At 40.3% G+C, this 72089-nt stretch overlaps 1 protein-coding gene across 1 annotated transcript; it reads right to left on the bottom strand.

Annotated features, from left to right (window-relative positions):
- Window positions 1-13143: 13143 nt before the first annotated feature.
- Window positions 13144-69913, bottom strand: CPE (carboxypeptidase E). The gene is made up of 9 exons (XM_058193175.1): window positions 69328-69913; window positions 35701-35897; window positions 32758-32925; window positions 27408-27525; window positions 26280-26462; window positions 25774-25913; window positions 20526-20625; window positions 19236-19354; window positions 13144-15965 (listed from the first exon to the last, which is right to left on the bottom strand). Exons 1-9 carry the CDS (start codon window positions 69647-69649, stop codon window positions 15867-15869), a joined length of 1446 nt encoding a protein of 481 aa, XP_058049158.1. The 5' UTR covers window positions 69650-69913; the 3' UTR covers window positions 13144-15866.
- Window positions 69914-72089: the final 2176 nt, after the last annotated feature.

The raw sequence follows: 72089 nt of genomic DNA, 5'->3' as shown, positions 1-72089 counted from the left end.
GTATCTATTACTCCATTCCAATCTCCCAATATAATGCACGATTTATAATCCCATAGATTCAACTTATCATATAACATTCTATAAAATTTTCTTATTTTTAACATGTTGGAAGAAGCTTTTTTTGTTATTTTTTACTTTTGTCGCTAGCCTTTGTTCATTGTGAGCCTAGCTCAGTTGAATGTCCTTTGGAGTTTTAATATTTGTACATACAACGTTCATTGAAAGATGGACATCTATTCACAATAGAATACCTTATGCCACCAGGCTTGAAATTTTGGGCTTGGACAATCTTGAACTATGCTGCTTATGGTCTGACCTAAGTACACAAAATTGTCTGCTACAACGTCCTACCTGTCAATGACTACTTCAGCTTCAACTGCAATAATATACGGGCAAATAGATACAAACTCAAGGTAAACCGAACCAAACCCGATTGCAGAAAATATGACTTCAGCAATAGTGTGGTCAATGCCTAGAATGCTCTACCTGACTCCGTTGTTACTTCCTCAAACCCCCATAGCTTCAACCTTAAACTGTCTACTGTGGACGTCACCCCATTCCTAAGAGGCCTGTAAGGGAGCGTGCATAAGCACACCAGCGTGCCTACTGTCCCTGTCCTACTGTCCCCATTTATTTGTATTCATTTCATCTGCTCATGTCCATGTTTATACTTATACCTGTTATCTCATACATATTTGACAAACTAAGTAAAATATAATAAAAACTGTAACTGTGCTTCCTAAAACATGTGAAAGACCAACCACATACTAAAATAATTAAATGAACTTCAGTTTTCAAGACTGTATGTTTGATCTAAGCAAAGAAAAATTCAGAAATTAGCAATGGTTTCTAAAAGTTTTGTAACTGAATGGGCTAACTTAACTTGGTCAATAAACTTTAGTGAGGTAATATTAAAGATAACTTCATAATAGCTGGCAAGAGAGTCCTTTTGTTTCTATTGTAAGTTCAATAGCAATATATCTTCCGTGAATATCTGCCTCTATTAACTTGGCTGGTATATCTTTTCTCAAATAAACCACTATGCCATGTTTTTCTCCAAAGCTGAAGCAACAAAATGTTTACCTAACTTTGAGTTTATTAGGTACTTTTGATCTGATAATTTAATATGCTTTTGTAAGCAAATAACATCATTTTTAATTGTTTCAAATAATGAAATATTTTTCTTCTCTTCTGAGCTGAGTTCAAACCATTGACATTCCAAGTCAAGATTTTATTTGCCATTACTGGGCTGCTGAAGTTTTTGATCATGTGGATTATGTATTAATAATTGTTGTTTCTTATAAATTTCCTCTTCTAAATACCTATGCTGTCTTTGTTGCTTATTTCTCTGTCTATTATTAAGATATATTAATACACCTCTCATAAAAGCTTTACTGCAGTCCCAAACCATTTCTATCGATGTTTCATTATTCAAATTATAATCAAAAATTCTTTCATCTGCTTTTTACATTGATTTACATTATCCTGATATCTAAACAAATTTTCATTTAATCTCCAAGTTCTTCTACCCTCTTTTCCATATTGCAATTCCATCCAAACAGGACTATGATCAGACAAACATCTTGGAAATATCTTAGTTTTCTTCACCCTAAAAAGCAAATCGTTAGAAATTAAAATAAAATCAATACGTGAGAAGGATTGATGCCTATCAGAAAAAAAAAGTATAGTCTCTTTCCTCCAAATTCCGCAGTCTCCATACATCTCTTAACTCAAAATCTTCTATCATATCAAAAAAGGATTTAGGCAGCTTTGCATGTGCAGGTATCTTCTTGGAAGAAATTCTCTTGTCCTTTTGTGTATCTATTACTCCATTCCAATCTCCCAATATAATGCACGATTTATAATCCCATAGATTCAACTTATCATATAACATTCTATAAAATTTTTCTTGTTGCTGATTGGGTGCATATATACCAAGCAAGAGAGTCCTTTTTGTTTCTATTGTAAGTTCAATAGCAATATATCTTCCGTGAATATCTGCCTCTATTAACTTGGCTGGTATATCTTTTCTCAAATAAACCACTATGCCATGTTTTTTCTCCAAAGCTGAAGCAACAAAATGTTTACCTAACTTTGAGTTTATTAGGTACTTTTGATCTGATAATTTAATATGCTTTTGTAAGCAAATAACATCATTTTTAAATTGTTTCAAATAATGAAATATTTTTCTTCTCTTCTGAGCTGAGTTCAAACCATTGACATTCCAAGTCAAGATTTTATTTGCCATTACTGGGCTGCTGAAGCCTTTGAGCAATCAACTGAAGATCGTCCTCCCGTATCTTCGGCCGTGCTCCTCCCACCGCTTCTGTAGCAGAATCCTGAACTTTACTTTGAGTTTGTTGCTCCTTTTCTTTACGCTTAAGGGCTCCCCTCGTCAGTCTTTGTTCTTGTGGTTGTTCCTCTGATGGTAACATCACTGGAATCACCTCAGCTTCCACACCCATTTGAGTCTCTTGAATTCTTTTTTCTATTATTTCTATTTCAAATTTCAGCACTGTAGAAAGAAAATCTTTGGCCTTAAGCACTGTGTCAATACGATATCTCCTTCCTTGATAATACACTGTCAAGCCAACTGGAACCTCCCATCTAAATTGAATCTGGTATTTCTTAAGTTCTTGTGAAAAATGTAAAGTCCTTTCTATCCCTTAACATCTTGGGAGGAATCTCTTTCAAAACCTTCAACTCCTGTTCCCCTATTTTCAAGTTTTTCTGAAAAGCAACTTGCAAAATTTGATTCCTCACTGTTCTTTTCAAAAAATAAACCACAATGTCTCTAGGAAGTTTCTTTTGCCTAGCAATCCAAGAATTAACTCTATAAATTTTGTCAATTTGATAAGCAACCTCTTGTGGATCAAGTTCAATAAATTCAGCCAGAGCTTCTGATAAAAATTTTTTTAAATCTTCCCTTTCCTCATTCAAACCTCTAATTCTCAGAGCTCCTTCCATCATTCTATACTGCATCACCACCACTTGATCTTCATTTTTATCCAATTTGATTTGCATTCCCCCATTCTATTTTTCTATTTGTTGATTTGACTGAACAATTTCTTGCACCTCCTCCTCCACCACCTCCAGTCTTTTGCCAAACCTTGAAAAGCCATCAAGATATCTTCTTATTTTTTATTATTCTCTTTATTTCTTCTCTTATTTTCTCATTATTATCCATAATCTCCTTAAACCTTTCTTCAGACACTTTCCCTTGCTCTTTAATCAGATCTTCTAAAGCTGGTTCAGAACCCCTTCTGCCCCCAGTCTTAGGTGGTTTAGTAGCCATTTCAGTTTTAAAATTCACAAAATATAAGTCTAGAAACTTCTCTTCCCTTTAAGTATAGGAGAGCTCAGTTCACTTCATTAAAATCCACACATAACATTTCTTATCTTCTTAGTTGCACAGACTGTTTAAAATTCCATTCGTCACTTTCACTCCTGTTCAGGCGCCATCTTTAAGAGTCAATTAAAACAAAGGAAAAAAAATTTTCTCTTCTTTAGAAGGTAGAAGTCAGGAAATCAAAAATACTTGCAATCCAATAATTGTCCGCTGGCACTCATTCCGCCTGCTTAAAGAGATCCATAAAGATAAGACAATTAGCAGAGATGGACACTTTCTTCTTTTCCTGCTTTTGCAGGAGCGCACTGAAGTCGGAGCTGGCAGGAATATTTATGGGACCCGTCGACCCTTCGAAGCTCTGCTTAATTAAAACAAAGCCTCTGGGGAGGTCTACCAACATTTCCTGTTGCTCTTATCTTCCCCTTTCATCCAGGGAAAAAGATTAAAGCCGGCTTTTCCTGGCTTTACGATGTTCAGTGCGGAGCCCCTTTAATTAGGGCTCAGCGAAGAGGTGGAGCCACCCGGAAGTCCTCCTTAGGGTTTTTTTGTATTGGTACAATTATATAAATAATGTGACTATAACATGATTCTAGCTTTGTTTACAAAATAGATATGCCAATATTTCTTACATGGGGAAGAAAACTTGTTTTTCTTTTTCAAAATTTGTTCAAGGAGTTGACCTCATTATCAATGCCATGTTTGCCTTCATCTCAATTAGAACTTTCAAGAATTGCTAGCATGACTACCATATCCAAATTTAATGGATAATCTCCAGATAATCTCCAGATGACCTCATGCTATTAATTATATCCTAGGGCTTGCAAAGCCTTTGAAAGAGAGATTTCACAATTCCAGGAGGAACACATATGAAATATATTGTTTTGAATAGTTAAAGCAACTGCATCATTCACAAAATTTATAAGACTATAATGGAATCTGCTCCTGATTGGGCCTAATTTGTCAAATCATCTGTATCAATATTCCTGATCATGTGCTAGCCCAAACAAGAATGGTTTCCCTTCGATTTCTCCCCCCCCCTTTCCTTCACTTTTCTCTAGACTGGGTTTTTAGTACAGCATCTCACTACCAGCAATTTGTTTTCTTGGTCTATTATGATAGGTTAGAGCACGGGCATCCAATCTTTTATCTTGCTTGGGTCACACTCTCAGCCCTGTCAACTCCAGGTCCGTGCGGTTCCAAATCACCACTAGCAGACGAAGCTGGTCATAAAGTTTTATAGAGGCAGAACAAGGAGAGTCAAAGCCAACGCTGAGAGGAACTGCCTCTCTGCACTATTTATTCATTTGTCCTGATTAACCAGCATCCAGTGTCTGAATCCACCCCCGCATCAGCTGTCTGTTAGAGTTTTTGTGCTTCCTGCCTTTATGCGGCTCTCTGGAGTCATCACAAGCTGACACTCCATGCCGAGTGCCAGAAGCCTCGTCACCCTCACCTTCACTTGAGGCCACACCATGCGAATTTTCCCCCCATCCTGTCATGTCCCACTCCTCCTCTGACGGCCGGGTCTGGGAAGTCTGTATCAAGCATGGCCACGAAGCCTCTGCAGCTTTGCCAAATTCCTGTCAGAGTTCTCAGGGCAGGCAGGAATCCAAGGTGTGACTTCAGCAACCAGATGAGACTTTGCTTGACTCAAGGAATGCCAAAAAGCAGATCCTTTATATAGGCCATTGGGTGTGGCTCCATGACTCAGCACTTATCCAGGCCTGCCCCTCCCTTCCTTTTGCTGACGTCGCCTCTCCATTCTCCGGAAGCGGGGATCTGTCCACTGTGTCTTTTCATCCTCCTGCTCTGCTGCCAGCAATTCTAGCTCGTGGCTGGCTTCGTGCTCACACAATGTAGGAGGGAGGTTTGTTTGCTCATTCTGTCCGGGCGTGGTGCCAGGGCTGCGGGCTGGAGGCATGCCAGGCCATTCTTCTTCACTATCAGTCTCTGGCTCAGATAGCAGGAGATGGGAGGGGCCCGGCTGAGGAGAGGAGGGCGGGCAAGGCACAACACACCCCATTGGGGATTCTGATTCTGATCTTGGTTCTAGTTCTGGGATTGCTGGAAATTCCATCCTCGTCGCCCTCACTGTCAGGACCCCAAGGTCTCGCTGACAGCTTCTCAATGCCGGCCTTTTCATCTGCTGCCCGAATTGGCTTCCCACCACCATCCTGACGCCGTTACAGGTAGTTCCCGCCATTGCATCTCCCACACTCCCCCCACCACATGTGTCAAGTCCCGGCCAGGGCTCGACATACACTGAATGAAGAGGAATTTTCTTGGGCTGCATATAAAATATATAAGAAGCCACAGTGGCACAATGGTTAGAATGCAGCATTGCAGGCAAACTGCCCACAACCTGGAGTTCGATCATGACAAGGGTCAACCCAGCCTTCCATCTTTCCAAGGTTGGTAAAATGAGGACCCAGATTGTTGGGGGCACTATGCTGACATTTTAAAACATCCGGAGAGTGTTGTAAAAGCACTATGGGGCGATATGTATGTCGCAGGGCTATTGCTATTACTAAAATATGTAAATCACATAACGTTAAAAGTTTACAACCTTGTGGGACCGCATTGCTGGCTACCCAGGGCTGCATACAGTCTGTGGTCCATAGGTTGGACACACCTGGGAAAGAGCAACTTCACATTTCAAGTCAAAGAGAAATTAATGTAAACTAATGAATTAATGTAATTCGTCTTCTCTATCTTTCATCTTTCCTTGTTATCTATTGGCTTACAGAGAATCCACAATAGCAATAACACTTAAACTTATATACCGCTCCATAGTGTTTTACAGCACTCTCTGAGCGGTTTACAGAGTCAGCAAATTGCTGACAATCTGAGTCCTCACTTTACTGACTTCAGAAGGATGGAAAGCTGGGTCAACTTTGAGCCCAACAGGATTGAAATCCACGTTGTGGGCAGAATTTGCTTGCAATTCTAACTGTATTCTAACCATTGAACCAAAGGGCTGATTTTCAATCTTGATGGTTCAAATAAGACAGGATTCTACCAGTGGTGGGTTTTAAATTTTTTTACTACCGGTTCTGTGGGTGTGGCTTGGTGGGCATGGTTTAGTGGGCGTGACAGGGGAAGGATACTGTAAACTCTCCATTCCCACCCCACTCCAGGGGAAGGATACTGTAAAATCCCCATTTCCTCCCAATCAGCTGGGACTCGGGAGGCAGAGAATAGATAGGGGTGGGGCCACTCAGAAGTGGTATTTACCGGTTCTCCAAACTATTCAAAATTTCTGCTACCAATTCTCCAGAATTGGTCAGAACCTGCTGAAACCCACCTCTGGATTCTACAGACCAGAGTTAAAGTTTCTTTCCCTTTTATACACAGATCTGTTCTTGTCCCCTTCTCCTAAAACTAAACTAAAATGGAATAAACAGAGCTAATAGTTTAAAACTGAGCAAACTGTTTTCAAAGGCTACAGTCCCAAAGCTTAGTAAAGTTAGGATCATTCAAATTTTTTATAATCATGTGCCCTAGATCCAGGTTATCATCTCAGTTCTCCAGCATAACTCTAAAATCTCAGGTCTGTCAAACTGGCGGCCCGCAGGCTGGATGCATCACATGCAGGCCCCGCCCATCCTGGCTCCACAATAAGGCCCCCCTAATACATGATCTTATTCAGGGGGGCGCCGCAGATCTTATAGGCGTTACGGAGACCTGGTTGGGCACTGAAGGGGGCGTGCCCCTGGTCGAAATGTGCCCGCCGGGCTTCCGTGCATTTCATCAGCCGAGGGCCCAGGGTAGGGGTGGTGGGGTGGCGGTTGTTATTAAAGAGAATCTAGAGCCGAGGGAGACCACTGTACCTCAGATTGCCGGGTGTGAATCCCTCTTTGTGAGATGGGGTCATAGGTGTCAGATGGGCTTGCTGGTCGCGTACCTGGCTCCTTGCTGCGTGACAGCTGCCCTGCCCGAGCTCCTGGAGGTGCTTGCTGGGGTGGCAGTGGAGACCCCCAGACTCTTAGTCATGGGGGACTTCAACTTGCCATCTGCCGGCTCGTCATCAACAGTGGCTCGGGAGTTCATGGCCTCCATGACGGCCTTGGACCTGACTCAAGTAGTGGATGGCCCCACTCACATCGGAGGAGGCACACTGGACTTGATTTTTATCTCTGGTCAGTGGTTGAAGGATCTGGACTTGAGAGATATAGTCACAGAACCTTTGTCATGGTCAGATCACTCTCTCCTTCGCCTAGACTTTCTGACCGCTACCCAACACCGCAGGGAGACGGAACCATTACGTTGGTACCGTCCCAGGCGCCTGATGGACCCGGAGAGGTTCCGGACGGAGCTTGGGCCATTTCCTGAGGGTCTGGCTCATGGCACGGTGGAGGAACTAGCCGCAGCCTGGGAACGGGCTGCGGCTGGGGCTTTAGACCGTGTCGTGCCTCTGCGGCCTCTGACCCGGCGCAGATCCCAACCGGCTCCTTGGTTCTCCGAGGAGCTGAGGGGGATGAAACGCCGGAGAAGACGCCTAGAGAGTTCCTGGAGGTCCAGCCGTTCGGAGGCTGATCGGACACTAGTTAGATCCTATACTAGGACCTACCTAGTGGCACTGAGGGAAGCGAGGCGTTGCTCCGCCTCCTCCCTCATTGCGTCGGCAGATAACCGCCCAGCCGCCCTGTTTCGGGTGACCCGCTCCCTCCTTCACCAGGGGGAGCGGGATGACCCGTTGCAGGGACGTGCTGAGGAGTTTAACGGTTATCTATACGATAAAATCGTTCAGCTTCGGGACGGTCTGGACCAAAATTGCGGTGATTCAGACGGGGCATCTGAGGGCGGTCTTGGTGATATTGTCTGGGATGAGTTTGACCCTGTGGCTCCCGAGGACATGGACAGGTTGCTGGGTAGATTGAATGCCACCACGTGTTTACTGGACCCGTGCCCCTCCTGGCTGGTGCTGGCCACTCAGGAGGTGACACGAGGCTGGCTCCAGGCGATTACGAGCGCTTCCTTGTTGGAGGGAGTCTTTCCAGCCGCCTTGAAAGAGGCGGTGGTGAGGCCCTCCTCAAGAAGCCTTCCTGACCCGCTGTTTTAGGTAATTATCGTCCGGTCTCCAACCTTCGCTTCGCGGCGAAGGTTGTAGAGAGTATGGTGGCATATCAGTTTCCCCTGCACCTGGATGAAACTGTCTATCTAGACCCGTTCCAGTCCGGTTTCCGGCCCGGTTACAGCACTGAGACGGCTTTGGTCGCGTTGGTGGATGATCTCTGGAGGGCCAGGGATAGGGGTTGTTCCTCTGCCCTGGTCCTATTAGACCTCTCAGCGGCTTTTGATACCATCGACCATGGTATCCTGCTGCGCCGGTTGGAGGGATTGGGAGTGAGAGGCACCGTTTATCGGTGGTTCTCCTCCTATCTCTCCGACCAGTCGCAGACGGTGTTGACGGGGGGGCAGAGGTCGCCCCCGAGGCGCCTCACTTGTGGGGTGCCGCAGGGGTCGATTCTCTCGCCCCTTCTGTTCAACATCTATATGAAGCCGCTGGGTGAGATCATCAGTGGCTTCGGTGTGAGGTACCAGCTGTACGCTGATGACACCCAGCTGTACTTTTCCACACCGGGCCACCCCAATGAAGCCATCGAAGTGCTGTCCCGGTGTTTGGAAGCCGTACGGGTCTGGATGGGGAGAAACAGGCTCAAGCTCAATCCTCCCAAGACAGAGTGGCTGTGGATGCCGGCATCCCGGTACAGTCAGCTGAGTCCTCGGCTGACTGTTGGGGGCGAGTCACTGGCCCCGATGGAGAGGGTGCGCAATCTGGGCGTTCTCCTGGATGAACGGCTGTCTTTTGAAGACCACCTGACGGCCGTCTCCAGGAGAGCTTTCCACCAGGTTCGCCTGGTGCGCCAGTTGCGCCCCTTTCTAGACCGGGATGCCTTGTGCACAGTCACTCACGCCTCGTGACGCCTCGCCTGGATTACTGCAATGCTCTCTACATGGGGCTCCCTTGAGGGGCATCCGGAGGCTTCAGTTAGTCCAGAATGCGGCTGCTGGTGATAGAGGAGCCCTCGTGGCTCCCGTGTGACACCTATCCTGCGCAGACTGCACTGGCTACCTGTGGCTTTCCGGGTGCGCTCCAAGGTTCTGGTGAACGCCTTCAAAGCGCTCCATGGCATAGGGCCGGGCTATTTACGGGACCGCCTACTGCTACCGAATACCTCTCACCGACCCGTGCGCTCTCACAGAGAGGGACTCCTCAGGGTGCCGTCAGCGAGACAGTGTCGTCTGGCGACACCCAGAGGAAGGGCCTTCTCTGTGGGGGCTCCCGCCCTCTGGAACGAACTCCCCCCAGGACTTCGTCAACTCCCGGACCTCCGAACCTTCCGTCGCGAGCTTAAAACACACTTATTCATCTGCGCAGGACTGGATTAGTTTTTAAATTTGTGGGTTTTTTAATGGGTTTTTTATCATTTATTCTAAATTTTAATTTCGGCCAATTGAATAAGTTTTTTAATTGTATTTTAATAGTATTTATATTGTAATATTATTGTCTATTTTATCTGGCTGTGAACCGCCCTGAGTCCTTCGGGAGAAGGGCGGTATACAAATTTAAATAATAAATAAATAAATAAAGGCAAAAAATGTCGTGATACGTCACGATACATCACGTGATGCGATCGAGTTTGACACCCGTGCGCTAGATCAAGCTGACTAGGAAATGTAACCATTTGAAGGTACTTTTCCATCTTTCAGGAAGTTTTCTATCCTCGAATTGGAATTCCCCAGACTCTCCTAAGAATACATATGTATTCTTGTAGGCTTCTGTCTTGACTCTGGGTTTTTTGTTTGTTTGTTTGTTTCCTGCCAAATATACTGCCTATATCAGAATATATATAAACCTATTCTTCAGGGATGGGCTTCAAAAACTTTAGCCAGGAGTTCTCTGTCGGTTGCTGGGTGGATGTGGTCATGGTGGGCGTGGCCTAGCTGGCCTCCTGCACCACATGGGGGGGCATTTTTGCCCTCCCTGGGCTCTGGAGGCTTTCCTTGAGCCTCCAGGAGGGTGAAAACAGCCTCCTCAGGCTCCGGAGGCCCTTTTCACCCACCCCAAGCTTTCAGTAGGCCCATTTTTCACCCACCCCAAGCCTCCACATGCACTTACATGCATCCAAAACTGGCCGTGTGGGGACTCCTGGGAGGGGCGGGATGGGGCGGAGTGGGCAGGGCCAGCCAGCAGTGGGATTTGGGGGTTCTCCGAACTGCACAGAATCTTAGCTAGAAGTTCTCCCAAACCCCTAAGAACCCCCAGCAGCCCACCCCTGCTCTTCTGTCCACACCCTTTCCCCTGCTTTAGCATAATTCTCAAACCTTCGCCTCCTCCTCCTTTGCCTAAAGATCCCTTTCCTCAAGCCAGCCCTGCTCCCATTCTTGATGATTACAGCCAAATACTGAAAAGCCTGAGACAAACCCATTTAAAACTGCCAAGTCTTTAACTTCAACCAAGCCTGTGGGGTTTTTTTTTTCTGTACACTTGAGAGATGGAACTACCAGAGGCAGCTGCAGATTCTCTGAGTGCCAGAGTGGAGCAGAATGCAGTTGAGAGAACAAAACAAAAAAAGATCACATCAGGCAAATAAATTCTTCCACTTGGTATCATCATTGCCACAAAGATATTGCACCAGGCAGTCTAAGAGAGAGACTTTTTAAAAGTATTGCACCAGGTAGTCTTAAGAGAGAAATTCAAAGGCATAAGAGAGAAGACAAAACCATTGCATTTCGAAATTTCATTTGTGGATAGATCTGAAGATTGCAGACAATGGATTTTAAAAACTATTGAGAGAGATTGGCGCCTGGAAATGCACTGCTATAACTTGTCAATCATCTGACCTTTATGGGGGCCTACTTTTCCCACAATGGCAATTATGAGGAATTAGGAGGCTTCATATGTGGAACTACTCGTTCATGGATGTTATGTTTTCTTGGGATGAATTATATCTGAGGATTTTTAAGGTGGTGCCATGTTCAATTATCCATTTCTATGATGTTCATAAGGGATGGGGTGGCTCGGTGGCTAGGACGCTGAACTTGTCGATTGAATAGTCTGCTGAATAGTCAGCAGTTCAGCGGTTCGAATCCCTAGTGCTGCATAACAGGGTGAGCTCCCATTACTTGTCCCAGCTTCTGAAAACCTAGCAGTTCGAAAGCACATAAAATTTTTTATTTATTTATTTATTTATTTTGTCGAATACATATTAAATAATCTATATAAGTATAAGCATGAATTGAATACATAAAATGAATACAATTAAAGGGAACATTAGAACAGGGACAGTAGACATGCTGGTGCCCTTATGCACGCCCCTTACAGACCTCTTAGGAATGGGGTGAGGTCAACAATAGACAGTTTTAGGTTAAAGTTTTGGGGATTTTGGGATGAGACCACAGAGTCTGGTACTGCATTCCAGGCATTAACAACTCTTACTGAAGTCATATTTTCTGCAATGGAGATTGGAGCGGTTCACTTTAAGTTTGAATCTATTGTGTGCTTGTGTATTGTTGTGGTTGAAGCTGAAGTAGTCATTGACAGGAAGGACATTGTAGCAGATGATTTTATGAGCTATGCTTAGGTCATACTGAAAGCGGTATAGTTCTAAATTTTCTAAACCCAGAATTTCAAGTCTGGTGACATAAGGTATTTTGTTGTGAGCAGAGGAGAGGAGGACTCTTCTTGTGAATTATTTCTGGATGCGTTCAATTGTATTAATGTCCGATATGCAGTGTGGGTTCCAGACAGATGAGCTGTATTCGAGAATTGGTCTAGCAAATGTTTTGTATGCTCTGGTTAGTAGTGTAATCTTACCGGAGAAGAAGCTATGCAAAATTAGGTTTACAACTCTTAATGTCTTTTTGGCGATGTTGTTACAGTGGGCTTTGGAACTTAAGATCATTTGATAGGAGTACTCCAAGATCCTTGACAACGTGAGGGTCATCTACAAGGTCATGTCCACCTAGCTTGTATTTTGTGTTCTGATTCTTTTTGCCAATGTGTAAGACAGAGCATTTTTTTGGTTGAGATTTGGAGTTGCCAATTTTTTTACTATTCCGACACAAAGTCAAGGTCTTTTTGAAGAGTAGCAGCATTGTTGATAGTGTTAAATAGTTTAACATCATCAGCGAAGAGAATGCAGTTACTTATAATATGATCACAAAGGTCATTTATGTATAATATGAAGAGTGTTGGTCTTAGAACGCTGCCTTGGGGGACACCGCTATTAACAGGAGCAGGATTTGATAGGGCACTGCCTATTTTGACCACTTGTTGCGTGTTTGACAGGAACGCAGTTATTCAATTATGGAGGGGTCCGGAGATGCCGTAGGATTTTAGTTTTAGAAGTAGTTTGTCATGTACTACTGAATCAAAGGCTTTACAGAAGTCTATGTAAATTGCATCTATTGCTTTGCCCTGATCAAGATTTGTAGTCCATATGTTTTTGCAGTGTAGAAGTGTAAAATGCTAGTAGAAATGTAAGGACCACCTTTGGTGGGAAGGTAACAGTGTTCCGTGTGCTTTTAGTGTTTAGTCATGCCGGCCACATGACCACAGAGACGATGTCGGACAGTGCTGGCTCTTTGGCTTTGAAACGGAGATGAGCACTGCTCCCTAGAGCCGGGAACAACTAGCACATATGTGCAAGGGGAATCTTTAACTTCACCTATGATGTTCATAGAAAAGTAGAGTATGTGTTATTTGTGTTGGAATGATCACAACAGCTTTATTAGGAAAATGTCAGAGCAAATTAAATACTGTAGATTGCAGATTAAAATCTTGGTAATTACTATTAAATATTTTTTTTAATTGCTTTGTTAAAGCTATAACTTTATCCCAGCAATTGTCAAATTCCTATTAAAATGAATGTGGTTACTCCCATTCTACATTTGGCAAACTGAAGCAGAAAGATAACTTGTTGAAATCATCCACTCAGTTGTATTAATTGGAAGAGTACAGATAATATGTACTGCTATTGTGATTAATTCCAGAACTCTGATTTGCAAAACATTTTGGAGCCACAATCATACAATGGAAAGGCAAGGATCACGATCTTTTTCTTGGCCGTAGCTTGCTGAATTGATATTCAACATGAAGTATACAGGTAAAAAGAATTATAATATTCCTTTCTTGAGGACTGGTAACCTGAAATGACTTCCCTGTTTTGGCAAGAAAAGGTCTTTTGTAAGGTATGATTTGTGATAAGCCTCAATTTCTGGTATTTAATTGCTTTATTCTTTGATAAATTATTTATAACCAGTGATGTTTGTAGAAGTGGTTTGCTTTGGTTATATATTTCATCCAAATTACTCAATTTTCAGTTATTGTTTAGAGTTTAGCTTATCCAGTCCCAGAGGCCTAAATGTGCTACACAGATATGGTGAATGTATGCATTCCTGTAACTTCAAGATATTTAATACGTCAGTGTTTAAGAATGCCAAATGATGCATAGCCCTCAGAGAGAAAATAATTCCTTCTGAGCATTTGACAAACCCCTATATTTTCATTTGTGTAACATGGAAGCCATGTGACGATGGCAAGAAAATATTGAATACTGACCTTAAGCACTGTCCCGAGAGAAGAAGAAAAAAGGGACACAAGACTTTTCGATAAAATCTCTCAAGCCATCTGATAAATTGAAAGCAATGGGTCTCAGGCATTCTTTCAATCTTTTGTTTTTCAGATTAAATAGATTTTTTTAATCTTAATTTGTGCCTTTTAAGACCAATTCCTTACATCCTTAACACTGAATTCCTTACATCATAAAACTGTTTTACAGCCTTGCATGTTTTAGCAGTTCAGTAAACCTTTTACAAATCATCCAGACAGTCCAGCTGATGTCATACTTTGGTCATTTGCACTCTCCAGGGAATCTTTTACTACTAGGCTACCTAAAATCCTAGAGACACCAGAAACTGAGCTAAGAATCCACAGTATGCAAAGAAATAACTTTTCACTCTCCTCACCTTTCTTCTAGGGATATTCCAGGTAGGAAGCATATACGGTAAAAGTGTATCTTCAAATTCAGCTGCTGCTCACTGGTAGTATGTACGTAATTTAAAACAAGGACAGGAGTCATCTACCAATAGTATAAGTGTGGGAGGAGCCAGCGACAAGCAACGCTGAAAAGCTACTAAAATATGTGATATTGGAACTAGGGCTGGGATTGGTTCAGAGCAGAAGAGAACACAAACCCACACTCTTTCTGGAGCATCTTAAAGCAGCTATGGCACAAAATCCCCAGATAAGACATAGCTACTTAAAATGATGCAGTAAATTTGAGCTTCCACACATCCTGAAACACCATTGAGGAACCAAATATAAAGTACTGCACAGGCCTAAAAAGAAACATCAAGATATTCATTTATTTTGACAAAATGGGTTTCGCCCTTTAGGCTGATCCTGCTATCCTACTAGTGTAAACTAGTGAGCTAATTTACACTGAACAGCAGGTTGCTCCCCTAAGTGCTAGTGCCAATGTAAACTACCATGTTTTATCTGGAAATTTCTCTATTTCAGAGGAAGTACCCTTACAATCCAAACGATCATTTTTACCAGAGGCTGAAATCAAGATGTGTGACCAGGAAATAAATTCCACTGAACCTAGAGAAATTGCTTCTCATAGAAAACATGTTTACAGTTTTGACTTTTTAAGAGCGTATCTTGAATTTCCAATCCATATTAAAGGAAGCAGCTGATGGATCAGTTATGGGGGAAACTTTCTGTTCTTCATACAAAGAATATGGAAGCTTTCTTATGAAAACCATGTATACTTAATGCATACAGTTACTGAAAAACAGAATAACACAAATAATATATTGCAAGCACAAAAAACAAGTAATATACACTTACTATATGTTAACTGTTTATCCATCCAGAATTTTTAATCTGATTACCACGTTACTTAGGAACATTAATAAACACAAGAGAAAAAAAATGTGATATTTTTTTCTTAAGAATGATGGAAGCCATTTCCATATGAGTAGTATATGTAATACCCAAGTACTTGGATTCTTATTTTATATGGCTCTTCCAAAAAAAACTTTAATTGTTATGTACAACACTAAATTCTTATCATATATATTTTCAGTGCCATTATGAGTTATTTTTTTTAAAAAAATCTAAATGGGTTTACCTCTATGGACAAATATTTGTGGCAGTTGTTGCAAGTGACTGCTAATTATTATAATGTACTTTTTAATGTGCTTAACCTGCATATTTAGGATAGTGAAATGCTCAGATTCACAGTCACTTTAGAGAAAGGACATATTTTTGTGGGCATTTGTCCTTCAAGTTGAATATGTAGGACAGTGAAAATGACATAAAAAGTTCCAGCAATATACTTTTATGGAGAATATGTTATTGGTGTTAAAAAAAATTACTCAGCCCACCCCACCCCAAAGTTACATATTAAGAGCTACACAAAATCTAAAATGAAGGGACTTTTCACAGTACATTATACTAAATGAACACATAGTAGATTAAAAGATGTGAATTCAGAACTTCTGCTTAAAAATTTAAAGTTTCTGACATCATCTTCCACCATTCCATTAGTTCTTCCTTTTCCTCTTCTTTTCTTTCAGACAATGATTCCAAGTCAAAATCAACCTAGAAAGTGGAAGCAAACATGAATTCCAATATTCTTAATTTATAAGTGAAAAAATTGGATTTATTAGCTAAAATTGTATATATACTAGATTTAAGTCCATTTCCCCAGTAGAGACTTACAGCATTGTCTCAAATCACCCAGCCATCACTGAGAAGATGGATGGATGGACAGACAGACAGATACAATGATGATGATTCTAGAAAATCTGCCTTAGACTATATCAACTGAGAACCATAACTAATGTAATTCTGACTTATTTCAATAACTCTGCATTAAGTCTACATCTCCTGTCAATGGGAAGAGCACCCCAATGAAATATTCGAGTCTGCAATCGTATAAATTTTGTGGGTAATGCTTCCAAGCAAATGTGTTAGTTCTTGTAGATATATTTTTCCCTATGGTATCAGTTTAAACAAAAACAAACTCTACCAGTACCACCTTCCTATTAAATCTTACTGAATTTGACCTCCCATGAAAATCACACTAAAGCAGGAATACCTTTGGGATAAGGGCTAGAGGTGGCAATGTGGCTTTTCTTTTTATATCTAGAATTTATTTTAGTAGAATAGAAAATTTAGAGAAAGGTTTCCAGTGCTTTTAGCTAACAACCTTTTAAAGATAGGAATAAACTAAAAACCTTCTGCAATAAAAACACCAAGCTAAGTAAAAACCAAGTTCTTCTAGTTTTTAATTCAAACCATGTAAACAGTGCTTAAAAGTTAGTGAATTCTTGATTTTTGGATATTTCTGCATAAACATGATTTTAAAAATGAACTATTTTCCCACTAAGTCCTAAAGCTAGATAAAGTAAACACATTTAAACAAATGAGCATTGTTCATTTATTCATTGAGGCAAAACTACATATAAGTGCATGACAAAAGTATGTGAACCTCTGCTTAGATCACGTGAAGTGACAGTACTGCTTTATACTGCACTGGTAAGATAATTGGAATACTTGGAATACTACATCCAGTTTTGGTCACCAAAATACAAAAAAACTTGTTGAGACCCTAGAAAGAGTGCAGGAAAGAGGAAAGATGGTAAGGGGTCTGGAGGCTAAACCACATAATGATCAATTGAAGACAACTGATATGATAGCAGTCTTCCAGTACTTGAGAGGCTGTCATGGAGAAGATGGGGTCAATCTATTCTCCAAGGCACATGAGGACAGGAGAAGAAATAATGGGTGGAAGATAATTAAAAGGAGAGCCAATCTAAGAACTAAGAATAAATTTCCTGATGGGGGAATAAGCTAACACCCTAGAAGATAGGCTCAAGATCCAGATGAATCTTGACAGACCTAAACACTGGGCCCTATCTAACAAAATGAAATTCAATGTAGAGAAAAGTAAAGTCCTACACTTAGGTAAGAAAAATTAAAAGTACACATATAAACTGGAGAAAACCAGGCTTAATAGCAGTGACTGTGAGAGGGATCTTGGAGTCTTAGTGGACAACCAGCTAAATATCAGCCAGCTCTGTACAGCAGCAGCTAAAAAAGCCAACGCAATCCCATATTGCATTAACAGAGGGATACAATCAAGATCAAGTGAGATACTAACACCACTCTATAAAGCCCTAGTAAGACCACACCTAGAGTACTGCATCCAGTTCTGGTCACCACACTATAAAAAAGATATTGAGACTCTAGAAAAAGTGCAGAGGAGAGCAACCAGGATGATTAGGGGGCTGGAGGCTAAAACATGAAGAATGGTTGCAGTAAGTGGGCATGGCTAGTCTAGTGAAGAGAAGGACCTATCATATCCGTCTTCCAATACTTGAGGGCCTGCCACAGAAAGGAGGGGGTCAAGCTGTTTTCCAAAACACCTGAAGGTCCAGACAAGGAATAACGGATGGAAACTGATCAAAGAGAGATTCAACCTAGAAATAAGAAGGAACTTTCTGACAGTGAGAACAATCAACCAATGGAACAGAAGTTGCCTTCGGAAGTTCTGAGAGCTTCATCACTTGAGACTTTCAAGAAAAGATTGGACAGCCATTTGTCAGAAATGGTGTAGGGTCCTGTGCTTGAGTGGGAGGTTGGACTAGATGACCTATAAGGTCCCTTCGAACTCTGTTAATCTGTTGTGGTTGCTCCATCACTGGAAGTTTTCAAGAGGAGAATGGACAGCCATTTGTCTGGAATGACATAGAGTTTTCTGCTTGAGCAGGGCATTGGACTAGAAGATCTCCAAAGTCCCTCTCCAAGCCTATTATTCTATGTTTAAGTAATTGGTGGGCTCCCTCCCCTCTCAACAGAGGAATAATAGCCGCAACTCAACATTTCTGAAAATTGTTGAGTCCTGTATGCCCACTTGGAGAAATTTCAGCCCATTTCTCCTTACAGACTCTGGGATGTTAATGGCTTCCTTGCATGAGCTGCCCACTTAGGGTTCTTGAACAACATTTCTACAATATTAAAGTCAATGTTAGATCTAGTTTTAGGAATCGTGTGGAGGACAAATCATGTTTTAGGTCATGCCTAATATTTAAAATTCAAATGGGTTCACGAATTTTTAAGCACCACTGTATCTGGCCTAGAACTGAAGGACTGGATTAGTTTTATATTGTTGCCTATGGATATTATATTATAGGTGGCTCAGGGGCTAGGACTTTGAGCTTGCTGATCAAAAGGTCGGCAGCTCAGCGGTTCGAATCCCTAGTGCTGCCGTGTAATGGGGTGAGCTCCCATTACTTGTCCCAGCTTCTGCCAACCTAGCAGTTTCGAAAGCACGTAAAAAATGCAATTAGAAAAAATACGGACCACCTTTGGTGGGAAGGTAACAGTGTTCCGTGTGCCTTTGGTGTTTAATCATGCCAGCCACATGACCACGGAGATGTCTTCGGACAGCGCTGGTTCTTCGGCTTTGAAACGGAGATGAGCACCGCCTCCTAGAGTCGGCAACGACCAGCACGTATGTGCGAGGGGAACCTTTACCTTTATGGATATTATATGGCTCTTTGTCTCCCTTTTGATTAGAATTTGTCTTCTTTTGTCGTCTGCCTTACCGTAATCATTGTAATATAATAGCAAGTTTTCTTTTACTCCCTGTAAAATGACTACCCGTTTTTTCCCTATGTTGTATTATATTTTGTTTGCTTGCTTTTCTCTCTATTCCTTTCTGACAGAGTTTTTTTTTTATCTTCCACGTAAGAAATATTGAAAATATTTCACAGAGTTCCAATGAGACTTGATGTACAAAACGTTAAAGAAACATTAAGATAGGAATGGGCATTATAAGATAAATGCAAAAATGGTACCACTTACCCTAACAGCAGGACTGAAGGGAACAGCCACTTTCTTAGTGATTGCTAGATAGCCAGGTGCTGAAGCTGTCACTTTATAATTTCCAGGTACCAGCAGCCTCCAGTAATCACCATCCTTTGCTAAGGAAACAGAAAGATGCCACTATTTTTTGAAAACTTTTAGGAACATGCTTAAGTGGCACTGAAATATGTTTGATCTGCTTTGTTTTCTAATTAGAATCTCAGGATGCCACTGGAGCCAGGTGAAAAATACAAGAGTGATTTTGGAAAGGGGGAAGAAAAGGCCTTTTTACTGGAACCCAGTATATTTTTGCTCTTCCCGTCTTAAAGCATGAAAATATAAAAACCTTGCATTATTTAAAGACAGGGCTGTCAAACTTGCAGCCCGCAGGCCGGATGGGTCATGTGCTGGCCACACCCACGCCCGGTTTAGCGAGGAGGGGAAGTTGCGATACGTCACGTGCCGCCGCCATGACGACGCGAGTTTGACCCCCCTGTTTTAAGACATTCACGAGTATTAGTCATTTTGCTCATGAATGTCTTAATATAATGCAAGGATTTTTTTTCTTTTTTCTGTAAATAGGACAACTGGATCAAGAAACAGGTGATAAGAGAAAAAACTGCAGCTTTGTCGATTTTAATAGAGCAGATTTGATTGACTGAGAGGAAGCAACTTTATCTGAATTGATCCAGTTCTGACATAAAATGTAAAAACTTATTTTCAGTTTCTTTTATATAGAAGTTCAGCATAGTTTTCTCCACCCATTGGCTGTCATGTGATAGATATCATCTATTTTCATAAGAGGCCACTAATCCTGAACATTTTGGTCATTAAAAGGAGCTTTATGAAATTGTGGCCTTCCAGTTATAGTTAAATGAAGGCATAAAGATTTGAATTTCTGAACTGAGATTCAGATTTCATCCTGAATGAAACAGGAAAATGGGCTAATTCTAGAAAAGTCTAACAATGCTATTTTCTAGTTCCAATGTTTATTTTAAAAACCTGGACACACCCACGTTAGAAGTGGAAAAAGTACTTTTCTTTTTGGTGTTGCCTATCCATACGAAAAAGAACGTTTTGGCCATTAGAAGTTTTCCTCAGTGGCAAGAAAGGCTAAGTTTGTTTTTGCAATTATTCTTCTACTCATATATTCTTTGCTTTCCAAAATCATATGCAAGAGTGCAGGGCCATCCTACACACACAACCCAGAAAATATAAAAGGATATTGCTGTATTCATCCATGATTCAGCCTTCATCAAATATCTCAATGTGGTACCTATGAATACTTACCTGATGTAATATCATGGTTTATCCCCTCTACAGAAACTGTGGCATTAGCAATCGGATTACCCTGAAGATTTCTAACAAATCCTTTTATTCCTCGATGTATCTTAAAAACAAAGCACAAAAAGTCTTGATATTTCTCTAAATAATATATTTATAAAAGAAAAGAGAAGAAAGAACTTAGAACGATTCACAACAATTCGCTTCCTATTATAGTTAGTGCATTTAGTTTCTGATAAAATGTCTGTACTGGATCATTTATTTTTTTTTTTGTCACACAGTATATATAAGCGTAAGCATGAAATAAACAGTATATATAAGCGTAAGCATGTAATAACTATATAATATATATATGAGTATGTAATAACTATATTAATAGGATATAACGAAAGAAAATAATAGGACAGGAACGGTAGGCACTCTTGTGCTCTTATGCACACCCCTTACAGACCTCTTAGGAATGGGGTGAGGTCAATAGTAGACAGTTTTTGGTTGAAGCTTTGGGGATTTTGGGAAGAGACCACAGAGTCAGGTAGTGTATTCCAAGCATTAACAACTCTGTTACTGAAGTCGTATTTTCTGCAATCAAGATTGGAGCGGTTAACATTAAGCTTAAATCTATTGTGTGCTCGTGTATTGTTGCAATTGAAGCTGAAGTAGTCTTTGACAGGAAGGATATTGTAATAGATGATTCTATGAGTTAAACTCAGGTCATGTCGAAGGCGGCGAAGTTCTATATTTTCTAAACCCAGGATTTCAAGTCTAGTGGCATTTTGTTGTATTCTGAGGAGTGGAGAACTCTTCTTGTAAAATATTTCTGGACACGTTCAGTTGTATTGATGTCAGAAATGTGGTATGGATTCCAGACAGTCAAGCTGTATTCAAGAATTGGTCTAACAAATGTTTTATATGCTCTGGTTAGTAGTGTGGTGTTTTTGGAGAAGAAGCTATGCAAGATTAGGTTTACAACTCTTAAAGCCTTTTTTGCGATGTAGTTGCAGTGGGCTTTGGCACTTAGATCATTTGATATGAAAACTCCAAGGTCTTTAACAGGGTGGGGGTCATCTGTAATGTAGTGTCCATTAAGCTTGTACCTAGTGTTTGGGTTCTTTGTCAGCATGAATACTGCAGATCATTGTCAACATGAACATGTAGTGTTCGGAGCTTGTTGCTGGTTAGACTAAATACAGAGCCTCTTCAAATAATATTTTGAAAATTGTTGAATACTTATTTGACTTTTAAAATCTCTAATTATTGTTTCCAGAAAGGAGGCAGTGGCAAATCACTTCTGAAATCTTTGCTAGAAAAACTGCAAGGATTGCTTCAGGAGTCAACAGTGATTTGATCTTCTCTTCCCTGTTTCACATTCTAGTCAAACTGATGAACTGGTTGCCAGATTCAGAACAAACCACAAAATCAGTGGTGGGTTTCAAATTTTTTTACTACCAGTTCTGTGGGCATGGCTTAGTGGGCGTGGCATGGCTTGGTGGGTGTGGCAGGGGAAGGATACTGTAAAATCTCCATTCCCACCCCATTCCAGGGGAAGGATACTGTAAAATCTCCATTCCCACCCCACTCCAGGGGAAGGATACTGTAAAATCTCCATTCCCACCCCACTCCAGGGGAAGGATACTGTAAAATCTCCATTCCCACCCCACTCCAGGGGAAGGATACTACAAAATTCCCATTTAACATAATAACAGAGTTGGAAGGGACCTTGGAGGTCTTCTAGTCCAACCCCTGCTTAGGCATGAAACCCTACACCATTTCAGACAAATGGCTATCCAACATTTTCTTAAAAATTTCCAGTGTTGGAGCATTCACAACTTCTGCAGGCAAGTTGTTCCACTTACTGATTGTTCTAACTGATTTCCTCCCAATCAGCTGGGACTTGGGAGGCAGAGAATAGATGAGGGCGGGGTCAGAATTTTTACTACTGGTTCTCTGAACTACTCAAAATTTCTGCTACCGGTTCTCTAGAAGTGGTCAGAACCTGCTGAAACCCACCTCTGCACAAAATTAAAGTAACCTTAGCTTGTGATTTTTAAAACATGGCCAAGTTTGAAAGGGAGTTATAAAACAGAAAAATATCATTGAATAGAAACTTCCTCATTTAACTGCATTTTGTGCAAAGGGGCTGTGTGTCGACGCATAAAAGTAAAATATAACTGTGTATCTATGGCCATCAACATGAATAAGACCATTCTTATGTGGTTTAGTGGTTCAGTGGTTGGGGTGAGTCTTTTAATCAGTGGCTTTATACGTCAAGCTTTGGACTCAACTGCTAGATGTCTGATCTCAGGAAATAGTCCTTCTTTATTCACAGAATAGGGAATAAAGTTCTCAAAGGGTCACTCTAATCTAATTTCAGAAATCAATATATTCGCTTAGTTCTGATAAGGCTGTTATCCCATAGCATAATTCTATAATTTTTAACACTTGCAGAAATATCATATTTGATAAAGCAGATATGTTGATTTTCTTTTTCAAAGTTGTGCATCTCTATGTGATTGTGTTTCTGCAGTTGTTCCATGTGCCTGTATGAGTGCACTGGGAAGCATGTTATGGGCTACATATGACAATTCTGGATCATATGACCAGAACCAGACTTTTAGTCTTTCAGTCACCAGTTTCAAGTTGCTTCCAGCTGCCTTTTCTATCAGAATGCATTGGGAAATTTTCTTTTTCACCATCTTCAGCATGAGGCCTATTTTTCATCTCCACCTTTCTTTGTCCTGCTACACCAAATCTGTTCCCTATTCAGTTTTCAGAAAAATATCATGCAGACAAACAAAAACTTGCCTGCAGAAGTTGTGAATGCTCCAACACTGGAAATTTTTAAGAAAATGTTGGATAGCCATTTGTCTGAAATGGTGTAGAGTTTCCTGCTTGGGCAGGGGGTTGGACTAGAAGACCTCCAAGGTCCCTTCCAACTCTGTTATTATGTTATGTTAAATTGAGAGAATAAAAATTCCAAGTATGAGTTAAATACAAGCTGGCACAAATAATCTTAATATAAATATAAAACTAGATGTAGATAGTTTGTCTACTGAAGAAATAGGGTTTCCCATCCCTCATGAGCCTTCCAGCTGTAGGACAATGAAGAAAGCAAGTACATTATAAGAAATGGATGCAGGGGTCAGCAAAGCTGGCTGAGGAACTCTGGGAGTTGAAGTCCACAAGTCTTAAAAGAGCCAAGTTTGCAGACCCCTGGGATAGTGATTCTTGAGAGGTGGTTATTGGGTGCCATGAACTGAGAGGACATGCTCCCAGAAGGGTCATTTTGGATTACAGAATGCATTTGGTTACTAAGACAAATTTAGGCCAGATAGTTCTAAGAGCTAGATAAAGTGAAATCATATGTGATTTATATATGTAGGTAACGTGTCATCAGAGTATAAGTAGAAAATCTTGGGCACACGAATATCTCTATATGTTCAGGGTTTGTCTTCTTAAGATTCCTGCTGGGCCACAAATCAGGTGCTGTCAGGTGCAAAGGATCAAGATTACACATTCAAAGCTTTAATGCTTAAGCCTATATTTGGTGAACTTTGGCAGTTTTTCCAATTGCATCATGGTATCTCACAGTGAGGGACGCGGTGGCTCAGGGGCTAGGACGTTGAGCTTGTCGATCGAAAGGTTGGCAGCTCAGCGGTTCGAATCCCTAGTGCTGCCATGTAATGGGGTGAGCTCCTGTTACTTGTCCCAGCTTCTGCCAACCTAGCAGTTTCGAAAGCACATAAAAAATGCAAGTAGAAAAAATAGGGACCACCTTTGGTGGGAAGGTAACAGTGTTCCGTGTGCCTTTGGCATTGAGTCATGCCGGCCACATGACCACGGAGATGTCTTCGAACAGCACTGGCTCTTTGGCTTTGAAATGGAGATGAGCACCGTCCCCTAGAGTCGGCAACGATTAGCACGTATGTGTGAGGGGAACCTTTACCTTTACCTCTTTATCTCACAGTCAGCTGTCAATTTCAGAATTCTTCTAGGTTTGGGATTATATGTAACAAATCTTTTAATTTGAACTATTTTTCCGAAGTAGAAACTGAACTCAGATACAAATAAAAAGTTCAAAATGATGTCTGTGAATCCTGATTCCAACCTTTAATTTATTTCTCCTTCAAATCAAATCCAATGTATAATTATATATATATATATATATATATATATATATATATATATATATATATATATATATATATATATATATATATATATATATATATATATATATATATAAGAAATATAAGAAATTCATTGAGTTTAATGGGATCTAGCTTATGTGTAAACATATAGCATACTGAGCTGTTCACTAGGCTTTCTAACAGTTCTTTAAATCTCAACATGAGGGTGCATTTGTAATATTTATTCTTCAAATGCAACACTGTGTACCTGCCCTTTGCCACAGAGAAAAGGTTAGTTGGATGATTGGATGTTGGATGGATGGATGGATGGTTGTTTGGTTGTAGTTGATTTACTACAAGGACAGGAAACCTGTAGTGCTCATCTCCAAGTCCTCTTTATTCAGAGGACTGTCTGACCTTGACTTCTGAAAACTGACAGTGCTTTCTTTATACTTTGTCATGGCTCGGGATTCAGATGACTCTGAATCTGAAGAAGCCACTCCAACTGAGCCAGCAGAATGGGAACCTCAGAAAACACCAAGCCATGAATCACTTGAGACTGATCAAACAGATGCATTGTCAGAATAGTTAAAACAGATAAGATACAGCTTTCAAACCTTCAGATTCAGCAAGTAAAGATTCTCATTGAAGCTCCTTGGCAAGCAAGGGAGTGACTGTCTTAATTAGAGGACAGCAGGCTGCAGACTGATTTAAGTGGCGACCTTGTTTCTCTGTTGGAAGTCCAATTTCCTGTGCCTGGCATATTGTTTCTGTTTATTCTGCTCATGAAAGAAACACTGACCTTTGGACTGAGTAAAGAATCTAGCTTGACTGTCTGAACCTCTCTTCTGCATGGTCCTGTTTAAAGCAAAACTACTTAGACAAACTTTGTTTCCAGGAGGTTCTGTTGATATTCATTTGCTTATCTGCTGTTTATCCATACCATCTTAAGCAAATTGCTACCATCACCTAGCAACTACATGTTTGTATATTTGAAACAGGACACATTTGAAGGAGTGAAGCTGTAGTTCAAATGATGAAGCAATGAGCTTTATGATCACCCAAAACTAAGTATAACTCTTGACGGTCAACAAATGCCTTAACCTTGTTCTCCAGGAAAAATTTACCTGCTCAATGTAACTGATAAGTGAATTTTTGTTGTCCTCCCAATAGGTTTTCAGAGTTTCTTCTGGAGGGAATTTTTCACAGCTAAGCTCCACGGTGATTTCAAAGCAATTGCTGCTGAGATAGTTGAAGTCTTGCATACCTATGTAATTACATATACGAAAGTTGACATTTAATAGGCAGTGGGTTCTAAAGCATATCAGATTTAAGTTAAGTGGAAATAATTAGTTGGACTCAATTGGAATAAATAGATGTGTACTGTAGAAAATTCAAGACCGATATATATTATGGTACACATATACTGGTCTATTTGCAAAACCTTCAGGGCAGGTAATACATTCTTGGACCAAAGTCTGAAGAGTGAAGGGAATATGATGATTGATTTGCAATCACAGCTGTAATTATACCACATTTAATATTATATTTGGTCTGTATATTTTGCTGATATGTATATTTGGCTTCAAAAATCTTACTTAGGAGTCAAATGTTATATTTCAGCAACACAAACCTCCTGGAACGCTATACCAAGCACCACCATTAGTTGTCCCATCAATGAAACTGCTATCATCATCATTCTTGCGACATGGTGGCCGATTAGGGTTTGACATAGCTGGATTAAAAGATGAATAGCTTCGGGCTAAGCTTTGGAAAACAGCATCATCTGGGCAGGAGCTGTATTCATGTGCACTTCCTGGGGGAACAACAGTAAAATACATAATAAGAGATGGGAAGAATAACAGAGAATGTAGGCCAACCTTAATTATCTGAATCTAGATCATTTAAAATTCAGGATTATCCATGACGAGAGCTTTATATGAAGACCATTGGTGTTTAATTAGAACAGGCACATTGAGATACACATTCTTCTTAATAAGCTGTTTCAGCAACATTAAAAAAAAACTAGATTAACATATAATTTGTGAAAATAGTACTAAACTTAATAAGAAGAATGGTATAATTTCGTCCTGGTCCTGTCAAACTATTACTAAATCTGCATTACTATTAATCTTCTCATTGTTCCCATCACCCATCTCCTTCCACTTATGACTGTATGACTGTAACTTTGTTGCTTGTATCTTTACGATTTATATTGATTGTTTCCTGATTGCTTATTTGTACTCTGACTATCATTAAGTGCTATACCTTAGAATTCTTGATGAAGGTATCTTTTCTTTTATGTACACTGACAGCTTATGTACCAAGACAAATTCCTTGTGCGTCCAATCACAAATGGCCAATAAAAAAAATCTATTCTATTCTCTTCTCATTATTATGCCCCTAAAACCTACTCTAGAGTTCTTTTTCTCTCCTCTTCCATGGGCTCTTCCAGCTTTAAAACAGGGGAAAAAATGTTTTGTCAGTTTAGAAAACTACAACATACCATAAAGCGGGGGGAAAGCCTGCTTCTCTACTGATTAAAAAGAAAAAAAAATAGTTTATTCTGGAAAGTCTGCAGTAACAGCCAAAAAGAGAGGAAATTAAAACTTATAAACAGTACAAATTAATTAAAACAATGGACAATAAAATTTAATCTGTCCAGGTTGGCAACATGCTATTCAGAATTCAGCACAGCCATCAAGCTGACCAAGACTATCGACCAATATGACCAAGACAAGCTTGGATTTAGAATACATACCAGTCCGAGTCTCGTCATATGGGTAATTTGCCACAAGGTCCCCACCATGAAGATTGGCGGACAGTACAAAGGGAATATCCATTATCCAGTGAATCACACCTTTTGTTTCTGGTGCAAGCTGTGGCAGAAATTTATAAAAACTATAGTTCATTAAGAGTATTGCAATAAGCACTGCATATTTTTTGCAGAAGAAATTAAAACAGGTTCATCAGTTTCCAGACGTTTGGCCTGGGATACAAAATGGAGTATAATAGACTTGTTTCATATAGTATGCATTCAATGTGTACCTTTACTCAGGGGTGACATACTGCAGGTTCTGACAGGTTCTGGAGAACCAGTAGCGGAAATTTTGAGTAGTTTGGAGAACCGGCAAGTACCACCTCTGGCTGGCCCCAGCAGTGGGGTGGGAATGGAGATTTTGCAATATCCTTCCCCTGCCACGCCCACCAAGCCACACCAAGCCTACCAAGCCACGTCCACCGAACCAGTAGTAAAAAAATTTGGATTCCACCACTGCCTTTACTGTATAATGTTTCGACAGAGTATTTGAATACAATATACAGATTAATTATTAGTGCATGCAAATATAGGTATTATTTATTGCAATATGCATATGATATAATCATACTTTGCTCTCTCACACAACCACAATCTGATAGTTATCAGAGACCCAGATTTCCAGTAAATCTTTTAAGTTCTAATGGAAAAGAAGGACTTATAAAATTTGGATAGGAATCCTAGGGCTAGAGGGTGTTGTCACTAAGAAGGTTCTTCATTCAGATGTTGTTGTGATCCATCTCCTCATATGGCATAATGGTCAATCTTCTCTACTGCCACATGAAAAGCTACAGTGAAATGGTTCATAACATGAAACAGTATTAGACATCCCTGGAAGATCATTTGACTCTAACCTTTCTCACTTGTCTCCTATTCTGATACAGTCTGACTCTATCTGGTACAAAGATAATAAAGAGAAGAAGAAGGGAGGAGAGGGATGATATGACACTCATCTCTTTTCAGCCATTTCCTCTCTTACAAAATGCCTCACTCTCTGTTCTTGCTGGTGGCAACTGGAGTCCGAACACATCTGAATAGCACCAATACGTGAAATGGCAACACTAATCAATTCAGTTAGCTGTTTCATAGATTTTCATAGTTTTGTGCTAAACAACAGAAGCAGTGAAAGCCAAAGGGCAAACGAGTCATATTTCAGCTTTTCCTGGTTGACTTCACAGATGATGTCTTGCTCTATATGAGATCATTGTAAACTGATGCAGAGACTTCTGTGGAACACGTCCTCTCTGTAAATGTGTTTTCTATGGCACGTATTTTATCAGATGGTGCAAGGGTTATAATTATGGGAAGGTTTTATGTTGCTTAATATTTCATATTGCTTTCTTCTGTAGCTCTTCCTGCCTAGCTTTTCTTGTTTGATTATAATGACTATTTATTGTAAGGTACTCTCGTATCAATTTTTCTTCTCCTGTTCAATAGTATCTGATTAGACTTCCCGGACATGTCCCTGCAGTTTTCTTGACAATATTTGTCAGAGGTGTTTGCTATTGCCACTTTCCTAGTGCTAAAAAAAAAGTGAGTGGCCCAAGATCACCCAACTAGCTTTGTGCCCAAAGTGGGACAAGAACTCACAGTCTCCTAGTTCCTAGCTTGATCCTTTAATCCATGAGTGTCAAACTTGATTGCGTCGTATGACATATTGTGATGTATCGCAACGTTTTTTGCCTTTATGGAGCCAGGGTGGGCGTGGCCTACACGTGATGCATCCAGCCTACGGGCTGCCTGTTTGACAGGCCTGCTCCATAGCAAACAAGTCTATAATAATTGTTTTTTATAGAATTCTGTCAATGCTGCAAGAGTTAGAATTAAAACTTTGTTGTTTGCAACGATGGGGCAAGTGAAAATAGTTTGATTAATATGTTCAAATGTTTAGTTGTTTACACACACATTTTCCCTATTTTTTCTATTATTATTTTTGTTTTAATATTGACTTGTGTTTAGCTATAGTTTTTTTTTTATTTAACAATATAAAATTATTTTTTAAAAGCTATTATAATCTTCTACCCCAGTATTATTGTACCCCCAAAATTCATTTAGCTGTTCTATGGAAAAGAGAAGGGAGACTAGCATATACTGTATACTGTAGGGCAAGGATTCCCAACCTCTGGGCCACAACCCACTACCGGGCTGTGGCCTATTCAGAATTGGGCAGTGCGAGTATCTGGCCAGAGCATGCGCACACAGTTCAACTTGCATGAGCAGTGGGCCAGAGGGCAATTGTGGACACTCATGGAAGTCAAATTGTATGCATACATGCTGGCCTGATCGCATGGCTCAATTCCCCTGTCCCTCCCCCCACAACCAGGCCACCAAGGAAGTGCTGCTGTAGAGAAAAACTTGTCTTACTTACTTAGCAATAGCACGTCGACTTATATACCACTTCATAGTGCTTTTTACAGCCCTCTCTAAGTGGTTTTACAGAGTAAGCATATTTTCCCCAACAATCTGGGTCCTCATTTTACCCATCTCGGAAGGATGGAAGGCTGAGTCAACCTTGAGCCGGTGAGATTTGAACTGCCGAACTGCAGCTAGCAATCAGTTGAAGTAGCCTGCAGTACTGCACTCTAACCACTGCGCCACCTCGGCTCTTCTACTTGCCAGTCTCTCCTTCTCCTAAGTGTCTAGTGGTATCTAAACCACTAATAAAAAAGGTTTCCTGCTTTCTAAATATAGTTACTCCAAAAAAGAACTCAAGTCGCAAATCCTTGTGTTGCTTCTTCCTGCAAATTTTTATCTAGCTTTGTTCAAGCTTTAATTTTCATCTTGCCTTTGATGTTATTAAAAACAGGTCTGGTCATTTGCCAAGAGCATCTTAAGACCACGGTTGGTGGAATCCAATTAGATATTTATAACAACAGCACTACTTTTTGTTACCATAATAAGAGGTTTATTTTTACCCACTCATAGCATTTCCATCCTTAAAATCTGACTCCAGAAATAAACCAATGATCGTGAGCAGGTTTGGGGGACACATAAGCAACTAAAAGAGGAATATAAGGCCTGTTTGCAAAACATTAGATTTTTACACTAATCAAAAATATGAATGTTTTAGACTAAAGGCAGATAAAATTTTCAAGTTTTAAAAAAAATCAAAAAAGGAGAAAGAGTGAACTCGGCAAAGAAGCACTACTTCTGAAAAAAAAAATGAACTGTGAAATATTAACCTGATGGATTAGTAACTCCACAATTGAGTTATTAACATTTTAACATACCCATGAACTGGATTTTTTAAACATTACTTGCCTGCTAGAGAGGTCACATAGAACTTTCCAAAAACGACTGACCCCCCCAAAAAATGAAAGTGGAAATACAAATTATGAGATAATATATTTAGGCTATGTACTTTTCAAACACTTGCATGGAAAACAAACAAAATTGGTGAAGAAATAAAAATAGGATTGTGGGTTTTAGTAGGTAGTACTTTTTGTACTGTTATTCTATAAAATGCTCAAAATCTTCTAAAGATTAGGATTACGGTCTACAAATTTTCCCCAAAGGAATGTGGAAAAATCTAGCATTCCCACAGCTTCCCAAACTATCAATGAGAGGACTTCAGGTTTTTCCAAACTAGGCACTCCAGAAAGGGTGGCCACCAGGAAAACGACAGTATAGGAGTATTTTATTTTAAAATAAGTCTCTGTTAAGGTTTTTTTGTTTTTTTTTGTTTTGTTGTAAAGCCTTGGGACAGATCTCCTATTATTTAACATTTTACTGCAGTGGTTCTCAACCTTTATAGTGCTACGACCCCTTTAATACAATTTTCTACAATGTGGCGACCCCAACCGTAAAATTATTTTCGTTTTGAATTTATCGCGCCGGAAGCTGTATTGGCTAGCGATCTGAACTGCTTGCGATTGCCTTGAGGACAGAGGCATTAAAGCGGAGACTCCTCCCCTATTAAGTTTATCGCGCCTGAAGCCAGATTAGGCTAACGATTGGGAGTGATTGCAGCTGGCTTGAGAGGGAGACATCAGAGCAAAGATTTCTCTCTTTTTTAATTCATCGCACCTGAAGCTGAATTCAGCTAGCGAATTGAAGAGCCTGCAGCTGCTTTGTGGAGTCAACCATTGGAGAACGATTCTTCGACTTGCAAGTATACTTCCCATATTTCCAATGGCCTTAGGCGACCCCTGGCAAATAGTCATTCGACCACCAACAGGGTCCTGACCCACAGGTTGAGAACCGCTGTTTTTTTTAATTATTATTATTATTATTATTATTATTATTATTATTATTATTATTATTATTATTATTATTATTATTATTTATTTGATTTTTATACCGCCCTTCTCCCGAAGGACTCAGGGCGGTGTACAGGCAAAAATAAAACAGATAATACAATATACAATTTAAAATGCAGATTAAAAAACTTATTTTAAAATTAGCCTGATAGGTTAAAATATACTATACTAGACTAAAACCCCATTTAAAATTAATTAATAAAAATTTAAAATTAATAAAATTCAGTTCAAGCCAGCCCCGCGCGAATGAAAAGATGTGTCTTCAGTTTTACTGCCTAAAGGGACACTTCCATCTGACTACCATGCACAGTACAAGTTTTTCAATGGTGGGCTAAATTGCAACTGAACTTCCTTTCTCACATTTCATCAAATCACCACAATACTCAAAAATAGAAAAGAAGTTCATCTTTTATTTTCATGAAGAACTTTGCAAAAAGTTAAAGTGTGTTCAGCATATTATTGTTATTATTGTTGTTGGTCAGTCCAAAATCCAGATTGAGCACCTTACAACATCTAATTGTTGTATGAATGAAACAATGAAAATATTTCTTTTTGTCTTTTAATGACCCCTTATAATCCCTTACATTGGGGTGGAGTCAGGGCAACTGAATGGAGCCGAGTGTTTACTGGCCGGATGCCCTTCCTCTCGCCAATGCAGAGTTTGCAGCAGATAATTATTCATTGTGCCCAGAGAGAGAGAAATATCGGTCGTTACCTTGGATTGAACTCACAGTCTCCTGATCGTAAGGTGAGACCCTCTAGGCCCGGGGTCTCCAACCTTGGTCCCTTTTAAGACTTGTGGACTTCAACTCCCAGAGTCCCTCAGCCAGCAAAGCTGGCTGAGGAACTCTGGGAGTTGAAGTCCACAAGTCTTAAAGAGACCAAGGTTGAAGACCCCTTCTCTAGGAATAGAGCCAGGCCTTAAGGACCTCTGGAACCTCAGGGGAGTTGATGTCATATGTATCTCTGAGAGATGCTGTTTCAGAAGGTGAGGGCAGCAATCTTTCAAATATTTTGAATGAAATATTTTATACCTTTAAATTTTGGTCCACAGCTTTCTTCAGATTTTTCAACAAATGATTATTTGGACCTCCTTCTCTCTCGTTGACATAGACAATTCTATCCAGATCAGGGAAATTTCTATTTAAGTCTATTCCCTGTGCATTACTTCGACCAACAAACCAATCTTTGAGTTCCCCTGGCTAAAAAAAAGAAGAAAATATTATAAAACAACATCATTTCATGATGAACTGTCATGGTGAATTAAGAGAAATGGCCCGCTTAGTTCAATTGTGCACGCTTAGGAGAAGTTCAAATGCATGGCCTACTAGAAACAGATGCCAGTTATTTTCAAACCTGGTTCTTACTGATATACCAACTTTGAAGGCTGAATAATACAAACATATTCAATACTCAGTTCTGCCATGCTTGGAGAAAGCACACCGAAATAAATGGAATTTAAGTTAATAATGACTAACTGGCATCTCACTAATTTCAGTGGCTCTACTGTATAAATGATCAAATGTAAATACCATCCTACATATTAACTATGTTTAAATACGGTAGGTAAGTTTAATGTTTTTAATGTTTTTACATTGTAAGCCACTCAGTATCATTGGATACGAGATGGGTGGCAAATAAATTTCAAATAAATAATAAGATAAGTTCAGTAGGCTTATCTTCATATTTAAATGTTTGTGCTTCTAAACAACATAATTTATTAACACTAACAGATCTGCCGTGTGTACACTGAAGCTAACCTTAAAAAATACATGAAGAAAACACAGCACATGTTTTAAAATTTATAGCATTCATATACACTTATTGTTGTATTTATTTGGGTGGCCTTCAAGCCATTGTTGACTTTTGGCAACTGCCTAAGCTAGTCCCTGCAATTTTCTTAGCAAGATTTCAGAAGTTTCTAGGGCTGAATGTGTGTGTGTGTGTGTGTGTGTGTGTGTGTGTGTGTGTGTGTGTGTGAGAGAGAGAGGGAGGGAGGGAGGGAGGGAGGGAGGGGGAGGGGGAAGGGGAGAGAGAGAGAGAGATTAGCCCAAGGTCACTCAGCCTGCTTTATGCCTACAGTAGAAGCAGAACTCAGTTTCCCAGTTTCTTGCCTGGTGCCTTAATTGCTACACTGACCCTATAAAATTAAAGTGCCTGAAATTTAAAAATAATGGTTCAGCTCAAGGCACTTTAAAACAATCACGTATCAGTTGATCAAATCAAACAGTACTGAGCTCCAAAATACAAATACAAAAATAACCCTCACCACATTTCTGACATCAATACAATTGAACATGTCCAGAAATATTTTACAGAAGAGTTCTTCACTCCTCTGAAAACAACAAAATACCTTATGCTATCAGACTTGAAATCCTAGGCTTAGAAAACTTAGAACTCGGTCGCCTTCGACAAGACCTAAGTTTAACTCATAGAATCATCTATTGTAATGTCCTTCCTGTTAAAGATTACTTCAGCTTTAATTGCAATAATACAAGAGCAACCAATAGATTTAAACTTAATGTTAACCGCTTTAATCTAGATTGCAGAAAATATGACTTCTGTAACAGAATCATCAGTGCTTGGAATACTTTACCTGACTCTATGGCCTCTTCCCATAATCCTAAAGGCTTTAACCAAAAACTTTCTACTATTGACCTCACCCCATTCCTAAGAGGACCATAAGGGGTGTGCATAAGAGCACAAACGTGCCTACCGTTCCTGTCCTATTGTTTTTCTTCTTTTCTTCATATATATATATGTTTTCTGAGGTTTATATATGCTTATATAAACCTCAGAATATATAGGTATATATATGCTTATACCTCCTTATATTTTCTCATATATATGTTTATATACTATATAATCTTTTTGTGTGATGCTTATATATATTGTTGTGACAAAATAAATAAATAAATAAAATAAATTATTTGGAGGCAACAGCTATTTAAATGTGTATATTTATTCATAGCCACCTGGGGGAGCTCTGGTTCTGAACATTTCTAATCAACAGGGTAAATTTTGTTTTAGTATATAAAATGAATACTGAGATTCATTAATCTAAAGTGATTTTAGATTAATGTGAATTTCTAGCATAATGTATTTGGAACAGAAAGAGTGCTGGCTAGTATACAAGCATTCCATTGGCTACATTACATATAAGAATGCCAAGAATCACACAGGGAGGAGGGGGAGATCAAAAGCTTAATATGGATTACAAATCAACTACAACCGTGTGATTACAATCATTACATATCAGGCAACAAATCTAGAAGTAGTCCCTGACTTACAATCATTTGTTTAATGACTGTTCAATATTACAAAAACTGAATTAAGACCTGTCCTTCCACTTTTGATCATTGCACCAACTCTGAGTCACATGATCTACATTTAGAACATTCAAATGAAAGTTCCAATCCTTATTTGTGACCGCAGGTTGAAAGCCTATATCACAGGTGTCAAACTCACCATGTCATGTTGCTGTCATGAGATGTTTCGCAACGTTTCCCCCCCTTCACAGAGCTGGGGTGGGCGTGGCCTGCAAGTGACACATATTCTTACCATTTTGATACCCCTGCCTATCTGTATAGTATCCAAATGCTGGATTTAAACTACTATCCATCCCAGCTAGCATGACCAAGAGATATGGATGATGGGAACTTGGATTCTAACTATTTCTGAAAGACTATGATTTCTGCCTCTGATATACATTACATTTGCTCTGCAGAAGCTACCAACGGGTATTGCTATGTAAGCGATTTTCCACCAAAGAACATGCCAGATGAAGAGGATAGATTTCTGAGTGAAGGTTATTCTTTTTCTCTGCACTCATGTTGAAGAAATCCAGATCAGAACCCCATCCCGAAGCCCTGCCCCAAAGGGCATCTTTATATTCTAAAGATGCCATCACACATCAGTCTTTTTAAAGTAGGTCGTACAAACACAAATATTTGCTTTTGAAGTTATGACTCACATACCTGTAATGCTGCCTTCTCAAAGCCATCTGGATTCAGAGACGGCATGATGTGGATACGTGTACTGTGGATCAAATTAATGATAGTCTCATTTCCTTTCTGATACTCATTGCACAAGTATTGAGCCAAGAAGATAAGAAGTTCTCTTCCAACAGCTTCATTTCCATGCATGTTGCCAACATATTTAAATTCTGGCTCTCCTAAAACATACAAGAAATGCACGATCTCAAATGTGTAGAGATTTAAGAAATGCACAAAAAGCAAATGCATGTCAAATCACAAGCATTCTATAATTTCTTCATTCAATAACCCAGAATCTAACTCTTTTTCCCATTTATATTAGGAAGGACAAAATTTAGGTTAACCTCCCTCTCCATTTTCAGTCCTCTGTGCTGTATTTTGCACCACTGCTAAATATTCTGTAAGTCAAGGAATCATATTGTACAGCAAGGGAGCAGCAGGGTAATCTGACAACTTGTTCCATGAACAACAATTTTGTTCTCTCATAGAAGAAAAATAAGGTATCATGCCAATATATACTAGATCACACTGATACACTGATCACAATGTATACTAGATCACACACTGAAATGGAAATTGTGTCTTTACACACATGAGTAAACAGAATAATTGAATAAACAGTTTCAATCAGCCTGAATAAAGGTGAAGGATTTAGCAATATTAATGTAGATATGTTCTGCAGAGCATCAATATTTACAGAATGCATAGAAGATGTCCTGGGATCCCAAGATCCAAGTAAGAAATATGTATGAGTGTGTGGGTGTTTTTGCATTTATCTTCGCTAATCAGAGTAAAATCATATTCTTGAATGAATATTCTCACTTTCTCCATAGATATCGCACTGCAACAACTGGAAATAAAACATGACTATATGTTAAGAGTGAATATTTATAGGAGTCTATATTTACCAACGAAAATTGGACTTTCAAGAAGCAGAACAAGGAAGAGTGTTGCCAACTTTGAATTTTGGTGCTGGTGAAGACTCCTGAGAATACCATGCACAGCCAAAAAACAAACAAACCCAATTCAACCTAGAGTTTTGTTTTCCCAACAGTTTTAAATAGTATACCCTTTTTTTGCAATGGTTCAACTTCGCCAACCAGGTACAATAAATAACAAGACATTAAAAATACTTGAAGTCTGAATTCTAAGTGTTGCTGGACATGGTTTTGTTTGTTTCAATAAGGAATAACCTATCCAAAGATTGCTCAAAAAGAGGATGAGGAAGAGTATTATGTATGTTTGTCACCTTGAGTTATTTACAAAGGAATAATGCTGGAATAAAAATGAAACAAACAAACAAACAAGCACATGAATGAATGAATGAATGAATGAATGAATGAATGAATGAATGAATGAATGAATGAATGAATGAATCTATCTATTGGTTCTGTTCTTATTAAAATCAGCAGGAGTGAAATTATAACTCCCTTCTAAGCCAGCGGTCTCCAACCTTGGCAACTTGAAGCCTGGAGGACTTCAACTCCCAGAATTCCCCAGCCAGCTTTGCTGTTGAAGTTGAAGTCCGCCAGGCTTAAAGTTGCCAAGGTTGGAGACCCCTGTTCTAAGCCATCAGGGAACCAACTTTACTAAGTAGTGTCAATCTTGTCCAAGTTACACATTTCTTTTGTGGGACATATTGTTTTTAGTCACACATAAGAAACGTGCAACTTGGACAAGACTGACACAATCAATAAAGAAAAATACAGCTTCCACAACTTAGTTACAACTTAGTTACAACACAAGGTACAACACAAGGTAGAAAAGGTTTTACTTCTGATATAATTCCATGGATTTTCTCTGAAGCAAACTACTTATAACTGGGCTGCTTAGTTACATAGGAAGACTGTTAGAAATAAATTCCAAAAAGTTTCAAAGTAATTCAGAATTCAACTCTCAATAGTTTTGCACTAGAAAGTAGCTAAAACAGGGGTGTCAAACTTGCAGCCCGCAGGCCGGATGCGTCATATGCTGGCCACACCCTCTCCTGTTTAGTGAAGGGGGGAAATTCATGATACGTCATGTGACAACGACGTGACTCCTTGAGTTTGACACCCCTGAGCTAGAAAAATTAAGGTTAGTTTTATTGATAAGATTCAGTAAAACTAGGTTAAGTGAATGGACTTATTTATACTCAGAAACTGGGAGGTAAATTGAACAAAAGCTAAGGCAGTAAAGAAGCAGAACACCCACAATCCAGAGAAGGAGTTTTCCAGTTTTGGGTCTATTCCTGGTTAACGAGCCCTCAGACTGAGCTAACATCATTGGGATTTGTAGGTCCGGAACCAACCTGGGAAGAACAAAATAACCTGCATGTTCCAAAATCCACTAAGGTTTGTCTTGGGTGCAATTAGCATCAGTGGATCTCACTGACACGAAGAGCAGATGGATGCTGCAGCCACACAGACAAAATGCTGCAGCTTTCTCTGTACTTTCACAAATTGCCCACAAATGCAGCAACAGAAGAAAATCATTAAAAATCATTTTAGCGACTTGGAAATCAGACAGCAAAAGATCTTCATAACTGTATCAATAAACCTAAGAATTTAACCACTTACCATCTTATGAAATACCAGATTCTTTTCAAATAGTGGAGTGCTCAGACCCTGAATTTGTGCTGGGCTGATTTAAGACAAAGATGGTTTTCATTCTATAATCTCCAAATGTTTTGCATGCAGATTTAAATTACTGGTCTCCAAAATCAAGGCCACTAGAGACTTTTCTGGAGACATGAATGTTGGCATGAATATTATCCCTAGATTCTCAAGACTCACTGACATTTTATTTCACAAATGATTTGCTTGCAAGCACTGAAGAATCTTTTTTTAGATATATTTTTATTATTTACATACAGCATGAATGCATTGAATACAATGTAATTGTCCTGGCATTCCACTTACCATAAAACAAAAGTAAAAAACAGACTAACAGATATACTATTTTAAACAGTACTAGTACAATAGTTTCTGACCATCATATTCTAGAATGTCAACTTATCTATCATTGTAATACTTACATTCCTATATCAATATTAAAAATAATATCTCTTTCTATATACACCTAATCTGATTCTTTCGCTTTTCAACTTCTATCTCGTGCTTCAAACCATTGATAGAACCTATTCCATGTTGAATAATATTCTGTATCTCCTTTATCTTTTATTTTTAGTGCTAGTCTGTCCATTTCCGCACAGTCTAGTATCTTCCTTATTGTCTCATCCTTGTCTTGCTTTTTAATTCCAGGTATGTAATTCCAGGTATTTAATAAATGTTTATTTATTAGGGCCTCTGGTGGCTCAGACTGCTAAGACAGTCTGTTATTAACACAGCTGCTTGCAATTACTGCAGGTTCAAGTCCCACCAGGCCCAAGGTTGACTCAGCCTTCCATCCTTTATAAGGTAGGTAAAATGAGGACCCAGATTGTTGGGGGCAATAAGTTGACTTTGTATATAATATACAAATGGATGAAGACTATTGCTTAACATAGTGTAAGCCGCCCTGAGTCTTCGGAAAAGGGCGGGATATAAATGCAAATTAAAAAAAAGTGCAAAAACAGTATGCCATGCATCTAAGGACACATCTGAAGGTTTAATGATGTTTGCTTTATGCTATATTCCCTGCTCTACTCTGACACCAGCGTGATTGAACTGAATCCCCTGTGATATCTATTGTTAGTACAAACACGTACAAATTCTGATTATTTGAAGAATCATGGAAATGTAAGCTAATAAAGAAGTTAGATATACTGACAACAGATTAATTGCCTGTTTGTAAGATCATATATTAAGAAGGTAACATTACATTTTAATGATTTCTGCAGACTCTAGGGAGCCAATCATTTCATTCCTGTCAAGCATCCATCAATTCAGTACAGCTGGGCTGGATGTGTTCATTTCATTCCTTATTCAGAGATATGAATAAATGGAAAATTACAAATCTAACTAGAAGCAAACAGAGGCTGACAGTGGAACTGCTCCCAAGAGTAAACCAATGTTTTTTTGTAAATGTTCTACTGAGCTGATGGAATCTTATTACCATTTAAAGCTTCCCAGTTCAATGTACTGTAGAGATAGTGAAAAGGTTACTTGGTACTGACACAATGGAAACTGCATTAAAAATCAAGAAAGCCCTGAAAATGGTCAATTCAAGAAAACAGCCAAGAAGCTCATAGGTTACGATATTTCTCAATTATTATTCAAGTCTCATTTTGTATTTCATACGGGTACTGCAAAACTAAATCAAGGGGGAAAAAATTTACAGGGATGTGTAATTCTCAATATCTCCATTTATTATAGCTGTATTAATTTAAGAGGACTAAATTAACACAATCAATAATGAAAGAATTTTTGGTATATTTTAACTCTTCGTATTTACTTTCAATTAATTAATTTCTCTTTAAACAGTTTGAAGTGTTGTCCTTGCATCTCATTTTATGTCTTATTTTCATATTTTTGTCTCTTGCTGTATAATTCTTGTATTGCCTCACTATATAATTTACAAATCCTTACCTTATGGAAGGGACGCGGTGGCTCAGGGGCTAGGATGTTGAGCTTGTCGATCGAAAGGTCGGCAGCTCAGCGGTTCAAATCCCTAGTGCTGCAGTGTAATGGGCTGAGCTCCCGTTACTTGTCCCAGCTTCTGCCAACCTAGCAGTTTCGAAAGCACGTAAAAATGCAAGTAGAAAAAATAGGGACCACCTTTGGTGGGAAGGTAACTGCGCCTTTGGCGTTGAGTCATGCCGGCCACATGACCACAGAGACGTCTTCGGACAGCGCTGGGTCTTTGGCTTTGAAACGGAGATGAGCACCGCCCCCCAGAGTCGGCAACGACTAGCACGTAGGTGCGAGGGGAACCTTTACCTTTTACCTTTACCTTATGGAAAGGACACTCATGATATTTCCATGAGTCTTCCTCCCAAAACACTATTTCTACATTTTCCTATCTTATTTACATATGACTCAGGTTTTTGGCCTCAATAATCTTTAAAATCTGCAGTATCAAAATATGTATTTGAATCCATGTTTTTAGCTTTTTACATGCCCACCAAGCATGATAAAATGTCTCTTCATATGTTCACATTTTCAACATATATTTAAAGTCCCTGGTATGCGTTCTAGATCAGGGGTCTCCAACCTTGGTCCCTTTAAGATTTGTGGACTTCAACACCCAGAGTTCCTCAGCCAGCTTTGCTGTTCTAGATCACTGTTGGCAAACCTTTTCGGCACCGCGTGCCAAAAAGGGAAGCACGCACACGCGTGCATGCCAGGAACCAGAAGAGCAGATGATCTTCCAGTTTCCAGCATGCGCATGCACACTCGCCATCTGGTCTTCTGGTTTCTGGCACACATGCACATGCGAAGACCAGCTGTCTGGTGCACATGCGTCAGCTCCGCCTGGCCTTTTGGGGTCCTCGCCCCTCCCTGCCTGCCCCCCCACCCACCCCCTGGTCCCCATTGGGGTGGCGGGACATCCCCACTGACGACCCAGTTCTGCAGCCCTGGACAGGGAAAGAGTTGGGCGGGGAATGCTGCCTTCCTCTGCTAGAAAGCCGGAGCCCCTTCCCGGCCTTGGAGGTAAGGGGTGTTGGCATTCCTGGGGCTCGGGTTGGGCGGCCAGCAGGAGGGAGAGTTTTGCCCCAACTCTGGGCGGGATGAAGCACCCCCCACCCAGCCCTGCCACCAAGAACAAGCCTGTGCAGCCCCCCCCCCTTCCTGCTTCCTGGCCAGCATGCCTCTTACCCCTAGGCGGCATTCGTTTTTGAGATTTATCTTGCCTTTCCTTGCCATAAAATATTTATCATTCCCCCTGCTTTCTTTTAAAAAAAAACTAGACTTAAGAATTATGTCATTTTCCCCCCTATTCTGAAGAATTTCAGAGAGACCAGAAACCTAAACCCATTCTCTTCTCCTTTTATTAAGCACAAGGCTGGCGACACTTTGTTGTGTTCTTCACATCAGTTGTATTATGGTGTCAAAACTTAGCATTTGCACACTTTTATAGGGCTGTGATACTGTTCTGAAGATGGGTGTTAGAATGCTTCAGGCTTCCAATTATACAACTCAAAATAGTACTTGTTAAGTAGAGCTAATATCTATGTAGCAGAAGAACAAGAAAATATGTATTTCTCTCCTTTAACTCTGGACTTAGTCCAAGTAGTCAGCCCAAGAACAACTTTAATGGGAACTAAGGGATAGAAAATAAAATCACTGTCATTCTCATCAAGTGCTCTCAATGTACACCCATCTTACAGCTCTTGACTTAGAAATGGATTAGATCTAGGGTCCAAAGCAGGGGTGAAATGCTCCCAGTTCGGACCGGATTGCCCAATCCAGTAGCAATGGTGGCGGCTGGTTCGGAGATGTGGTAGCAAAAATCCCTCCCCTCCCCATGCCCAGCTGAGCTGCGCGATCATCAGAGGTTTTTTTCTTTTACTTTTAAAAGCATTTTTTCTTCGGCCGAAAAAATGCTTTTAAAAGTAAAAAAAAAAGCCTCTAATGATTGTGTGGCTCAGCTGGGATTGTCAGAGCCTTTTAAAAGCATTTTTACAACCTCTCGGCCGAAGAGATTGTAGAAAAAATGCTTTTAAAAGGCTCTGACGATCCCAGCTGATGGCCTGATCATCAGAGGCTTTTTTTCTTTTAAAGGCAAAAAAATGCTTTTAAAAGAAAACAAAAGCCTCTGATGATCAGGCCACTCAGGTGGGATCGTCAGAGCCTTTTAAAAGCATTTTTTTACAACCTCTTCGGCTGAAGAGATTGCAAAAAAATGCTTTTAAAAGTAAAAAAAACTTTGGCCACTTCCACCCAGTCACATTAACCACCCCCCACCAAGCCACGCCCACAGAACCGGTAGTAAAAATTTTACATTTCACCATTGTCCACTTGATGGAGTGCGAATGTGTATTACCAACCCCATTTGTTTCCTACAATTAGTACATCTCCAAGGATTCAGGGGAAGAAAAAAAAACTGCAGCCTTCCAGAATGCAGAAAAGCTAGCAGAGAAACTAGCCAAAGCCATACCATGCATATTCATCATCACACAAGATAACAAAAGATGTGTGTTCAGTTTGAAAGGAAAAGAAATGTACTCAAAGTTTTGCTTGATAAAGCTCCATTCACTACCATAGAAATAGACCTTCCCTCACTCCGTCCAGCAAGCAAAACTTCTAGATTCTCTGTTCCACTGCCTTTAAAATTCTGCAGGATCACAACATTCCACTGATAATAACACATTCTTTAAGTCCCACCTTCTCCCCTTCATTATCTCCGTGATTCTTTTGTTCAATCCATGTGTGCCCCAGTGGGAAGGAACTGTTTTGTTTTATGTGCTATAGAGAGAAAAAGTTGGATTCCATGGAGAACAAATACAGCAGAGGATGGATGAATAAATGTTTATTTCTCCACCTATTTATGAGAGTTAAATAAACAAGCAAAGAAGCTGTGGCATTTATCCCTTTGTCTTCCTTGAAGCAGCAACACCTAAAAGGAGATCCAATGTGTTGAGAAACAACTCTATTCAGCTCTGCTACATCAATTTTTGGACAAAGAGTTCTGGACAAATACCATTAATTCTTTTACTTTTCTCTCAGGTCTCTATGTCTAGTTATCATCACCCCTGTCTCTTGGTTACGCATACATTCACATTTTTCCAGTCAGTAACTCTTTGCCTTATCTACAGAAAAGGATTGCTGTGAGGAAAATTGGAGTGAAGAATCACTGCCAAAGTTCCATATTATTCTAAGCACATTTAATCTTCTTCTCCTGATCCAACAGATCCCTGCCCTTTATCTTTCATGGGAACACTTAAGACCTGGTTCTTCCCTCAGGCATGGAGAAAGAGTAAATCAGAGCAGAATGAGAAAGTACTATGTTGTACAGTATGTCCATGGAGATTCTCACAGAAAGTTAGAATATTTTAGACATGTGATGCGACACCCAGAAAAATACGGCATCCTTCACTTAATCCTCCAAAGATTGAAGGCAAACGAGGTCCAGGCAGAAGAAGAACATCATGGCTTCAAAATCTAAATCTAAGGGACTGATTTGGATAAAACTCTGCAACACTCTTTCGTGCGGCTGCTGATATAAATAGGATCGCCAACATCCAATGATGGAAGAAGAAGAAGAAGAAGAAGAAGAAGAAGAAGAAGAAGAAGAAGAAGAAGAAGAAGAAGAAGAAGAAGAAGAAGAAGAAGAAGAAGAAGAAGAGGAGGAGGAGGAGGAGGAGGAGGATGAGGAGGAGGAGGAGGAGGAGGAGGAGGAGGAGGAGGAGGAGGAGGAGGAGGAGGAAGAAGAAGAAGAAGAAGAAGAAGAAGAAGAAGAAGAAGAAGAAGAAGAAGAAGAAGAAGAAGAAGAAGAAGAAGAAAAGAAGTAGTAGTAGTAGTTGTTGTTGTTGTTGTTGTTTCTCAGTCATCCAGGTCATGGATGAGGAGCAAAACTACTTCTTTTTTCTCCTCCTCAAGAAAAAAACAGTCCAGCTGCCTTTTGAAGGAAAAAAAAACCACCTTTGAAACTACTAAGTTGCATCTGCGAAGACTCATGTGTGGCACCAGATTTTTCTGGTTTGGGTTTTATTGTTTCTTTTGTTTCTATTGTGGTATACATTGTTTTATTTTGGGATTGTAAGACACCCAGCGTTTACTTTAAGATGGGTAGCTGTACAAATGTACAAAATAAACTAATTAAAAAAATTACAACGCTGGATTCATACAATATGCTAAAACATAGAACATAAAATAATAAGAGTTGGAAGGGACTTCAGAAGTTTTCTATTCCAGTCCCCTGTTTGAGCAGAAGACCGTATCATTTCAGACAAAAGGTTGTCCAGTCTCTTTTTGAAAGCCTTCATTGATGGAACACCCACAACTTCTGAAGGCAAGCTATTCCATTGGTTAATTTAAAACAAAACTTTGTACAGTATGAAAGCTAAACCACTACCATGACTTCCTTGGAAAGATAGAAATGCAATAAACAAATAAATCTAGCGTCGATGTGAATACTCTAAATGGTTCTGAGCCATGATTTATTCTGAAGATGTGATCAATGGTAGTATGTGCAACAAGGCTTCAACACAACTGACTTCCGATGTAGAATGGACGAGATCATGTAATCAAACTTGCTTTGTTGGATGAAAAGTCTGACATAAACTTCAATATTTATGAAAATGGACAATAGTGATGGTAGCATGGCTCCCCGTATATACAGAATTAATGGATCAGTGAGAAAAAAAACTTTGTTTAACATACTTGTCTTTATAAGTTTGAACTAATGTGGCATGTTTTCTGCAAATAATACCATCCAGAAAAGTGATATCGCATGACTCTGTAAATCAGAGGTGTCAAACTTGATTTCATTGAGGGCTGCATCAGGTTTGTGTTTGACCTCAGAGGGGAATGGATGTGGCCAGGATGGGCGTGGGGAACTTGATGTTACTTGTGTCGGGGACGCCTGTTGAGGCCCAAGCACTCTGCCAGTAAAAACGGGCTTCCAAGCTCCATTTTCAGCTGCAACAGCCCTCTGCCAATGAAAACGGAGCTTGTGAAGGCTGTGCATGGCCCTCCCTAATTCCATTTTCTATAGCAGAGGCAACACGGCCCAGTCCTTCACTACTTCCAGGGTGGCCCCATGGGCCAGATCTAAGCACCCCACAGGGCAGATCTGGCCCATGGGCCTTGAGTTTGACACCCCTGCTTTAGACTACAGCACTGACACTTATGCATCTAAATACTAACTGCTCTGAGCCTGCTTAATTTTTCAATCAATTAGAGTCAACTAGGTGGAGCCATCTCCTGCAACTGTTTTAAGAAAAACAATAGAAAAATAAAGATTTTTGAAGAAGCATCTTTTGTTGGTCTAAAACTATTCAATGTATTGTATCGATAATTTATTATCTTGATAAATAATTTTTAAAAATTCCCTGCAAATTATGTGATAAAATATTGTAATTGCAATTAAAAAACAGGTGGTGTAGAAAAAAGAGTGAATTCTGGTTTATCAAATACTTTGATAAACTTTACTTTGTCTTAAAACGATTGTTTCTTGTATTTGATAAAATAATGTGACAGAAGAATGTGAAAAATGCCTAGTAGTAGTTGTTGTTGTTGTTGTTTCTCAGTCATCCAGGTCATGGATGAGGAGCAAAACTACTTCTTTTTTCTCCTACTCAAGAAAAAAACAGTCCAGCTTCCTTTTGAAGGAAAAAAAAACCACCTTTGAAACTACTAAGTTGCATCTGCGAAGACTCATGTGTGGCACCAGATCTTTCTGGTTTGGGTTTTATTGTTTCTTTTGTTTCTATTGTGGTATACATTGTTTTATTTTGGGATTGTAAGACACCCAGCGTTTACTTTAAGATGGGTAGCTGTACAAATGTACAAAATAAACTAATTAAAAAAATTACAACGCTGGATTCATACAATATGCTAAAACATAGAACATAAAATAATAAGAGTTGGAAGGGACTTCAGAAGTTTTCTATTCCAGTCCCCTGTTTGAGCAGAAGACCGTATCATTTCAGACAAAAGGTTGTCCAGTCTCTTTTTGAAAGCCTTCATTGATGGAACACCCACAACTTCGGAAGGCAAGCTATTCCATTGGTTAATTTAAAACAAAACTTTGTACAGTATGAAAGCTAAACCACTACCATGACTTCCTTGGAAAGATAGAAATGCAATAAACAAATAAATCTAGCGTCGATGTGAATACTCTAAATGGTTCTGAGCCATGATTTATTCTGAAGATGTGGTCAATGGTAGTATGTGCAACAAGGCTTCAACACAACTGACATCCAATGTAGAATGGACGAGATCATGTAATCAAACTTGCTTTGTTGGATGAAAAGTCTGACATAAACTTCAATATTTATGAAAATGGACAATAGTGATGGTAGCATGGATCCCCGTATATACAGAATTAATGGATCAGTGAGGAAAAAAACTTTGTTTAATATACTTGTCTTTATATGTTTGAACTACTATGGCATGTTTTCTGCAAATAATACCATCCAGAAAAGTGATATCGCATGACTCTGTAAATCAGAGGTGTCAAACTTGATTTCATTGAGGGCTGCATCAGGTTTGTGTTTGACCTCAGAGGGGAGTGGATGTGGCCAGGATGGGCGTGGGGAACTTGATGTTACTTGTGTCGGGGACGCCTGTTGAGGCCCAAGCACTCTGCCAGCAAAAATGGGCTTCCAAGCTCCATTTTCAGCTGCAACAGCCCTCTGCCAATGAAAACGGAGCTTGTGAAGGCTGCGCGTGGCCCTCCCCAACTCCATTTTCTCTAGCAGAGTCAACACGGCCCAGTCCTTCACTATTTCCAGGGTGGCCCCATGGGCCAGATCTAAGCACCCCACAGGGCAGATCTGGCCCATGGGCCTTGAGTTTGACACCCCTGCTTTAGACTACAGCACTGACACTTATGCATCTAAATACTAACTGCTCTGAGCCTGCTTAATTTTTCAATCAATTAGAGTCAACTAGGTGGAGCCATCTACTGCAACTGTTTTAAGAAAAACAATAGAAAAATAAAGATTTTTGAAGAAGCATCTTTTGTTGGTCTAAAACTATTCAATGTATTGTATCGATAATTTATTATCTTGATAAATAATTTTTTAAAATTTCCTGCAAATTATGTGATAAAATATTGTAATTGCAATTAAAAAACAGGTGGTGTAGAAAAAAGAGTGAATTCTGGTTTATCAAATACTTTGATAAACTTTACTTTGTCTTAAAACGATTGTTTCTTGTATTTGATAAAATAATGTGACAGAAGAATGTGAAAAATGCCTAATACCAGTTTTTAATTTTTTTTAAAAAAACTTTCTAATCATTTCTATAAAAGAATGAATTAATAATATTTTTATGTATCACTTAGAAAGTGCCTTTTTTTAAAAAAAATCTAAAATATTGCCTTGGTTTAGTTTCCTTTATTTTTGTTACTGTTTCTAATGTCACTTATATTTTTTATTCTATGTATTCCAGTTGGGTTTTATATTCGCTTATGCTTAACATTTCTAAACATAAAGATATACAGTAACTCTCACTGAAATAAATGAGAGTTAATTAAATATGGGTTCTTAGTGTTCTACAAACTGGGTGTTTCTTCTGCAGATGTTTCATTAAAAGGCAGTTTACTTATTAAATCTGCATGACTCCAGATCATATCTGAGCAGGTTAGACTTAATAATGGGGTACCTCCCCACAAAAATACAGCAATAAAAATAAGGTGTGTGTTCACACCACAGAAAAGCAACTGTCAGGGTTCCAAGGAACACCTCCAACTAAATAAAGCTCTGAGGCTTGAGGTTCCTCAAAGTTCCAATGTATTAGAGATGTCATGTTGGCACAGCTGGGAAAACCCGAAACTGAAAGCTTCCAAGTTTTCCACACCCAGTTGACAGTTCACAGTCCTGACCCACACTCACAAGTTCATCACATTGTCCAATCAACTCTTCACACTCAATTGGATACAATCTTCAGGCAGTCTACATCAGACGCAGGCAAAAGTCCTTGAATACGGAATGTTGTTAGTCATAACTTTCTATCGCTCCAACAACAACCCCCTCCCAACTTCCCCAGCTAAAATACCTGGCAGTTAAGAAGCAAAAAGAAAATTGTCTTCCAAAACTGACAGCAACCAAGACTCCATAACCACCTTATCCCAAGACTAGAAAACATAATCAGTGTATAGAATAAAGTAAGTGTGCAAAAAAGATTTTAATAAAGAAGCCACATTGAGTTGAAGGAAGCTGAATTATGAGTTAACATATAATGAATTATAATTCCTTATATTCTTGTGGCTTTTTCATTTGTTTGTTTGGTTTTTCTGGTTTTTTTGCTAATGTTCATCAAATGGGCATTTTTCTTGAAACATATTATTTTACTAAAAAGACTAAACTGTTTTGACTGATTGTGCATAGAATCTTTTAAAGTTATTGAACAAGAAAAATTGTAAATGAATTTGTTCATATGAAGACAGGAGATATACCCTGAACCGCCTGACTTTTGCAGTGTTTTGCTAATATTCACAATTTATTATATTTAGATTACTTTTGGATTCTGTAAAAATCTTTCCTGAGTGCCTTTCAGGAGAGAACAAAATAAAAAATGATAGAATAAGTCTAGAATGAGTCAAAAAGCAAATTGGTTCTTTTCAGGAACCTTCCCTTTGTAAGTATCAGTTCTAATCATTAGTACGAATCTTTGACTTTGCATTTTGTAATTTTATAAAATGGGGAAAAGAGAGAGTAGAAATTCTACAGAATATTACCTGTTACACCTCTAATATATAAGAGAAATGATCTTTCTTTATGTGTATATATGTTTATAAATTGGTTGCTCTTACCATGCCAAGAGTACTATGATTTATGAATGAATGTGATGAAAAGCCAAATTTAATTTTTAAATTGTGGATAGTTGTTCTAATAAGCCAGGAAGGGGTAGGGCAGTGATGGGATTCAAATTTTTTTACTACTGGTTCTGTGGGCATGGCTTGGTGGGCATGGCAGGGGAAGGATATTGTAAAATCTCTATTCCCACCCCACTCCTGAGGGAAGGATATTGCAAAATCTCCATTCCCACCCCACTCTGGGGCCAGCCAGAGGTAGCATTTACCGGTTCTCCGAACTATTCAAAATATCCACTAACAGATCTCCAGAACTGGTCAGAACCTGCTGAAACCCACCTCTGGGGTAGGATGAGGAGAGGTGGAAGACAACCAACCATTTTCTAACATGTCGTTTTGTTAACCAGGTTTAAAGTTCGAACTTCCCCTATCATTTTGCAAGTACAGCTCATAATTTAGCTGTTGCTGTAAATATTGTTCCCAAGCAACTTACTTGTATCTTGATATGATCGTGAAAACATACAGTATTTCTCCAGAGAATTTAGTTCTTACGTTCCTAAGAGGCTTTTTCTGACTATATTTCATTTCAGTTTCTAGACTGCCAGATAAAAATGCTGCTATTGTTTGGACCTGATTAAGAAATACAAGTGTTGGCAACAGGGAGGAGATCTGTGGAAGGAAGAGAAAACTCATTTTCTTTTCCTTTTTTGCCCCTTCTGTGTGGATCCTTGAATTAGCATGATTTTTCATGGGAAAAAACATGCATGCTTACACTGCAGGAAAATCCAATGTGTTGATAGCTGTAGAGGGAAAGGTTCTGTCTAAGAAATGGTAGAACCAGTTTATATCCGTTGAGGACCTGTATATTGCAACGAGTCAAAAAGAGGGCTGTGAAAATATTTACAGACTCCTCACATCCTGGACATAAACTGTTTCAACTCCTACCCTCAAAATGACACTATAGAGCATTGCACACCAGAACAACTAGACACAAGAACAGTTTTTCCCCAAAGGCCATCCCTCTGCTAAACAAATAATTCCCTCAACACTGTCAAACTATTTGTGCTGAAGACGTACCTATTTTTTTGCGCAGGACTGGCATAGAATTTTTTTAGAATTTTTATTATTGGGTTTTTAAATTTTAAATGGGTTTTATGGTTTTAAATGTATTTTAAATTGGGGCCAATTTGAATAAGTTTTTTAATTATTGTTTTACTTGTATTGTATTTATTCATTGTTGTTTTTATCTGGCTGTGAACCGCCCTGAGTCCTTTGGGAGAAGGGTGGTATACAAATTAAATTATTATTATTATTATTATTATTATTATTATTATTATTATTATTATTATTATTATTATTATTATTATTATTATTTACTAAATCTGCACTACTATTAATCTTCTCATCGTTCCCATCACCCATCTCCTTTCACTTATGACTGTAACTTTGTTGCTTATATCCTTATGATTTATACTGATATTGATTGTTTCCTGATTGCTTTATTGTAGCCTATGACTATCATTAAGTGTTGTATCATTAAGTGTTAAATTTGTATGACCATCATTAAGTGTTGTAAGTATTGTACCTTGATGAAGGTATCTTTTCTTTTATGTATACTGAGAGCATATGCACCAAGACAAATTCCTTGTGTGTCCAATCACACTTGGCTAATAAAAGACTTCTATTCTATTCTATTCTATTCTATTCTATTCTATTCTATTCTATTCTATTCTATTCTATTTGATTTAAAGCAGGGTGGCCCACGGGGTGCTTAGATCTGGCCCACGGGGCCACCCTGGAAACAATGAAGGACCGACCCATGGTGCCTCTGTCAGTGAAAATGGGTGGCCCTCCCATGCTGTTTTCACTGGCAGAGGGTTGCAGGAGGCCATCACAGCTGGATAGATAGATTCCATCTATCCGCAGGCTTCTGCAGTGGGTTAGAAGAAGCTATGGTGACTTGTGTATCATGATGCAAATGATGCAATTGATTTACTTGTGTTAGACATTGTTTTCTCCCTTGTGCACAGATGTGTCATAATTTTGCGCATAATTTTGAGAACAGAACAGGTGTTTCAGCAGTTATTAATTTTTGTTAGAAGCTATCAAGGAGCATTCTTTCATTTTTTCTCCAAATTTCAATCAATCTACTGCAATATTTAGATCAACAACCCACAGTTATCTTCTGGTACTATCTTGGGAACAGTGAACGGTTCCAATAACAGCCATAATAACTGGAGTGGTATGGCATTTTCCAATATCCTCCCGCTAATAAATGTGAATGCTTGAGGAGTGAGATAACTGAATTAAGTTAAACAGGGAACAGAAAATGTAAACAAAGGTACTACTATACAATTGAGCAAATACTAGAAGGAAAAAAACCAGACCCTTTCCCATTACTGGCTGCAGTTCATAAAGAACTTTTGGCAGAGGGCCTGTGTCTGTTGTCCTTGCTACTCTAAAGACCTGGATCCAATCTGACAGGGACTTTATAACACAACAAAGCTGCAGGCTGTATTATGGTTTGCCATGGGCCTTTATAAGAGGCAAAAGGAATACTGCTTCAGGCAGCATACAAGTAATATGTCAAATTAATTTCCACAAGTTGTGGAAGACACCACTACAGGGGTGGGCTGCTGGGAGTTCGCAGGGTTTTGGGAGAACCTCTAGCTAAGATTCTGTGCAGTTCGGAGAACACCTCAAATCCTATTCTTGCCTGGCCCCGCCCACCCCACCTCTACCCTACCCGGAGTCCCCACACAGCCTGTTTTGGATTCAGAGTATGCATGGAGGCTCGGGGAGGATAAAAAATGGCCCTATTGGAACTTCAGGAAGGCCAGAAACAGACCCGTTTCTGGCATCCAGAGAGCTTTCAGAGCCTGGGGAGGCTGTTTTCGCCATCCAAGTGGCTTGAGGAAAGCCTCTGGAGCCCGGGAGGGCAAAAATGCCCCCCCTACCATGATGTAGGAGGCCAACAAGGCCACGCCCACCATGTCCACACCCACCCACCAACTGGGCAGAAAACCCCTTGCTAAAATTTTTGAATCCCACCCTGTACCACTACCTTAGAAACCTTTCATAGGGTGTTGGATAAATGAAAGGGACAAGTCTATAAAGAGCTATTAGTGTTAGGACTCAATATGACCTCTTAGTTGGCAGCAGCTTGCCTCCAAGTATTAGTGGCATGGAAATAGTGCCTATAGACAAGTTATCTCCCCCTTTCCTGCTTGTAAGACCATAAGGATATCTGGTTGGCCACTGTGAGAAGCACAGTCCTTGACTAAATTGGTCTTGGCCTGATCTAGCAAAGCAATCTTACGTCATGCACTGCTTCATGTATAATTTAAATCCAAATTTTAGGTTCTGTTCTTCTACTAAAATGAAGAACAATACAAAAAGTTCCCGGTATAAACGAGGTACACACTCTTTGCCATATAGAACAAAAGAATTGATCATAAAATGAATAAGTTAAAGATGGAACATCAACATTTCCCATTTGGAAAACAAATGTCTCATATCTAAGAAAGATAGTATCTGAATACATACGACCCAAAAGCTAGCTTGTATTCAAAAGCAATAAAAGCAATGGCCATGACCCTGTTATCTATAGCAGGGGTCTCCAAACATGACCTTGAGACTTGTGGACTTCAAATCCCAGAATTCCCCAGCCAACATTCTAAATAGGGAGACCCCTGAGCTACAATATATGCTTGTATGTGCCTGGGCATTGGTGGTGGGTAGCATGCTTGCATAGGTGACTGTGCCTTTCTCTCCATTATCACATCTGCATGTATACACATATGAAAGTAGCATAAGCTGAAAGAAACACACACTAGGGAGGTTTTTTTCTAGAATAAATTGGTGGAAGTGTATTGTAAATCCAGAAGTTGAACAACTATAAATGACTTCCAGTAATGAGACATAAACAAGATTCTCCTATACATCAGGTTTTATTCCAAAGCAAATGTGATTCAATTGGAATAAAGCCTACTTATATTCAGTTTAAAACGCTATTTTAACCAAATAAATCAGTTGGCTAGAAAGCTTTTTAAACTGAATTTAAGCAGGTTTTATTCCAACTGAATCACATTTATTTTGGAATAAAAGCTATTTATATAAGCTAGGCTTGTTTATGTCCCATTACTGGAAGTTTATCATAGTTGTTCAACTTCTGGATGATGGAAATATGCTTGATTTTGCATCATCTTAAGTAGCACTATGTAGTCAAAAGTGCTTTGTAGCAATCACAACGACGACTAGACTAGACTAGAATAACAGAGTTGGAAGGGACATTGGAGGTCTTCTAGTCCAACCCCCTGGTTAGGCAGGAAACCCTACACCAAACAGGCAAATGGTTATTCAACATCTTCTTTAAAACTTCCAGTCTTGGAGCATTCACAACTTCTGAAGGCAAGTCGTTCCACTGATTACCGTATATACTCGAGTATAAGCCGAGTTTTTCAGCACGTTTTTTGTGCTGAAAAGCGCCCCCTCGGCTTATACTCGAGTCTACGTCTCGATGTACTTCGGGAACCCCGCACAGGAGACGCCAAAGAGGCGGCGAGATCGTCCGGCGGGATTTGCCCAAGGCTGAGCAGTTCGCCGCGCGGACCTGAGCCAAGCCGGTCCCAGTCCAGCCGAACGGTGAAAGCGGAGCGGGTCCGCAGTAACTCCCGCCAGGCTGTGCCACGAAGAAACCATTTAAAAGCCCCGCCAGGGCTTTCTTTCTTCTCCCTCCGTGCTTCAGAAGTTGGGCTTTTAAATGGTTTCTTCGTGGCACAGCCTGGCGGGAGTTACTGCGGACCCGCTCCGCTTTCACCGTTCGGCTGGACTGGGACCGGCTTGGCTCGGGTCCCCAGGTACTCCCCCCAGGCTGTGCCACGAAGGAACCATTTAAAAGCCCGCCAGGGCTTTCTTCTCCCTCCGTGCTTCAGAAGTTGGGCTTTTAAATGGTTTCTTCGTGGCACAGCCTGGCGGGAGTTACTGCGGACCCGCTTTCACCGTTCGGCTGGACCGGGACCGGCTTGGCTCGGGTCCGCAGTAACTCCGCCAGGCTGTGCCGCGAAGAAACCATTTAAAAGCCCCGCCAGGGCTTTCTTTCTTCTCCCTCCGTGCTTCAGAAGTTGGGCTTTTAAATGGTTTCTTCGTGGCACAGCCTGGCGGGAGTTACTGCGGACCCGCTCCGCTTTCACCGTTCGGCTGGACTGGGACCGGCTTGGCCGGGGCCCGCAGTAACTCCCGCCAGGCTGTGCCACGAAGAAACCATTTAAAAGCCCAACTTCTGAAGCACGGAGGAAGAAGAAAGCTGGCGGGCTTTTAAATGGTTTCTTCGTGGCACAGCCTGGCGGGGCTTTTAAATGGTTTCTTCGCGGCACAGCCTGGCGGGAGTTACTGCGGACCCGCTCCGCTTTCACCGTTCGGCTGGACTGGGACCGGCTTGGCTCGGGTCCCCGCGGCGGGGCGGGGGAGCCGACTTTGGCCCTTTAGCAAGGAGGAAGGTGGGAGGGAAGCGGAGCTGCCGGCTGTGGCGCCCGCCGAGCCGCGCCGCCGCCGCCTGGAAGAGGAGGAGGTGACCTTCACGCTGGAGAGGGTGGGGATGGGGGTTGAGGGGCGTGCAAGAGGAGCGAGCGTGGAGGAAGAGGAGGAGGCGACGGCCCCGCCGGCGGCGTTCTAAGACCAGCCCACGCTCCGAAGAGGGAAAGGGAGCGAGTGGGTGGGTGGCTGGGACGAGACCCCACCACAAACACACACACAGCCGGTCGGACGGCGGTTCCTTTCTACTCTCTCGCTCTGCGTCAAGGCGCTGGAAGGGGCGGAGAGCGAAACAGCAGCAGGAGCAGCCGGCGCCGCCCGCTTCCTCCTCCTCCTCCTCCTCCTTTCGTGGCGGGCTGCTTCCAAGTCTGGAAATCTGTTTTGGGAAGTGGTGGTGCAGCGGCAGTTCAGCCCTGTCGGCCGGGGGAAGGAGGCGGTGGATCGGATTCTCGCGCCACACCGAAGTCGGCTGGAAAGCTTGCTGCTTCTTCTTCTTTTTTGCTTCTCTCCCCCCCCCCTCTTTTCGGCTCTCTTGCAACGTTGCTGCAGCTCCTCGGCTCCTTTTCCCGGCGCCCCAGAAGGCTCGAGCCTCTGCTGCCGATTGAATACTAAAATAAAATAAAAGCGGAGAAGAACGGGGCGCCGCTTTTGGTGTCCGCGTCCCTGTCGCCGCCCGGCAGGACGCGTTTAAAAAAAAGGGGCGGGGGAGTTGAAAAGAGGCTGCCTCTTCGGGTTACCTCAACATCCATTCCAGAGCCGCTAAAAGAGCGGCTGCTTGGCCCGCCCTGGTTGGGGAACGGGCACAAAAAAAGGGTCCCTGGTGACCCAGAATTCATCCTAGCCCCATTGACTGGCCCCTTTGACTCGATAGGATTTAGCTGACGGGATTGTTAAACAGCGCGACCTTTCTTCTGGGGAGAGAAGTCACTCTAATAAATATTGGGAGGTGTTTTCAAGGAAACATAGGGGTCCACCTTCTGCCCACAAGAAATGTAGGAAATGCCACCATTCCCAGCCTTCTGAGCACATCAGCTTATCCTGGCAGAGGATGAGGAAAGTCGCATTTCAAAGCCTTTGGAAATCACCAGCTTGGAAAAAGCTAAATTATGTAGGGCTATTCAGCTACAACTTCGTGTTTAGGTTTTGTCTTTTGAAGCGAGATAATGATAGCTAGCTAGCTAGCTAATTAGATAGATAGATAGATAGATAGATAGATAGATAGATAGATAGATAGATAGATAGATTAGAAAGAAAACAGAACAAAAAAACAGAATAATAGAGTTGGAAGGGACCTTGGAGGTCTTCTAGTCTAACCCCTGCTTACATGAAACCTTATACCACTTCAAATGCTTATCCAATATCTTCTTAAAAACTTCCAGTGTTAGAGCATTCACAACTTCTGGAGGCAAGTTGTTCCACTGGTTAATTGTTCTAACTGTCAGGAAATTTCTCCTTAGTTCTAGGTTGCTTCTCTCCTTGATTAGTTTCCACCCATGCTTCTTGTCCTGCCCTCAGGTGCTTTGGAGAATAGTTTGATTCCCCCTTCTTTGTGGCAGCCCCTGAGATATTGGAATGTTCCTATCATGTCACCCCTAAACTAGACATACCCAGTTCACATGCCCCGTGAGACGTCTTGCTTGCATGTCACACACACGCACCGCTCGCTGGGAAAAAAAAAAAGGATGGAAGGAAGGAAGGAAGGAAGGAAGGATGGATTGATGGATGGAGGCGACCGCTTTGAAGCGCAACCCTTCTCCCGCAACTAAGGGGGGGGGGTCAATGTTTTCCCCAATCCTAGGGTGTGGGGAAACAGTCATTCTTTCTTCCCCCCTAGTCTCTCCCGAGATCGCACTGCAGCGCCCATCATCCCCAGCCGGCAATCTGAGCTCGTGCCATCGATGTGGTCCTTGAACTTCCCCCTCCTTGTTTCTAACCCAGCCTAGGATGGCCGGCGTGGAGGGTATGGTGGTGGTAAAACGACCAGGAGAAAGCTTTCGCTCTTTTCGAGAGGTCCTCTTGGAAGGCTGCCTTGGAAAGGGAAAGTGGGGAGGGGGCAGAGATTTCTCCCTCAAAGGTCCCCTTGGAAGGCTGGGTTGGAAAGGGAAAGTGGGAAGGGGGCAGAGATTTCTTCCTCTCGGGTCCCCTTGGAAGGCTGGGTTGGAAAGGGAAAGTGGGGAGGGGGCAGAGATTTCTTCCTCGGGTCCTTCTAGAGTCCTTGAGAAACTGATATCATACAAGGTTAATAAATTATACTCCTCCTCCTCATTGATGAGTTTTTCATCCTGAAATTGATTGAAACATTGTACCATCATATGCTGCCATAGTATAGTGTTAACAACATCTGTAAAGATGATATATGAGCATGACACTAAGTTTTTTCTATATTTCCCCCTTTATTGAAAAACTTCCATCATGCTTCTTTCTGAAAACAAAGGTCATTATAATATACCTCATTATATATTTGATTTGATGATATTTCAGTTAATAAATACCATTTAAGGTGTTAAGCTTCCTTTCTTTTTCAGCAGCAAAGTGAATTACAACTTTAAAGAACTTTATTACTTTATATTCATTTATTTTAAGTATAGATTTTAGATTTTTAAACAAATATGTTTAGAGCTTTTATATCTTTCAAGTTATTCAAATTATCCCCTCAGCAGGTATATAATGGCATCCAATTCCAATATCATGTTGGGGCTTTTGAGCAAGGGAGGAGGAACGCGAGCACCGCCTTTCGCGCTGGCATTCCGGGATTTCCCTTTGTTTAGAGCTGGGAATCCTCCTTCCCCCTTTTGCACTTTTATTGTTTTTCGTTCAAATAAATATTCATGTTATTTTACTTGGCTCTATCTTTATTTTTTACATTGACCAGTAGCTGCCTCATTTCCCACCCTCGGCTTATACTCGAGTCAATAGTTTTTCCCAGTTTTTTGTGGTAAAATTAGGTGCCTCGGCTTATATTCGGGTCGGCTTATACTCGAGTATATACGGTAATTGTTCTAACTGTCGGGAAATTTCTCCTTAGTTCTAAATTGCTTCTCTCCTTGATTAGTTTCCATCCATTGCTTCTTGTCAGGTGCTTTGGAGAATAGCTTGACTCCCACTTCTTTATGGCAGCTCCTGAGATATTGCTCTTTATATATAATTTATTTATTTAGCTCTTTGTTATCGGGCTAAACAGAAGTTTCAAACCAGAGCTGTTCCAGACTTATTAGAAAAATGAAAATATCTGGGATTATAAATAGGGCATTTTTTGTTTACAGTAGTATTTTGTTGTGGTGGTGACTGTTTCTAAACATGTGCTCTAATACAGGGGTCTCCAACCTTGGTCCCTTTAAGACTTGTGGACTTCAACTCCCAGAGTCCCTCAGCCAGCTTAGGTTGGAGACCCCTGCTCTAATTGACAAGAATATGTGTCTTCACAGAATTTATGCCATCTGATAAAACCTAAGATTTACTGAGCTTTTCTAATTGCATACTACTTTAATAGAATGTTATATTCATCATGTATAACCCCAATCACTACTCAATGTATAGTTGACAAGTAATGAGAAGACACAGTCTTTCTCAGCCCAATCAACCTCCCAACAGGGTTGTTGGGGGGGTGGGAGGATGAAATGAAGAGGGAACCCAATCTAAGCCACTTTAAGCTCCTCTGGGCTTAAGTAAAACCTATATGGTTTATAGATACTATTTATAGGTACATAATCTGTTTGGTCTTATAGAGATGGCTCTAGTTTTCTAGAAGCCAGCATTCCTAGAATTGTTATGCATTTGTCCTCTTCCCTATGTGCATTTTTTGACATCGACTTCCTTTTAAACCTTCTGATGTGAAATTGTCTTTTTCTGTCCTTGCTTATAAGTCTTGATCGGTACCGTACAGAATTTCTTGAGGCTTCTCTTAAAAACAAAATATTGAGTAGGTTAACATGACGAGGACTGGTTAAAATTTCCTGACAGTCAGAACAATTAATGAGTGAAACAACTTGCCTGCAGAAGTTGTGAATGTTCCAACACTGGAAATTTTTAAGAAGATGTTGGAAAACCATTTGTCTGAAGTGGTGTAAGGTTTCCTGCCTGAGCAGGTGGTTGGACTAGAAGACCTCCAAGGTCCCTTCCAACTCTGTTATTATTATTAAGAAAAGATCGGAATTTTCCTCTTTCAAAGGGATATTTTCTAGTATTAAAGACAACAGTGTCTTGGTGGATAAAGAACAGAAAAAGCAAAGCATGGAATATAGCAGAAGACCAATCTCATTTATTCTACAGGCTTTGCTTCCCCTAAGCTACATATTACATGGCTAAATCTGGCACCAAAAGCAAAGACTCGTTTAATATTTCCTGAATGATAACTAGAATAGCCCTTTGGGAATGTAAATATATGGCTTAGCTCTTTGTTTACAGAAGATCCCTGAGTTCTGTTCTCTAAGCAACACACTTTAAGCCCAAGTGGTTTCACAAAACAGAGACATATTAAGAAAAACCACCTCCCAAATCTGTAAGAATTTTTTATACTTACATACATATATCATCTTGTCAAAAAAAAAATCCTGTATCTTTTAATCCCTGGTGGTTTTTTTATCATCCATTTAATACTTGTCTCCTGGAAATTAGCAGCAGGCTATGAGTACAGAATAATATAATAATATTGTAATTAATGTATAATAGTGACCAAAGATGAATATGGCTATCACTACTATAGAAATATTAAGTCAATTATTTGTCATGTTGCAAAATAATTTACCAGGCACTAAAAGTGAAGCTTTAATTTGATGGTCCTGAAATCTTTGGGTTAATAAACTAGATAAAAGTTTCATTAGATAAAAGTTTCAAAGTTTCCAATTTCACTAGGAAATTGTCCTGTTAACCTATAAATGACTTTACCCTACAGAAAGTACTTGAACAACAAAGAAAAACATATGTAGCATAAAATATAGTAAAAAAAAGTAAAAAGAGGAGGAGGCATTCCTATTATACTACATAATTAAGAACTGAATTTAAATTGGCTTAGATTCAGTTCAATGGCTGAATTCTCTGTTGTTTTACACTCAGGGTAACCTCATGAAAATCACCTAATATAAGTTTTCTTTTTTGTCATAGTATTTGGCTTTAAAAGTACATTTCTTTCCATAATCTGATGGGATCTGGTTTTGCTTAGAATGGGCTTTTGCTGGAACTATTTCCTTCATTCTACATTCTTGAGAATAATGAAATACTACAGCATAAATTGTAACAGGGAAAATGCACAATGGAAATTGAAAAGATTTAGGTGTAAATCAGAACTAAAGAATAATAGAGTCCGTACAGATAAAAGGATAACCCATCCCATATTAAAATGCAAAGGCATTCAGCAAAATAACCTTCTGAATGCTCAGTGGAACAGTTCATCTCTGTATATATTTTCAAACAAAGAGTTCTCTAGAGCAAGGGTCTCCAACCTTGGCAACTTTAAGACTTGTGGACTTCAACTCACAGAGTTCCTCAGCCAGCTGGGAATTGAAGTCTACAAGTCTTCAAGTTGCCAAGGTTGGATCCCTGCTCTAGAGCTCCAGCCACGGTCTCCAACCTTGGCAACTTTAAGCCTGGCGGACTTCAACTCCCAGCAAAGCTGGCTGAGGAACTCTGGTAGTTGAAGTCCACAAGTCTTAAAGTTGCCAAGATTGGAGACCCTTGCTCTAAAGAACACCTTCCCAAAAAAAGGAATGCACATACGCAAGAGAAAAATATTATAGCAGCTGTCTTGGTTCATGAAAAAAGGGCAAATACTCATAGTAGAATTAATCATCTTCAATAAAAAACAACAACCAGATGACTGCAAGAAATATAAATCCTTCCATTCTCCATCATTCAGTCAGAACTGGAGAAGCTTCTTGGATGAGAAATGAAACATCTTCAAGGAAAAACAAGAAGGTCCAGCTGCCTTTTGAAAAAGCACCTTTGGGACAACCATGACCTGGATGAATGAGAATCACAACTTTTTTTTTTGTCTGGAGGAACTCTTGAAATAATTCGCAGGTCTGAGGGAACTCCTTGTAACCTCTTGCAGAACCCTAGAATGTTCCAGAATCCAGTTGAGAAAAAATGGTTTAATGTATCCTACCCTTCTTTTAAAAAATGATTAACTAGGTCAACATAATTAATAATAAACAGAAGCAAGCTGTTAGGTTCTCTTCAGAACAGAGCTGTACCTTTAAATACTGCCTGTGCCAGATGGTCTTGGCATATAAAAGCAGCAGGAGGACAGCATTCTAATGTTAGTCAAATAAGCAAGTTGTGCTAGCTGCAGAACAACAGAAGCCACTTCAGCCTGCTAATTCTGTAACCATAGCAACTTCTATGTCAAACAGTTCTCTGGGTTTTCAATTTGTCATCTCCAACTTGGGATGAGGACAGAATAGGTGGATTCAAGAGATTGGAACTGTCCACGAAAACCACATTTCTCAGAAAAATATCCGCCAATTCTATTCAAGGTGTATTGTTTTTTACATTTAGTCAATATAAGGAAAAGGTAATAGTACTAAAATCTATATCATGTCAATGTTGCATCGTCAAAGCATTCTGGCCACTCCTTGCAGATTTTTGGAAGTAATCCAGTGGTGGGTTTCTACCGGTTCGCCCCGGTTTGGGCGAACCGGTAGCGGCGGTGACGGGAAGCTCTGCCCACCCGCCCAACGTCATCACGGATTCTCTGCGCATGTGCAGAAGCACCACATGTGCTCACAGTTCCGAACTGGTAGTGAAGGTAAGTGAAACCTACTACTGAAGTAATCGTAAGTTATTTATTCACAGACCAAGATCGTACAAGTTAAGCCTTCAATAGGAACATACTAGAATTGCAAATGCTTTAAAGCAGGGGTCTCTAACCTTGGCCACTTTAAGACTTGTGGCCTTCAACTCCCAAAATTTCTCAGCCAGCTTTGCTGGCTGACAGATTCTGGGAGTTGAAGTCCACAAGTCTTAAAGTGGCCAAGGTTGGAGACCCCTGCTTTAAAAACAATTGAAAGAAGCGCTCTGAAATGTGTATGAAGCAGCATCTCTTCAAAGCAGCTGGGTGAAAAAAGATGTGATTTCTTAATGAGTCACTTTGACAAGGCCTCCTAAAATACCTGAAAGTTGGCAACATGCGGTGAAAACCTGAACACACATATATAGATTTTCTGTTTCATTTTCAAGTACACAGCCAAAATTAAAGTTGATTTTTTTTTAGACCGAACGGGCCAGAATTTTTTTATTCAAGTATAGGATTGTTCAATTTTATGTTGAACCGAATGAAAGGGGATAGTTTTAACCCTGGTGGGGAAACTGTCAATGACAGGTTGTTTTCATAGTCCAAGAAATGTTACTTTGTTCCCAGACTGAATCTAATATTTTGAAACTAAATATGTTCCTTTTGAGGCCATCCTATTCCATACATCTGCTGCCCCTTAGGACTCTATTCAGTTTTATAAATTTAGACTGACTATGACTTCTGCCAGTAGTGTAACTTTCTTTTTTCTTCCATTCTTTTCTCTTTTGAAACAAGCGCCTTTTATTTCCAGACAGCTGACAGTGTTGTTTATTTTAAATAGCTTCTTATTAAGATTTCTGCATGCAGGGCTACGATTTTTATAATTTCCAAAGGATATATATAATGATACATAATGATGATGATAACAAGCAATCCTTGTTAAGGAGGAACACATATAAAGGACTTTCCCCCCCTCCTTTCTAGTTATTTTTGCATCCATATTGCTGTACCAGGGATAAGAGCCATTATATTGTGTGACATTCACAAACAAAAAACAAGACAAAACCCTAACCCTAACCCCATGTAGAATGCATTGCAGTGGTGTGCTCTATTATTTAAGACTTGCATACTAAAACAGCAGAATACTAAAACACGAAGATTACTAGCTTGTGTGGTTTAATCTTCCTTCTAATATCTCTTGCTTTTCTTATCTGACTCAGGTAGCACACCATTCTTCTTCCTTCATAAACTTGTTCCTTCATTAAATAGCCCACTCCAGAATGCCATTCTTCCATTGCCAGTGCCTACCATCCCTGTCCTAATATTCCTTTTTACTTACTCTTTTCATATATTCAAATTATGCTTACACTTTTACCTGTTATCTTACATATGCTTGAATGAATGAACGAACGAATGAATGAATGAATGAATGAATGAATGAATAAATAAATAAATAAATAAATAAATAATAAAAAAAACAAATATCACTTTAGGCCAGGTGCAAAAGATTAGGACACATTACATCCAAGTAAACTGTTGCAGAAACATGCTGCTGCACTGGAATTTACTCAACTAATGGTTAGGACTATCTTGGCGCTAGATAAGGATCGAAGAAATTCAAGAGGAGTCGGATTTATTCTGTTTGCGGCCACCCTCAAGTTCTGCTACCCCTTTTCCTACACTGGATGCACGTATCAATCTCTCTCTTTTTTTAATGAACCCCTCAAAGTTCAAGTTACTTTTAAAGTGAGCTTCCACATCACTCTTCACAGAATGGGCATTTATATGGCATAGAAGTTTTGACACTTTTAGTAGAAAAAAATTAATCTTCCCCAAGCTTCCAAATTCATAAATAGGATAGAATATTTTAGAAACAGCATTCAAGCTCAGTGAAATGGAATCAATGAAAGAGAAAAGCCAGGCCAGTATCAATTTGCGATTACTAAGCTTTCAGGATCGTTAAGCACATAAATCTGTTTGCTGTAAAATCTAGCTTCCTGAAATAAACCTAAGAATAGAATACATTTGTATTATATATAACTTGAAAAGCTGACTCAGTCTATTATCAGTCAATGTTATCAGTGTCTTGCAAAGTGCTCATTTATTGTACAGCTTAAACATATAGCTTTATAACAGGATGTCATTACTGTGATAACAAGATGTTACAAAGGCTTAGCTAGAACAAACAGAAAAGATCTACAGTTAACCAAACTAACTAAATCATCTCTAGAGAAATCAAGCTCCCCAAACTGACCTTAACCTCCTTTAGATTAGTTAAGTAAGTAGTATGTAAGATGTAAGAAGGAATTATTCCAGGCAGTAATATATATAGCTCAACATTCTCTGGTCAGTGACAGCAATATCCATTTATTTATGCAATTTACATGCTGCTGTTCAAAAACAAAAAAGGTAAATTTTATAATATAAAACTAAAAAGTAACATTAAAGCTATATGCTAAAATATTTAAATCTCTATTTTTACTAAAATTTCAACCTTTCCACACAAATATTTTTTTTCTATCAGAAAACTATCAGAAATCAAATCAAATAAATTATAAATAAATATATGGAAGCTTAAGTTATATGTTAAACATCACTTTGTAAACTTTGTGCACTGGGCAATGGCTGAAATTTTCATGTGCCACAATTCATCTGCTGGCCTGAAGCTTTGCTATTGTTGTAAACAGTATAAAACATGGATTACATATGTAGGTAGAAATGGATTGTATTGTAAAGTGTTGTTTTTTAATGATTTTAATGCAAGGGTTCCCTGAGACCTTAAAATCAACCTCTGGGATAAAAAGGTTGAGAAAGACTGCTCTAAAATATGCTGAATTATTCTGGAATATAATATTTTTCTTAAAACCATAACATGCGTATCCTCATTCATACATTAATTGCTTCAGGCATCAAAAGTTGTGTCAAAAGTATTGTGCCTGGCAATTTCTTAATTTGCTGATTCTTAATTTCTTCTGTAAAAAGGTAAAGGTTCCCCTTGCACATACGTGCTAGTCGTTGCCAACTCTAGGGGGCGGTGCTCATATCTGTTTCAAAGCCGAAGAGCCAGCACTATCTGAAGATGTCCCCATGGTCATGTGGCTGGCATGACTAAACGCCAAAGGCGCACGGAACGCTGTTACCTTCCCACCAAAGGTGGTCCTTATTTTTTTTTACTTGCATTTTTTACGTGCTTTCGAACTGCTAGGTTGGCAGAAGCAGAGACAAGTAATGGGAGCTCACCCCATTATACAGCAGCACTAGGGATTCGAACTGCTGAACTGCCAACCTTTCGATCGACAAGCTCAACGTCTTAGCCCCTGAGCCACCACATCCCTTCCAATTTCTTCTGTAACAATACAGTAATAGTTTAGAGGTAGTCTGCGACTTATAACCATTCATTTAGTGATGGTTCAAAGACACAGCAGCATGAAAAAAGGGATGACCTGTTTTCACGCAACCACTGTAGCATCCCCACGGTCATCTGATCAAAATTCAAGCTCTTGGCAACCGGCATGTATTTATGACAATTTTACTGTCCCAGGGTCACGTGATCACCTTCCCAACCTTTTGACAAGCAGTCAACGGGGGAAGCCAGATTGGCACAATGACCACATGATCCATTTAACCATTGTAGTGATTTGCTTCACAACGTTGGCAAAAAAGTTGTAAAATGAGGCATGACTTGCTTACAAACACCTTACTTAGCAATGAAACTTTAGGCTGAATTATGGACATAAATCATGGATTACCTGCATTATGTGATGTGTGAAGAGAAGGCAATTACTGTATGCATGGATCTAATTCTTGGGAACTCCCATCATTTAAATCCAAGAAGGTCCTACATCATAGTTTGGTAGGAGTGTGATAACTAAATTTAAGTCCCAATCCCCCACTTTTTTCACATTACCCAAATAATTTTAAGAAATTATGAAAGGAATTTTTATCTTTTAAATAAGATGGGGAGAGGCAAGGGGAGCAACTTCCTTATTTATTAATCTCCTATTCAAATACAGATCTTCATCACAATATCCTCTCATATTCAATATGCATCATGACCATATTTTATTCCAATCACCTATTTAGAGCTCTTCAGTATCCAAATATGGATCTCCTAGAAGAATAGTGCATTACTTTTAACTACCTTTAATTCTGGGCAAATTATAGTGACAAATGAAGCCAACTATCAAAGAACTATCAAAAACGTTCAAAAGGTTAAAAAAAAATTAAGTTCTTCTGGCATCTAAAAACTAGTTGGCTCAAAAATGCACATTCTTGAAAATCACAATGAATCAAGGATTTCTGAAGAAAAGAAATTGAAATCTGACAGCATGATATTGTTTAGTGACTTAAATTCAATTGGATTTATTACCAAGAAAATAAGTATTGGACCTTTCTAATAGTCAACATTGGTGAGAGGTATGCTTTGTACAGTAGTTTGAGAGACAGAGATTCCAGTTCTGCATCTTATTCAAAGTTATGTTGACGGAATTCTATTAATGTCATTTATACTATATTCATTATAATCACTTTCTGCAAAGCCTTTGGCAGCACCAAAAGATGAGCTAATTCATCTCTTACAATCTTTATTTATAATTCTGGACATATTGTAAACTTAAATCAAGCAAATATTTAGGAACATGGTAAAACAATGAGGAATCAATTTTCAGTTTTCCCTCAGGGCCTTGCAAACCTCCTCTGTTCTAATTCTGGAGTTCCAGAATAAGAAGCTCCAGTCCTGCTCAATTTATCAGAAGCTCTCATGCCCTTAATGAATCTAATCCAGCTGCAATATTGATTCTCAGTTTCATGTGCTACTTTTGGAAAATACCAATTATTTAACAAGAATAAAAAGAGATTACAAGAAGTGTCCTATCTGCATTACACCAGACCTATCTAGCCTACATATTTAGGCTAGATGTTTATACATGATTAGTGGAAAATAAGCTCCACTGAAGTTAATTGCCATTGGAGCAGGGTTATTTAGGACAATAGCATTCACTTTAAATAAATATAATAACAGAATTTAAGCATTTACCAGCTCAGAAAGGTTGTCTACCTTTCTTTCCTTCTCCTTCACAAAAATGCTCCATAGCTAAAAGTAGAGGTAGCCAGTAGTCATTTTAAAAGCTAATACAAGAATACATTTGAAATCAAGAGGACCAAGATAGTATATATTAATCACACCAGGATGCCAACAGATTCTATGCAATCAACTCTTAGAAAATTAATATGTTGAAGGAGAAATGGAAATATTTCAGACTTGTTTGTAAAATAGGTTTGACTTCGTGGGTTTGCTCATTTGTTTATTTGTTCTCTTTGTTTTGTAGATGTATTTTTTACTGAATTAACTTTATGTTTTCATGTTTTACTTGAACTTATATTTTGCAATTGTTAGTGTTCATAAGGACTATTTGCTATTTATTTATTTATTTATTATTCAAATTTTTATACCGCCCTATCTCCCGAAGGACTCAGGGCGGTTTACATCCTAATAAAACATAAGAATAAATACAAGTTAAAAACAGCATTTAAAAAACTTATTAAATTAGGCCAAATTTAAAACTATCGTTAAAATAGTACAAAACCCTATTTAAAAACTAAATTTAAAACTAAATTTTAAATTTTGCTATCCTATGACCAAATCTAAGCTAGACTGACCTAAAGTTGCTTGGGCCACTTCCTGAGGGTCTGGCTCACGGCACGGTTGAGGAACTTGTTGCGGCCTGGGAACGGGCCGCAGCGGGGGCCTTAGACCGTGTCGTGCCTTTGCGGCCTCTGACCCGGCGCAGGTCCCAACTGGCTCCTTGGTTCTCCGAGGAGCTGAGGGGGATGAAGCACCAGAGAAGACGCCTAGAGAGTTCCTGGAGGTCTAGCCGTTCAGAGGCTGATCGGACACTAGTGAAGTCCTATAATAGGACTTACCTAGTGGCATTGAGGGAAGCGAGGCGTTGCTACGCCTCCTCCCTCATTGCGTCGGCAGATAACCGCCCAGCCGCCCTGTTTCGGGTGACTCGTTCCCTCCTTCACCAGGGGGAGCGGGATGACCCGTTACAGGGACGTGCTGAGGAGTTTAACGGTTATCTATATGATAAAATCGTTCAGCTTCGGGACGGTTTGGACCAAAATTGCGGTGACTCAGGTGAGACGTCTGAGGGTGGTCTTGGTGACATTGTTTGGGATGAGTTTGACCCTGTGGCTCCCGAGGACATGGACAGGTTGTTGGGTAGGTTGAATGCCACCACGTATTTACTGGACCCGTGCCCCTCCTGGTTGGTGCTGGCCACTCAGGAGGTGACACGAGGCTGGTTCCAGGCAATTACGAGCGCTATAACTTGTTGCTGGCAATCCTTATGATTTATATTGATATATTGATCATCAATTGTGTTGTAAATGTTGTACCTTGATGAACGTATCTTTTCTTTTATGTACACTGAGAGCATATGCACCAAGACAAATTCCTTGTGTGTCCAATCACACTTGGCCAATAAAATTCTATTCTATTCTATTCTTTGGTGGAGGGAGTCTTCCCGGCCGCCTTGAAAGAGGCGGTGGTGAGACCCCTCCTCAAGAAGCCTTTCCTGGACCCGGCTGTTTTAGGTAATTATCGTCCGGTCTCCAACCTTCGCTTCGCGGCATATGAGTATGGTGGCATATCATATGGTGCCGTCAGCGAGGCAGTGTCGTCTGGCGACGCCCAGGGGAAGGGCCTTCTCTGTGGGGGCTCCCACCCTCTGGAACGAACTACCCCCAGGACTTCGTCAACTTCCGGACCTCCGAACCTTCCGTCGCGAGCTTAAAACACACTTATTCATCTGCGCAGGACTGGATTAGATTTTAAATTTATTGGTTTTAAATGGGTTTTTTTTTTTTATATTGTTTTTAAACATTCGGCCTTTTAGAATAAGTTTTTTAATTGTTATTTTAATCTGTATTTATGTGTTTTTATTTGCCTGTGAACCGCCCTGAGTCCTTCGGGAGATAGGGCGGTATATAAATACGATTAATAAATAAATAATAATAATAATAATATCAGTTTTCCTTACACCTGGATGAAACTGTCTATCTAGACCCGTTCCAGTCCGGTTTCCGGCCCGGTTACAGCACTGAGAAGGCTTTGGTCGCGTTGGTGGATGATCTCTGGAGGGCCAGGGATAGGGGTTGTTCCTCTGCCCTGGTCCTATTAGACCTCTCAGCGGCTTTCGATACCATCGACCATGGTATCCTGCTGCGCCGGTTGGAGGGATTGGGAGTGGGAGGCACCGTTTATCAGTGGTTCTCCTATCTCTCCGATCGGTCGCAGACGGTGTTGACAGGGGGGCCGAGGTCGGCCCCGAGGGGCCTCACTTGTGGAGTGCCGCAGGGGTCGATTCTCTCGCCCCTTCTGTTCAACATCTATATGAAGCCGCTGGGTGAGATCATCAGTGGCTTCGGTGTGAGGTACCAGCTGTACGCGGATGACACCCAGCTGTACTTTTCCACACCGGGCCACCCCAACGAAGCTATCGAAGTGCTGTCCCGGTGTTTGGAAGCCGTACGGGTCTGGATGGGGAGAAACAGGCTCAAGCTCAATCCCTCCAAGACAGAGGTTTGGGCTGCATTGGGGTCGTAAATCGAGGACTACCTGTACGTTGGTCAAGCGCGCAAAAAATCTATTCTTGCAGCCGATGTGATGGTGATGATGATGATGATGATGATGAGGGCGGAGGCGGCGGGCATCATGAGATAAGGCAGCTGAGCGGGGTCTCCCTACTGAAGTTCCCAGCGCCCAAAACAGATCCTGAAATCAATTCGGGGCCATTGTAAAAAAAAAACCTGCCCCGGAGAAAAGCTGCCAAGGAGAAGAGAGCAGGGAAGGAATCTCTCTCTCTCTCTCCCCTTCACACTCCCATCTTTCCCTCTCAACCGGCAGCCGCGGGGATTACAGCATCAGTCCCCGCTGCCGCCCAGGTTGCTACCTTGCTCAGCCCGGCGGGTTCGGTCCCCAGGTGCCCCCCCCCCCGCCTTACCAGCTTCGTGCTCGCCGGGGTTGTCCGAGATCTCGATGACTAGCAACTCCCTGCCTTCGAAGCTCCGGCCCACGGTGTAGATCCGACTGATGGACGGACACTGCAGCCACACGGACACCAGCGCTTCCCGCAGCTCCGGGTAGCGGTGATACTCGAAGGAGATGCCGTCCTCCTGGCTCAGGCGCCGCCGCCTGTTCGCCCCGCCGCCCAGAGCCGCCGCCGGCGCTTCAGCCTCGTCCGCTTCGGTCTCCTGCAGGCAGAGGCTGCCCGGCAAAGCGCACAGCGCCAACGCCAGCGCCCAAACCCGACCTCGCCCGGCCATGTCTCGACTGCAGGGCAGGGAGGGGTGGGGGTGGAAAAAAAGGCAGGACGGCGCTTTCCTTCTGCCGGGATCGGCCAGCCGCCTCTCCTCTCCTCTCCGGCGTTCCCCGGTAGCCACGCAAAGCCTCAAGTCGGGCGCGCCGCCAGCTCGCTAAGCTCACTAAACCTGCTCCATTCAGGGGGAAAAGGGGAGGCAGAGTCGGATGCGCTAAGTAAGCCCTGCAAGCCCGTACGACTCGCTCCCGCAGCTCAGGGGAGACGCGGGATGTACCACTATTCCACGTAGGGGGAGGGCTGGGTGACGTCCTGCCACGCTGGTGTCGATCTGGGGTGACGGGGGGGGGGCCCGCGTGGGAGCCCCGGGAGCGTCACTCACGCCGAGCGCATCCTTTCGCGAGGCTGCTCTTCGGGCTCGAACGAGATAGGGCGTCCATCTCTTTTCTGGTGCCGACGATGGTGCCTCCGAAAAAGATATTATGTAGGAATGGAGGCTTGTTGAACGTTTGGAGGAGATCATGTATAGACCTTCTTGATTTGTGCCTACATGTTAAGGAACGCTCCATGGAGGACCTGTATACTGCAAAAGTCAAAAATGAGGGCTGTGAAAATATTTACAGACCCCCTCGCATCCTGGACATAAATTGTTTCAACTGCTACCTTCAAAATGATGCTATAAGGCACTACACACATCAGAACAACTAGACACAAGAACAGTTTTCCCCCTAACCCCATTACTCTGCTATCAAATAATTCCCTCAACACTGTCAAACTATTCACTAAGTCTGCATTACTATTAATCTTCTCAACGTTCCTATCATCCAGCTCCTCCCACTTATGACTGTATGACTGTAACTTTGTTGCTTGTATCCTTACAATTTATATTGATGTTGTTTCCTAGTAGGATTGGATTGCTTATTTGTACCCTATGTTTATCATTAAGTGTTGTACCTTATGATTCTTGACGAATGTATCTTTTCTTTTTATGTACACTGAGAGCTTATGCACCAAAGACAAATTCCTTGTGTGTCCAATCACGCTTGGCCAATAAAGAATTCTATTTTATTCTATTAAAAAGTATGCCCTCCTAGCAAAAAATAGGCATTGTGAAGACAGAAGGGCTGAATTCTTCTCTTCTGGTATATGCTTTTGATTCCATTCCAGACCATTTTACTAGGTTTTAAAAAAACGAGTTCACCCAATGAACTCAAGGAGAATTCATCACAGAATCAATAAAAAAGGTTAAATCTCCTTCCAACTCTTTTTGATATTAGAACCTGATCTTTTCAGGTTTTACGTGATACATGATCAATGGTGAAATCCATTTTTTTACTACTGGTTCTGTGGGCGTGGCTTGGTGGGCAAGGTGTGAGTTGCTAGGTGTGGCTTGGTGGGCATGGCAGGGGAAGGATACTGCAAAATCTCCATTCCCTCCCCACTCTGGGGGAAGGATATTACAAAATCTCCATTCCTACCCCACTGTGGGGCCAGCCAGAGGCGATATTTGCTGCTTCTCCAAACTACTCAAAATTTCTGCTACTGGTTCTCCAGAACCTGCTGGATTTGACCACTGTACATGATAGCAAATACAGGTTCAGGCAAAAGCTCTTCCCTCCTTAATTTTGCTCAGAGTCATAGAATTACAGTTCTACATAAGGGCCTCCAGTGGTTTAGAGTTAACTAGACATCACAACAGGAAAGATGCTGCTGTTCAAAAGCTTTGGTTATGTTTGTATAGAGACCAGTAACAGAAATGGAAAATAATAACGCCATGTTTAGTCTATTTCCAACATAATGACTAGTACTGGAACAATTACACAAAATCTATTTCATTAATACACATTTGAAATATTAATTCATTTATTAATATTGTTATTGTTTGTAATTTTAGTATGCTATGTTGTTCTAACCACTTGAATTTATGATAGAAAAGTGGTAGGCAATTTTTTAGTTAATTTAACTAAAAAATAAGTTAATTTAAATAAGTTTAAATAACTAATTTAAATAAGTTTTTTAAATCATATTTTAAATTTGTATATTGTATGTTCGGTTTTATTATGCCTGTACACCGCCCTGAGTCCTTCGGGAGAAGGGCGGTATAAAAATCAAATAAAATAAATAAATAAATAAATAAATAAATAAATATAAAATTTTAGAATGGCCCATATCATAAATAGGGACAGGGCCTTTTCAGGGATTGAAGTTTGGAAAATTCGGTGTTTTGCTTTAACTGTGATATTTCTCTTTCAGGGTTTATGCTACGGTTGTCATGTCTTTCCCATCTTTCCTGATTGCTTATTTGTACCTTTTGACTATCATGAAGTGTTGTACCTTAGAATTCTTGATGAACGTATCTTTTCTTTTATGTACACTGAGAGCATGTGCACTAAGACAAATTCCTTGTGTGTCCAATCACACTTGGCCAATAAAAAATTCTATTCTCT

This window comes from Ahaetulla prasina, chromosome 8 (genome assembly GCF_028640845.1).
Source record: "Ahaetulla prasina isolate Xishuangbanna chromosome 8, ASM2864084v1, whole genome shotgun sequence".
In the NCBI taxonomy this organism is placed as follows: domain Eukaryota; kingdom Metazoa; phylum Chordata; class Lepidosauria; order Squamata; family Colubridae; genus Ahaetulla; species Ahaetulla prasina.
The sequence above is the reverse complement of the archived record's forward strand: the minus strand, read 5'-3'. Positions and strand labels throughout refer to the sequence as shown.

Bases quoted from the DNA above. Each gene is read 5' to 3' on its own strand.
- CPE (XM_058193175.1), bottom strand. From the start codon at position 69,649: ATGGCCGGGCGAGGTCGGGTTTGGGCGCTGGCGTTGGCGCTGTGCGCT. The intron at 35,898-69,327 runs GTAAGGCGGGGG...TGTATGTTTTAG, and splicing joins CCCCGGCGAGCACGAAGCTG to GAGAGCCAGAATTTAAATAT. The intron at 20,626-25,773 runs GTAAATTTTTCC...TTTGTTTTTAAG, and splicing joins TTATCAGTTACATTGAGCAG to ATACATCGAGGAATAAAAGG.